Source organism: Galleria mellonella, unplaced genomic scaffold, assembly GCF_026898425.1.
Source record: "Galleria mellonella isolate WM207_F2 unplaced genomic scaffold, CSIRO_AGI_GalMel_v1 utg643, whole genome shotgun sequence".
Taxonomy (NCBI): domain Eukaryota; kingdom Metazoa; phylum Arthropoda; class Insecta; order Lepidoptera; family Pyralidae; genus Galleria; species Galleria mellonella.
This window is the reverse complement of record NW_026442135.1, coordinates 1800274-1857450: the sequence shown is the minus strand read 5'-3', so window position 1 is coordinate 1857450 and position 57177 is coordinate 1800274. Positions and strand designations below refer to the sequence as shown.

Here is a 57177-nt window from a genome sequence, read left to right as displayed (position 1 = left end):
TAAATTAAACTTAAATTGTAATAAAAACTTAAATACAAAAATATTTTTTTTTTGGTCATGATCGCTTTGTAATCCGAACGGTTTTGCCCGTTGTGGTACGAGGGCGTACCTACACGCTAGTGCAATGACGAGTTTACTCATCACCAGTCAGCAAAGTGTTAAGATCCTGGTATATGTTTTATCTTAATACGCCATCTAGAACGGGTATATTTCATTGATTTTTTTGCTTATAATGTCCACGCGTACGAAGTAGCGGGCAAAAGACTAATCTTTTATACAATCGACTTTTTTTTTAGAGGGAAAGGGAAGTCGGAAAGGATCGCTAGTATTGAATATTTCCTTTAAAACGTTCTTATCCTAGCGCGTCACATGACCATACCAAGACAAGCGACTATTACTTCACCTCTCTTGTAATTCTTCTTTCACTGACTTTTCTATTTTATTGTTATAGCTATCGGTTTAACTTATGTGTAATAAGGTCGAGAATGCTCGATTAGTTTCAGGACCATCCAGGACTCTTAATCATTAGCGGATGTAGCAAGAGCGTGAGTCTGCAACAATAGTACTTCTATTTTTTCACACTTACTTGGATATTCCCATTCTTAATTTTATCCATCCCTGCCACACCACACGTCCATCTCAACATTCGCATCTCTAAACATTTGTGTTAGCAGTTTGGCTAGCCGAACATTTTTATACACATACTAGCCTTTTACCGCGACTTCGCGTGACCGGGACATGTTCACTGACCGGGATAAAAAGTAGCTCATAACTTTCTCCATCACATATAATATGTGTATACCAAATTTCACAGTAATATTGTTAAGTCGTTAAGGTGCTAAAAGGGAACATACAAACAAACAAATTCACTTTTACATTTATAATATTAGTAAGGATTCGTTCCTTTTCATATATATTTATGGTATATGTTTTTTACATCTTTTTTAATTCAAATATACAGTCACAAGTGGCATACTGTTTTATTGTTCCCCAATCACATCAGTGGGTCTACCATGAAATGAAATTCCGAAATTTCGGACTCAATTTCGTGTTTTTGTTTATACCAAAATCGGATCAAGAAATGGGGTTTAACATTTCGTTCGTCTTGCATCCTATCATAAAAGTCCAAAAGAACAATATTTTAACATTTTTAATATTTCCAAACGGCATGTATTATTATAATTTTAACATCAAATTTGTGTTTCGTTTGGCTCCGAAATTTCGAAAAACATTTCATGGTAAGCCCTCAGGCTAGTCTGTTACCTAAATAAAACTAACGATTGCAATTAGGCATGGTAATGTGGATTCCGATCCGATATTTAAATATTGGGTTCCTCTGCATATTGATGGTGGTAAAAAGGTCATCACCCATTTCGATATCGCCCATATCAGTCCGATATCGATTTTCGAATATGTTAAAAGTCTGTTTTTGAATAACAAACTTTTAACGTATTCGTTATTGCAACAGTATATAGTAATTGTAACTAAAATATATAGATATTGCTATATGTTATCCAATTAAAAGTTTGCAAAAATACATTTTAATTGTATTAGCATTCTGTGAAACAGTTCCCATGTTTTTGTTTTCAATTGTTTCCAAATTTCGAAGTAGTGCATTCCGTCTAATAAGTCAGTGAGAGTGACATGTGACTTTCCCAAATGCGGTCATAAGAAATGCCACTCATATCTCTGCCAGTACGCTTTCTTATAGAACATGGCGCTGTGCTGTATTGTTCCACTTGCGACTAGATATCTAATCCTTACTGTTATTAGAAATATTATAGAAAAGTATTGTGAAAAAGAATCTTTGTTTTTTAAGCGATCTCCAAAAGAAGGCTTCAGCGGTTATGGCGACAATTTTGAACTGATTTGGATAATTCTTTTTGCAATTAACATTTTTTTACTTTCGTGTCGGTTTTTTATTAATTTTGTAATGATTTAAGTTATCATTTTTCTTTGCAGAACAAAAAATATTAAATCTACCTGTAGGCATACAATTCTGTTCTAAATTTAAATATATAAAATATATACTGAAAGAATACGCTGTTTTTCATCTATTTTGTCAGACGTCGATGTTCTGCTCTCAAAGTGCAGTACGCGTACCACTTGGGGTATACTAGTGAATTGTTGTATGCGGTAAAATTTAAGTAATGGTCACGGCTTAGCTAATACGCACGTATAACAAACATGATGAACGAACGGACAGATGTTATTTAACAATGTAAAAAATAATACTTTATTTATTGATATCCGCATAGATTATGAGTTTAATAAATGGTGTGGATTAGTCTAACAAAAAATATGTTATTAATTATGCATGATGCTCCCTAAAAATGTATTATATTTTTATCTGATACCACGCGATGGAAAGCGGTCTGGAATGTATGATCACGTAAATGGAAGTAAACAACATGTTTGTCGTTGATGTTCCTTTGCATTTTTGTTATCGGAACGCAAATCCGAATTATTTCGTTATTTGAATAATTAGTCATTACTAATTTTATTATTCCCCTTCTAAATCAAAACCTAAAACCGTGAGGCGTCTAAATGACAATATTGAACTTTAACCTCAGATTGGTAATTGAGATCACGGGTTTTTTCGGCACACTAACGAATAGCTTTTTCGGTTTCTTGTACAATACACTCTGTATCGGTCACTGGTACAATACACCATTTGTGCATTTACTTTTTTAGAAAACAGTAAAAATTAACAAAAATAAATACTGGCCAAACTCATGTGTGACACTCGATGATTGTTTACTTCAATGTGACGTCATTGACGCCATATTGCTCAAAGTTGAGTTTCGGCGGCCTATTTAAATTGTACTTTTTTATTTGCCTTTTTTTTGAGGACATACTATGTGAATTAAATATAATCACTTTTAAGGGGCTCTATGACCAGTAAATAGTCTGAGATGGTTTCTAGAAGTCAGTCAAATAGCTTATTATCAAAGTCTTCAAGCTGATTATAAAAAAATGTCTTTAATTGATTTTTGGTTAGCAAGACAAGATGATTTCTTGTAAAGCGGTGAAATTTCTTATGCCTTATGTAACAACTTATGTAAGAGTGGGTTTTCACACCTAGTTAAGTTAAAGACGTAATACAGGAATTTACTGAACGCCGTATCTGAATTAAAATTACAGTATTTCTCCCCGAATTGATACTGTTTGCTTTAAAAAAAAAGCACACCTATCATACTAAAGTGATAAAAATAATAGAAGTAACATTAATTTTATGTTTATTTTTTACTTTTTAATTAATAGATACTTTATTTGTTCTATTTATATTTTTTTTAAGAGATTCACGTTGGTATAGTAAGCCTAATAAGGGAACGTGGAGCTATAAGTTAGAGAAACCCTGTTTCTATTGCAACAAAAACAAAGATTTGTTATTCATATTGTTATTTTATATTTTTTAAACGATTCTTTATTCCATATTTTGTTGATATTGCAAATCTAGAATGTTAATAATTATTATTTATAAAAATATGTATAATTGCAATAAGTTGCCTACCAATAGTGAAGCATACAAATTAAAGAACCATAAATATACGTACATACAATTTATACCATCCCTTGTTCGATACTCAGTATTTCAATTCGCAGAACTTGAAGATTTTAATATTGTCATTACCGATATTCTTTTACGTAAGAACTTAATATATTGCAGCGAAGATTGCATCGTGGCGAAAGTTTTGAATGGCGCAACTTGAAAGACACATCTGTCTCCCGTAGCGGTGGTGCATCTTCGTTGATTTTCGTGTAATGACACCGTTTTCCTCATATAATTATCACGACTTTGTACGTTTTCTATATTTAATTAGCAAAATTCTAATACGTTTTTATGTCAAGAAAATAATTATCTTTAGTGTCTGTATAGTAATTGTTTGAAACGCACACTCTCCTATTCTGTAAAGAATCATTTTCATATCATTTTTAAAGAACCCCGTTCTCTGGAATAGATTTTTAGTTTTCACCCAAGAAGACTTCTTGCATCGATTCCTGAGTTGTTAAAGTGTTCTGTTAACAGATTTGCCTCTTCGAATTATAATTGCTATACCTATCATTAGACCAAAACCAATAGAGTACTGCCGTTAAATTAAAATTAAATAATTTTGATGATTTAAATAACAGTCGTAAAGAGAGATATATTCGTATTTTAAAAATTTGTGCGATTTTTATTCTTTATCTGAGGAAATGGAACTTTCTAAATTTTATCGTACTAACTTTGTAATGTGGGTCGAATGTCATAGATGCAAAAGGAACATCACCTTAACCGATCCATTGTCCACTATGCGCCGGGGCATAACCGGAATTTAAATCAGTTACGCCGTGAAACATGTGTTGTTGTATGCTTATATGGTGTTACTTATGTAAGTACAAGTTACCTGCTTGCATATGAATTGGACACGTCCTTTTTAGTTTTAAGTTTATGTTTTTTTAATATTTCACCGACTCGAATAGTAATAATTTAAGAATGTTAAAAAATAACTTCAATCGTGACAAAACTATTATGAGACGAACAACGGGCATTTCAAAAGGAATAAGGAAATTTATCATGTAAGAAAAAAATACTGTCAAATCGAGAGTTTCCTTCTTTTTGAAGTCGGATTAAAATAGATCTTGTATACTTTGGTTTATCTATCCGTCGTGTCTGTCGTTACAGACGTTTTTAAGGGTTATTTAATGAAAGGTATATTTTTAAACTCATACTATTTTTAAAGGTTAATGAGAAAGTTTTTTTTTTTTATTTGGCAGTGTTTTACACTGTCTTAATAAAAAGGTGCCAGTAAAAGTTCGATCTTTGGATCTTTTTCGAGAAATTGTATAATTCTTTTAAGTCGAAATAAAAATGATTATTTTATTTTAAATACACAATCGAGACTTAATGCGATGTAAAAACCTTTACAGTTGAATAGTAGCTACATACTTGCTTCTTTATTGCCGACGTTTCGACGTGGAAACAGAAAAAAAAAGGTATTATAATTTAAAATATATGTAAACAACGCGAAAGTTTAAAATTAACTAATGTTTATCTTTTATAGGAGTTTAAACTGGAAGCTCCGTCATTGTCATCTATTACGTAACATCAATCCATCATTCTCGTCATCATCATTTCAGCCATTATCCATCCACTGCAGTACATAAGCCTCCCCCATAGACTGCCATAAAGAACGGTCCTGAGCCACCTGAATCCACTCACCCTGCAATCTCTATTTTGTACTGTGGTAGTTCTGTATGTCATAGTTCTATTTTATCATCATCATCATCATTTCAGACTAGTTACATTATCCGTCCACTGCATGGTATGGGTCATGGTTATTGTTACAATTAGGGAAAATGTATATGTTTATTCCGCGTTATCATGATATAGCGCATGGAGCTATGTCGAATTGTTCATTTAAGAGATATATGTGTTTTTATGGGATGAAAATAGAATGGTATCAATGATATAGGTGGAAAAAATATCCACTTTAACTACCCACGGGGGAAAGTTGGTAGGGGCAAGTGGAACTGGCCAAATGATGATAAGTTATAACATAAGTAAAGACGCAGTGTAAAAAGCTCGTGAATTCGCCACGATGGTTTGGTTTCCAAGGGAAACTGCGTGGAAGTCAAAAGGTATGAGGTAATTTGAGGACTATTCCGATTACTAATGATTTCCTCCCCCTGGATATATGTTTATCTGTAACCGTGACGTAATGTATACAAAGCAGATTATATTGAAACATTATGTGCAGGCTGTTAGCAATGATGTTTGTTAGGATAATATCTCAATAATGTACTTTTCCCCTTTTTACTTTTAATGTACTTTACTTTTATGGTGGTCGTGTGTTTTGGAACCAAATCAATAGAACGCTTTCTTTTCTTCACTATTTCGAATTCTAACATTATAATGTAAAATCATCATTATCATCATGTCAACTTTTGACTGTCCATTTCTAAACATAAGCCCCCCCCCCCCCCCCCCCCCCCCGGAGTGTTTTGCCAGCAGTTGTCACGCGTAGCAGGCGGTTTGGCAAACCCAGTTAAGCTTTGGAGAAGTTTTAAGAGGGATGCTGCTTCCTATCCCTCTCCCTCCCTTAGTTGCCTCTTAGATACCCATGAGAAAGGGGCGGTGGGACCACACAGTAAAATATAAATATATATAATGTATAATAGTCCAGTCCTATAACCGCGTTAGGCCGAAAAATAGGGAAATCCCTAGGGTATTTTTAATTTTAAGCAGCGAAATTACAAAAAGGACAGACATGACCCTGTCGGTTGTGAAGTGTTCGCTTAATTTATGTCTTGTCAACTTTATAATAAAGACCGAAATGGCGCGTGTCAGTGTCTTGAAAGATTGTTTTGTTCTTACTTATTTCAGCGGCTACGCCGTCTGGTTTAGTAGATTAGCTTATGAATAGTGATCGATCAGAAAAATACCAGTCTCCGCGTATAACTGATTAGTTCGTGTGGGAATTTTGTTACAAGACTTTTGTTGTCTTTTCCGGTGGACCAAAAAGCAACAAACCGATCCTGTTAGTATCAATAACAAATCAAACATTTTTTTAAAAGATTATTGATAATTTGGTTATAAATTACAATCTATTATATACATATAATAAAAATGTAGAGGTCGAATGTCTGTGTATAGAAAAAAAAAACTGCTAAAAACCGAGTCAGAGGGAAGTAATATAGACCAGATCCAGATTGTTTTTCAATTTTTTTATTTCTTTGTCTGTTTCTATGGGCTAATCTACGAAACTGTTGGACCGATTTAAGTAAAATTTTGCTTACATCCCCGGACGACATTTTAGATACTTTTAATCACGGAAAATTAAACTTATTAAGTTTAGGAAAACTTTTTTTATAGTATTCCTTTGCTCATCTCACCTTCGACAGCTACATACGACATAGTAAAATTTGTAAAGTCAACGAAGATGAAATAATTTATTTTAAGCGCGACCAGTTGACATAAGCGACATCTACAGTCAGCATCTGAGAAACGTAGCTGAAGTCAGCTACCAAAATCACTTTGCATACGTTCGAGACGACAAAAGTCGACGGTATAATGACTCCATTAGCATATTTGTTGCATTACCAAGCGAGAACAATTGCTAACAAAATGGCCCTACAGCTCGCTTCGGACGAGCGTCGAGTAGCTCTAGTGTTGTCTCTCCGATTGTCGATGATTGTTCAGATTTTTTAACCCATTAGACTGATTTTTGATGTAATCAACTTGTTATCAAATCAATATACTATCGAATAGATTTCAAATGGACGTTACCATTATACTATTTGACGAAGGGAGTGGAGGGACTTGCTTTTGTGTGTAGTCGTTGCTAGCAATATATCATTGAACTCCACGCAGTCTGTTTTGGAAGCCATCGTAGTTAATTTTTGGTGAATTCGTTATGCTAGGCTGACTGACCTCACTTCATACTTGGTTGTCATATCTCTCTCTCTCTCTCTCTCTTTCTCTCTTTCACTGTTACTGTATACTGACAGTGCAGATGGAATTACCATTTCATTATCATTCCTTAAATATTATTTCAAGTCTATTTTATGTGATTTCGATTCGATTCTATTTTGATTTGAAGTCTGCTGATGATTGCATCAAATTGTGGTAAGAATACAAAGTTTCACCACAATCCTCGCCTTTCATTCGTAGGATGTCGTAAGAGGTAACTAAATAAACAAGATATATGCTGCTTTGATGCATTGACATCTGTGCAAAGAAAATGTCGAAACAGTACTCCGTGCATGGTAATTAGATGTGAGGCCGGTGAGCAATGTCCGTCCCAGAATTGAGTGGTGGCCAATTCAAGATATGAGCAGATCATATAACAATGCGAAAGCACATCTCTGAAAATTTTAAAGGACCAGGCCGTGCCAAAAATATATCTTAAACCTAACTTAGTGACTGAAAATTTAATATTTGAAATCGTTCTTAATTTATTTTCTTACTTAACATTTCGATTTTGTTGCCTTTTTGATCTCGCTTGGAATATGGTGATTATCGCTTAGTCATTATAATTCAATTCAGTTATTTATTGCATATTCATGTTGTAACAATATAGATCTTAAATATTAGAAGTACAGTATCAACATGTATCCTGTAAGAGCATAGCAATATATTTCTTGTAATCTGTATTTGATACTATTAACCAGTTCCGGCTTCGCACAGATTTTTAAAAATAATATGTTATAGGCTGATAATGTAGCTTTCTATAGATAAAAGAATTTTTAAAATTGGTTAAGCATTTTTTATGTATGTCCGTTACTAACAAAAAATCTCTATACTATCAATTCAGATAACAGAATTAGTGTTCAATTGAAGCTAACTCAATATCGTTAACTTATTTCAGAATATGCGTCTCTTATTAATTAGGTGCAGATTAATTTGTTTAACTTTTGTATGGCAATGGTAAAGTCAATCGGTTCGCGTAAATTATCTTGTGTTCGATTCTCTATCGGGTCAACTAACTAAATAAACTCCAGTCTGAGTTACCCACTGGTGTTGCTAGGTGGTTAAAAACCTACCGAGAAGAGATAATCAGAACACCTTTACTCATCTTTATTATGGGATGTTTCCATTCAAATTTAAAGTATTTCAACAAAGTAACCATCTAAGGCACTTTTAATAGTATTACATTAATTTATTTATCACCTTGTAATAATATATTATGGAGAATTTAGACACTGTTTGCTACAGTTCATAACAATTTGTTATTTTATATAAAAAAAACGTGATAATACAGTCGTAAAATTATGTATCAGCCCAGCTACCAAATTATAGTAGGTAAGTAGATTACGTCATAATAATATGAAGAAGGCTAATTATTTTGTTTCAATTATTATTTAATATCACTCCTACTGAATACGGACGCTGTGCTTGTTGTTAATATTTTATATCGACTCGATTAGTTTATTGTTGATGAATAAAAGTTTTTCACTCGATAACGTATATCGATTTGCCATCACTAAATGGTGACGGTACAGGCGTCGGTGCCAGTGCTCTTGTTCTCTATATTGTGTCACACTATAGCTGAATGTTGTTGAATGGAAAATATGAATGAATACAGTCATGTCGATAATCGATTGGACATCACTCGCAGTGGACACAGACGTCGGACTAGTGCGGTCGTGTTTGGTATTTCGTATTGTGCCGCCGCGTTCCGTGGTCGAATGTTAATGAATGGAAAATATGATTATAATAGGTGAGTGGTGAACTGTTTTTTCTCAATAAGAACTAGTGTTTTACTATAGCGGGCTGCGCACAATGTATTATTGTCAATGATTTGTTGTTAATTTTTATTGTGTTATTTATAGCGGCGTTAAAATAAAATATGCAAATAGAGTTTTGGTCGGCCGATGTTATAATAAGCGAGCGTTCTCTAAACAAGTAGTCATGAGATACGTGTATTTAAAAATTTTATAAATAGCATACGAATCTTTTCCCGAAGAGGTAGGCGTGTTACTGTTTTGTATTGTTATCAAATGCTTTGACATTCGCGTCGCACACTCACGCACGGCACACCTGGGACTCGGGCGTGATTGTATGAAAACGCGCTACATATATATATATATATATATTACAATTATTTGGTATTTGAACACACAAGTGTGACCAATAGGGAATCTATGTGTGAGTGAAACGAGACATGAAAGGATTTTGTCATTTCGTTCTATATGTCTTCGCACTGCTTTGTCTCGCATTATCACCTATATAACAGTCGTAACGTGTTTTGGAGACTGCACTGAACATATTAGTGTATTTCGAATTTCTACCTTAATTATAAGTCGATATAAGGTTTATTTTAACTGTAATTATTAATTATCATTTTCTATTCTGTTAGGATTTTAAAATCAACTCGATTTCTTAGCAACGGGCAAGGAATTGGGAACGTAAACAATGTAACCCCCTCTCTTACTGTAGCAACAGGGATTATATTATGGAGCAAGGAGGTGAACAGAAAAAGGTTTACGCTTTTTTTATTGATCTTTGTTGAGCGTTTATTGGTAGGCAGATGGTAATAGAATAAGAATGGAAGAAGAATGACAACACCTGTCATCACCTTTCTTTTAAAGTAAAAGCATTCATATTTAGATTTAGATCATTTTTTAAAAAGTCTTAATAAGCCTATATACATATCCTCTTCTATCTTATATAGATTTGAAATGTAAGCTTAATGATGGTTAAAATAAATTTTTAAATCCCCTACGTACCTAGTAACCTATTTCTTTAACTGTAATTGAAAACTCACTCGGCTCGTAAGAGATACGAGTTCTATTCCACAGTTTCGAGGGTTAGAATTCACAATCAAACATTTACGATTCCTGAACGTAGAATATTCATTATAAACTGTTTTCAAACGCGCTTGAAAATACATATTTCAAGGCTACAGAAGAGAATGCTAATAACATTTATTAGTTAGACTCTACCGGCAGAGCGAGGCTCCTTATTGTTTGTCTATCGTTCACAATTTCAATCCTCCGAAACGTCTGCTGCACTCTATTCTTACCAATATTATAAAAAGTGAGTTAGTTTGTTTGTTACTTTTTCGTCCCCTTAACTGCTTATTTAATGCGCACATACAATATTCGGGATGGGGGGGGAGGCGTTTGGGGATTGTTAATAATGCGGTCTAACTGACCAATTGCCAGCAATACACCTTATCAGGCCGACCTCCACGCGGTTCCGCCTGGAAACCATCGTGGTTAATTCTCGCGGAATTCGTCACGATGGGCTAACTGATCTGCTTTTATCGTCACCTATATCATCCCTCACTGTTGCTCCGCCAGCGTATACCAATAGCGCAAGCAGGGTCACCATTCCATTATCACCTATTAAAAAAAATCAGGATGGACCTTTCCATTATAAATATTACTTGTTACTCACATAGGTTACTTTTTATCCTGGTCCATGTATAAATGTCGGCGAAATGTCTGTAAATGACGAAGTGGCGTGTAGACTAGATATAAATTGGCGAATTTGTCTTTAAATATGATCCATATTGTTTGCAGGTGGGCGGCGTGGTCGGCCATGGGGTGCTTTGGCTCACCAGGTGGTAAGAGCGGCGGCGAGGGTGACGACCTCAAGTCGCAGAAGCGCCGTAGTGATGCTATCACCAGGCAGCTGCAGAAGGATAAGCAGGTGAGCTAGATTTCGACTGTACACAAGTTTTTTAAAGGTAACAATCGCAAACAAATGTGAGACGTGTTGAAAAAAACTGCCGTCTTTTTATGTGAATAACTAATGAATGTGGGATGACACCGTAGACATTCTACTATCCACCTAACCTTTACGGGAGTCTTCTAATAGAACAACTGAACAATTTCCCCAAAGAAATATGGGTCGAAAATTAAAAAAAAGAACATTTAAATTTATTTAATTATCATCATATTAACTGGTAAGTATCCACTGCTGAGCATAGGCTATTGTCAGGACTGACAGACGGGTTGACAATTGCAATTTGGCTTTGATTTGGACGCTACTGCTCATCCCTCGACCATTCAGTTTCCTTAATTCAGCCTTTTACGGCACCTACTGACAACGCTCATCTCCATCTATCATAGCTGCCAAGTTAGTATAAGGTGCGAACAATTTTCAATTTCATACATAGCACTTAACAGACTTAACTACACTTAACAGATTATGATGTTGGGCTCTTATTAAAAAGAAAAAAAAATACACTATTTTAGGTAGTTTGTTTATTAATCAAACAATCTACAAAAAGTAGTATAAAAAGTAAAATAAATACATATAGTTCAAAGTCCGTAGCTGAAGCAGCAGTGATCACATCTATCAAATAAGTGATGCTAAATTCGGCTGATAATTTGATGCTTTGTCAGTTTACGTTGGCGGGGTACCAACGAGAGGTCATAGGTGAGAATGAAGTCAGGTCAGTTGGCCCATCATGATGAATTCATCAGGAACTAACTACGATAAGATAGTGTGTCTAGGGAAAACCGCGTAGTCATGATACTGCTAGCAATGAAAGCCCTCGACCTGCGCCTGTCTTGGTATCTAGTAGTTATCACTATTTTATAGTTTACTTCAATAGAATCTAATAAAAAGGTGAGAAAGTTATTGGAATTATCACAGAAACATTTTTAAATGAAATTAGTAACAAATCGACACATTCAATCTATTAATCGTTATTTTATGTATTTTGCTGTTGGACATCAATAGACTGTCTTATAGTCGAGTCAGTTATTCGTTCGGTTTCGTTTTTACTAAGTTTTATTGAAACAGGATACTCATTTTGTGTATCTACACTATTTATATACATACATACATATCTGTCACGCCTGTCTCCCATTAGGGTAGGCAGAAACAATGGAACGCCAAATGCTACACTATTTATGTTTTTGTAAATGGCAATATACTCGTATTACGAGTGAAGTTCTAATTACTGGCTGATCTTGACTGGATTCCCGGACGTTCGTGGCCGATTTATCATCGAAATAGAAATATCATTTTTGGCCAGTTGATTAACGCAATTAGGCTTTGGTGCTGTTTCAAGAAACGCTGCTGCGTATCCCTCGATTATTAAGTTCTCTTAGTCGCCTCTTACGACACCCACGGGAAAGGACGGGGGGAAAGGATAGCATATTCTATGTCACCCGCGGGAAAGGTTGGGGTGGCACATTCTATGCCAGGACTATGTGGTAAGGAGCTATTTATTAATACTTTATTGATGCATGTTTAATTGACGGTATGGTACGATTGTTTACAGCTGTATCGCGCAACGCACCGACTGTTATTACTGGGCGCCGGCGAGTCCGGCAAGTCGACGATCGTCAAGCAGATGCGGATTCTGCACGTGAACGGCTTCTCGGACAAGGAGCGCCGGGAGAAGATCGAGGACATCAAGAAGAATATTCGAGATGCGATACTAGTAAGTATATCTGTCTATTTTCACGCCAAATCCCTTGCGAGCTAGGCAGAGATCCAAGTACCAATGGCCTAAATTTGTATGTTTTGCTTCATGCAATTTCCTATGACGTTTCATACATACTCCTAAGTTCCGGAGTTTCTTGACTCCTTTCTCATATCGGACATTGTCATTCAAGTTAGGTGATCAAACACGGGTTTTTTAATGACCTTGTAATTTTAACATAGTACATAAATATATGCGTACTTATATATACGTTTACAGAGATTTAAAAGAGTTAAGTGTTGAGTTCTTTGTGGACTCTTCTCAAGAGATAACTTTTCGAACTTTACTGTAGATTCATAAAAAAATGACAATTTAAAAATGCTTGTAAACAAGTGTATATGAATGAAGGTGATCTGAATTTGAATTAAAATGTTCATGGTACTGCTCATGTCTATAGGCGACGGTTACCACTTTCCATCAGGTGGGCCGTCAGCTTGTTTGCCATTCTAAGTTGCATAAAAAAAATGCCTAGACAATGGCGGACCGGCATAAACGTGGCGGGTACACCGTCCATATTAATACAGCGCAACGATCACCATACTATCCTGCAAATTTTTATCATCATCGCGCAGTTGAGACGCCCTCTGTGTGACACTATATTACTACAAGATTGTCCTATTTTTGCTCTGTAAATTTAATTATATCTATTTAAGAAAAACTAAAGCCGATAAATATATTAAAATATTTTAACTGCACCAACTGGAGTATTTATTAATGTTGTATCAAACAAGTAAAACTATATGTATTGTCTTGTCTTGTGTTTCAGACAATCACGGGTGCAATGAGCACCCTGACCCCTCCTATTCCACTTGAAAAGCCGGAGAACAAGGCGCGCGTGGATTATATACAGGTAACAACATTCATAACATGTTCCATTTTAACTAGATATTATCGAGTTTATCTTTAGCTGTACGGTTTTTACCCTTAAACATTCTAGAATTTTCTTTCAGTTTCCTAAAGGTTTCTAAAACACCCCTTTATATAGGGATAAGTTCGCTATTATATTTTAAATCTTTTATTGTATCCAATTTATATTATGTACATTAAAGATTTTACAATACAATACAGTATAATAAATGCAGTTCAATAACCGATCTATCAGAGGGAGACATTTGTACAAATGTCGTCAGTACATGTACTTTATTCCACTTCGTGTTTCTATCGTAAAGCAGCTCTGCTTGCGTGACTGTGTTTCGGTTTGAGCAGTGGGATAAAGCAATGAACAGTGAGGAGGCATCCTAGTTCTGAAGAATGGCAACGCATGTGTGGTACCGTGGGCATCATAGTTCATTCTGTGATGCCCACGCGTGCACATTGTTATGTTATTTGACAGTATTTTGTCACTTTCCGTCACGTGGGCCGTCAATGTGTTTTCCATTCAATCTCTTACAGATTGTTCAACTTCTCTTACACCACACACTAAATTCCATACATTATTTCCAATTTCTTAACTGTGATTTTTTAAACTGTAATTCGATATTGGGGCCGATTCTGAGGTATTGTTTCTCTAATTCTATCTTTGTGTATATATAAAATTATATAAAACATATATATATATATATATTTGTTAATTTATATATATTATATATAATATATATTATATGTTAATATGACAATTAGCTAACTCGTTTTATTTATTGACTATTCAATAAATAAAATGAATATTTATGCATTAAAAAGAATTAAAAATTTATAAGACAAAATAAATATAGAAGTTATAAAGGAGTAAATAATTATGAGTGCATAATTATTTATCATGCAAAATTGTATGAAAAAGTTGACCCGTTTTTCTCGAAGCATTTCTATGGAGACGCTCTATCTATATAATGTACGTATATAGTATAAATACATGTATATATAGCATATTTATAAATATTACTTCGTTTGTTATGTATTTTGTGATGATAAATCTTCCATACTTAGGTATGTACTTATAAATAATCAGACAGTCAACTTCAGAGTCCTATATCTAATTCGTTATCAACACCTAATGTATTTAGAATATCAATAATTAATCATAATGATTGTTAATTTAAAAAAAAATATTCCCGCTAATTTTACGATTTGTTTTGTCAATCTATCACGACTTTTTGTACTGAATAAAGTACAATGACAATAAAAATTTTATGTCAACATAAACAATGCTCGTAGACAGTTTTGTAGATAATAACTTTATCTAATTAGACACATTCACTCCGCTAAAATTAAGCTATTCCAATCGTGAACGACGAGGTATTTCGTAAACATTTAAAATGTATTTGAATTTAGAACGCGTAAATTTTGCTTAGCAATAAACAATTTTTTTTGTCGAGCAAAGAAATACGACAGCTTTGATCCTTACAAAACTACTATCTACCTTTCAATCAGAAATAAAATTATGGAAATGGTTCAGAATTGGCAAGGAGATCATATTACAAATCACAAAAAAAAAAAATTAGGCATAGTGACTAAGGGTGGGTAATATTTGCAATATTTGTATATTGTAGTTACAATATCTATATGTAAATTGGCTCGATAACAGATATATTAGATATCGGTTAACGAATATATAATATCGAAAAGATGAACCCGTTCCTAATGAATATAGATATCCGACTGGTATGGACGATATTCTAATGGCTGGTCAACAATGTTCAGAACAATTATACAGATATCGGATATTAACCAACTCTACGAGTTCGAGAATATATAAATACCGTATATTACACATTTCTAATACTGACAACCTCTTATGGAATTAGGCATGCGTAATACCGCTACCGCTTCGATATCGATATATTGGGTTCCACTGGATTTTGATAGCGGTAACTTCATCATATCAATATATATGTATATACCGGTAGGATATCTATATATTCATTGCGATCGTGCTGTTCATTTAGATATTACATATTGAATAACCGATATTTAGTATATCCGTTATTGGGCCAATATATAGATATTGTAACTACAATATGTAATATTGCTATATATTGTTCGCCCCTGTTTAGATGTAGCTTAAAAAATAAGTATAACAATACAATACACGTGCTCTCAATGTATTTAAAGCCGTTTTAAAAGTACAGGTCTTGAATTCCCAGACTGCTCAAATAATGTTAATATCTCTCTGGTCATAAAAATGTATATAGACATACCACAAAAAATTGAACCTTATACCCGAGCCCAATAAACAAGAGTTCATACACCGCAAGTGAAGATAGTGTAGTGTCATGATAAATGTCTACTAACAACCATATCGTTGCAATTTAGTTTATTAAGAGTGCATCCATGTTTTAACCGACTTAAAAAAAAAAGGTTCTCAATTCGACTGTACTGTATTTTTTATATTTGATTATCTAGTAAATCCATCAATTATAAACCGATTTGGTATTTTTTTTTTCATCTGAAAGAATATACTTACAGATTGGCACTACAAAAATTTGTCCCATTTGTGTTTCAACCGTAAAGCAGTTGTGTTTGCATGGCTGTGTTTCGGTTTGAAGGGTGGGATATGAATTGAATTTACTGGGTACAGAGGAATAACATCTGAGTCCTCAGGAATGGCAACGCATGGGGGGTATCATGGGCGAAACATTATACTCTGTTATGTCCATGGTACTGCTCATGTCTGTAGGCGACGTTTTCCACTTTCCATCAGGTGGGCCGTCAGCTTGTTTGCCATTCTAAGATGTATAAAAAAAACTAGAAAAATTGAGAATTTATCAATTCTTTATGAAAATTGACAACTCTGATATTGCCACATTTCGGTCGTTTTAGGTTTCGGTATTAGTTAGTTTGGTAGGTTTCAGTAGATGTTCGGTAGTTCGATTTGAACATAACTCATTTATATCAATAAAAAAATTGTACATAACTTATTTACTTTGCTTCTCCTCATGTTTATACCGCTAAATAGCTGTGCTTTAATGGCTTAATTTCAGTTTAAAGGATGCCATATGGCAATGAAATTGCATGCTACAGAGATATTACGTCTTGGCTTATACGAGTACGAATGGCAACACATGAAATACCATGTGTTGCCATTATAAATACACTCTATAGTGTATTTATTTTTTGACATCCATGGAACTGTCATGTCTATAAAGGATTATTTATAATAATTTTAAATTGTGTTTTACAAGAAGACTTCAATTATGGCAAATTATTTATTTTGATTTATAAACTAAATTGCTAAACCGATTTTGATGACATTTCTATAGGCCTAATCTGCAAGTATATCCTTTCAGATAAAAAAGATTTTTCCAAATTGATTAAATTAAATTAGTTTACAACTGACGAAGTTATATGGTAACAACCAAAACAACCGAATTAGGAACGTTCTTTTTGAAGTTAGTTGAAAATAGGCAATATGTTTTTTACACAATACTTTAATTTTAAAACCTTATTCCCCCATTTATAACATATATGATGTATGGTTCGAATTCTAATTATTGCCTACGATTATTTTGACTAAACTATATTGTATTTACCAAACAACATTCTTCATTCTGAGTAATCCTCTAGGTCAGTGTTCCGAGATGGTTTACAGATAAAACGGTCACTCAGTGTGTCGGTGTGTCACGGTCGAATGAATCATTCGGTGTACGTAAATATTTCTATTTAAAAAATAGCATGTAACCATTAAAGAATGAGCGGGCTTTTGGATTGTGTTTAAGTCCAGGTCGGTTGAAGTTATTTTGTTTACTTTCGTGTACCGTAGACGTGCAGTCTGGACGCGGAACGTTTAATGTTAGTCCGTAGCCTACGTTCGATTAATTGCCTGACGATTGCTCATTTATTTTTGTGAACGTTTTTTTATACAACTTAGAATGGCAAACAAGCTAACGGACAACCTGATGGAAAGTGGTAACCGTTGCTTATAGACATGAGCACCATGAGTACCATGCACATAATATAGTATACCTACAGTTATTATTGAAAAAGTTTTTTTTTTAGGAAAAAAGAGTAACACTACGACCTTCCCATAATCTTTTGAGCTTTTCCTTTTTTTTTAAAGTTTTCTGCTAAAAACATCTTAAAACTCCTATCAGTGATATGAATTTTAAGATGTTTTTTGTAGCGTTGTTTTTTTTTTATCTCCTCAGGATAATAAAGTGTATTTTCCAAATGAGATATCGTTCATGTATGAGTGAGCTACAGCCACAAATTAAGTGCTACGGCGTTTGTTCCTCATTGTGACACAAACTGCAAACACTTTTTGAGCGTAAACCTAATAAGGTTATATGCTTGTTTGAACGTACAGTTTTTTTTTTTTTATACAACTTAGAACGGCAAACAAGCTGACGGCCCACCTGATGGAAAGTGGTAACCGTCGCCTATCGACATGAGCAGTACCGTGGACATAACAGAGTATACTGTTTCGCTCATGATACCTACCATGCGTTGCCATTCCTGAGGACTCAGGTGTTATTCCTCTGTACCCAGTAAATTCACGCCATATCCCACCTTTCAAACCGAAACACAGCCATGCAAACACAACTGCTTCACGTTTGAAACACGAATGGGACAGAGGTACCCAAGCAATCGATTTTTGTACAAAGTCGATGTCGAACTCAAAGACCATTAAGATTTTTTAAACCTATATCTGTGGTCCACATCACGACCATAAAGTCACCTTATCTTACCTTATTGCTAGCAATGAGACTGGTAGTCCGCATTGCTAATAACCCCCCTTCAGTTTTTATGTTTTACATTTTTGTTGTTTACTTTTTTATATATATTTTTATTAAAGAAACTTGAAGAACAATAGTAAATGTTGAGCTTCCTAATTTACTTCGACAACTGGATGTGTCAGTAAGGAAGGCTCAAAATTTGTATTATCTCACTAATAAATTTCTATTCTTTTTGGTATATCATGTCTATGGTAATAGTTAATATTTACAATATCTATGGCAAAGTCTTTTAAGGTTGTACTGACTAAATGTAATATTGCAACTGTGTGATGGTAGGATGTAGCGTCGCAGCCCGACTTCGACTACCCGGCAGAGTTCTACGAGCACACGGAGGCGCTGTGGAAGGACCAGGGCGTCCAGCGCACGTACGAGCGGAGCAACGAGTACCAGCTCATCGACTGTGCCAAGTAGTATGTACACACTTTGATGATCCTTCAAAAAGATGCCACGGTTAAACTAATTAAACTTAAAACGATAGAAGGAGACTTTGTATAAAAGTCGTCTCCTTAGATACATCTGTACTACTGGCGGCATAGGCCAGACATTTATATTTATAATAATCTATATCTATTCTATACTTTTAATAAATCTGTAGAGAGGTCAATTCTGTACATGAAATATATTTCCAAAATAACTATCAGGGGATGATTGGTGATCGATACTGATGCCAAAAATGCAATCAGTAAAATTTTTGTATGTTTGTTATAGAAATAAAAACTACTCGATGGATTTTAACGAAACTTGGTACAATTATTCTTTATACTCCTGGGCAGGTTAAAGTATACTTTTCATCACGCTACAATCAATAGGAGCAGAGCAGTGAAGGGAAATGTCGGGAATACGGGAGAAGTTACTCCAGTTTTAAGCTTCCGTCGCGTGTGTAGCCTTAATGGCCACTTTTTTAAATATAAAAATGTCCACCCGTGAGACGCTGGGACGGGCCGCTAGTATATAATAATATTTTTTTATTTCAGACTACTACTTTCATTTTGTTAGTAACAATTCCCTTACAAACTAAAAAAAAAATTACATACAACTAAAGCAATTCACTCAGATGTGACCCAGTCGTCTAGATCAGCATCTGAATGAAATGCCTAATTATACGTGAGTTATATTTCTCGCCTATTACTTTCAGAATGCTGTTAGTGCTTGTCCTAACCCTGTGTAGTGTAGGGATTCTGAGTAATACGGACTACTATTTTTTTTATACAACTTAGAATGGCAAACAAGCTGACGGCCCACCTGATGGAAAGTGGTAACCGTCGCCTATAGACATGAGCAGTACCATGGACATAACAGAGTATACTGTTTCGCCCATAATCCCCCCCCCGCCCCCCTTGCGTTGTCATTCCTGAGGACTGAGGTGTTATTCCTCTGTACCCAGTAAATTCACGCCATATCCCACCCTTCAAACCGAAACACAGCCATGCAAATATAACTGCTTCACGGTAGAAACACGAATGGGACAGAGGTACCCAAGCAATCGACTTTTGTACAAAGTCTTCCTCTGGTAAAATTACTAGTCTCATTACTGTCAGGTCGACCTCCATGCGGTCCCCTCTGGATACCATCATGCTGAAACCGGGTGTATTTATCACGATAGGTTAACTCACCTGCCTTTTCATTCTCACCTGTCATCCCTCAATGGTGCCCCACCGGTGTATTCCGTTAGCGTGGGCGAGGTTGCTATTTCTTTATCAACCATTAAAAAACTCTGTTTAGCAATGATGTAATTCTTTTTCTCCTTATAGCGTAGTAATCAATCTACGCGAGATTAAACAAATATGCTAGAGGCGCTACAAAAACCCAACAGCACTCTGAAAGCCTCCTATTTTCAGATAGCCTCCATATTTTATTAATGTTTTGCCAATAATTTATATTATGATTAATATGCAATGTCCATTTGCAGTTTCCTGGACCAGGTGCACATAATAAAGCAGCCGAACTACACTCCGACGGAGCAGGACATACTCCGCTGCCGAGTGCTCACCTCCGGCATATTTGAGACGCAGTTCGTCGTCGACAAAGTCAATTTCCAGTGAGTACATAAATACAATACCTTTGTTATGATAAATTAATAGAATTACAATGTATCATATGTAGCTATAATCTGTCTCAATAGAAATATAATGAAAGAGCGATTAAGTTTTAATTAAATTTTACAGATAATCGAAGTGAAATAGTAACCAATCGAAACATTCAATCTGTTAATGATTTGTTTCTAATATTACTAATGATTTATTCAATCTATTAATGATTTATTGTACTATAGGACATCATCAGGTTATCTTCTGGTCGAGACAATTATTCGTCTTTATTTAAAATTTCATTATGTTCTATTCAAACAAATTATAACTTCTCGCGGTCAAACGTCGCTATTACGAAGGACAGAAATATGAAGTAATCGAAGTGTGAAAGAGAGAGAGATAATTTTTGAGACCACTCTCGAACGTGCAGACTACGAACGATTCGTTTATCACTTGTCTAAAGAAGCAATTAAAAAAAAAAACAGAAATTTCGTAAATGGTAAAATATGAAGGAATTATTAATTGTAGTTTCTTTTTGTTCTTTTATTATTTTAAATCGCTACTTCTTAAAAGTTTATTTAAAAAATACAGAAAACTGTCGCTGTTTATCGAATGGCAAACGAGCTTTTCGATACATAAGTTTTCGTTGCCGCACGCATGAGATAGAGTAAGACAGCAAACTCCGGCATCTTGTTATTTCTCAAGAAAGCGTATCTACCGGTGTATTCGTTTGCCACCAATCAGGGATACGGGGGGGGGGGGGGGGCGTAAAATTATCACGCACACGTAGTTTGATTGCGGTGTGATCGCCTTACTTATCTATTAGAGCGTGCGGAGTCCATCTTTTTTTTTGTCATGCATTATTTATGTAATTAAAACATACAGCAATTAACAACAAAATCAGGTTTCTTAAAAGCTTTTAACCTTACGCGTTTATTACACTTTCAACTTTATAAGGTCGTAAATAAATCAATTTATACTAACTTTCAATCTACTTAAATATTTATTTATTTATTTATTTATTTATTTATTTATTTATTTATTTATTTATTTATTTATTTATTTATTTATTTATTATTTATAACACTTTATTGCACCAACATAACATGATTTGTTAAAACAATTATCAATACGTATAGTGTAGTACAAAAGGCGGTCTTATTGCTAAGCAATCTCTTCCAGACAACCTTTGGGTAGAAAGGATTAAAGCATAAGTAGGTAGGTGGCGCGTTAAAAAAGATAGATTTGTAAAAAATAATATTTGTGACAGCATAGTCATATACATATACATACATAAATAAACACATACAACCAAACATATACATATATATACATACACATACACATATAAATATATATACATACATATACATATATACGTAAATACATACAAATATACCATATTAATACACATATATATAACACACATAAAACTGGAAATACGTAGGACTAAGTGATTATAAGGATAGGTAGTGGGCTTTAACTAAGTTTTTAAAAATGGGCAACGATTGAGCGCACCGTATAGAGGTAGGGAGTGAGTTCCACAAACGAACTGCTTGCACGGAAAAGGATTTGGAGTAGAAAGAGGAAGAATGGGTAGGAATTATGAGTTGGAGGTTGTCAGTACTACGTAAAGAATAAGAATTAGAATTTTTAATATTTTGTATTGTTTCAAAATAATTATAATCTATATTTTTTTTTTATACTTAGCACAGGTAGTAAATATTATGCAATTTTTTTTGTCAAATAACGGTACGTAAATAAATAACATAAATAAAAGTGTTTACATTAAATTGTTATTTATAATATTCCCAATTCAGTTATATTTAAAATGATAAATTGTGAAAACGATACCCCTGGTTTGTTTACCAAATTGTATTGTATTCTAAAATTTTTATTGTACCTAATTTACATTGGACATATTAAAAGATTTAATACTAAATATGCCAAGTACAAGAAACTAATTATGGTAATTAGTATTTTTACCATGAATTTCTTAAATATTAAGTTTTCAATTCGCCTTTTTTTATATTGTCCAGTTTTAATTTGATTTTCTTAGTTCTTGTCAATTAAAAAAAAATTGTTTACTTTTCTTTTTTTTTTAATTTTTTTTTTCCTATTTATATCTACTCTCGTATCGTTTAGCAGTACAGATAATGGTTGATATGATGACGATAATGATGATGATGATGTAATATTATATATGATCATTTTAAAGTGTAATCACTGCCTTAGTGAATTGTTAGTTACAAAAAGATCATGTTTACACTAACAAGGTTGGTGTTATCACCTCATTACAGTTGGTTTTATGTTTGATCAAAACTAGTTTTTTTTTTTATTGTTCCAATGGGTGTTATCTATGTCTTAAATGTCACTGTTTTGTCTCAAATGGATGGTAACGAATCTCTTCTCGGATGGGGAGTCTTCCTACATTGAGATAAACGGATCAATTAGCCCAGTTTTTGTAATATACAATGCATTAGTAACAATTAACTAATTAATTAATTAACCAAATTTTCCTTTAAAAGTCTCTTCGAGAACATTACTTCAATTTATCACAACAATGAAAAGCCTTAATCTGTTATATAATAAGTTATTATTTATGTATTTATTAATTTAGTATATACTATGTATGGTTATTTATATATATATTGTATGTGATTTATGTGTGTATATTTTTTGTGAGTATATTATTCTATATGTTTGTATGTTTATTTATTATACATTGTTATCTCTTAAAATATTTATTTAATTTACTATTGTTTTTTAAATCTATGCACCGCCATCTGCTCTCTCTGTTTGGCGTGGTGGTTGACTGGTAGAGAATGCCATCAGGCATTAAGTCTGCCCTGTAGACGTTTTTCAATGTGTGCAAAAGTTTAAATAAATAAATCAAATTAATCTGTACAACATTAAGATTGCCAGAGAGAGACTTTATATGAAGGTTGTCTGCCTCTTTAGTAATAGAAGTAGCCGCCGTATGGTCCCGGCATAGAATAGGCCACCCCTTCCTTCCCCCATGGGTGTCGTATGAGGCGACGAAGTGAGGGCGAGGAATGAGCAGCAGCGTCCCTTTTAAAATATCTCTAAAGCCTGCGGTTGACAATCCGCTTGCTAAGCGTGGCAATTACTGGCAAAACCCCCCCAAGGGGGAGGGGTATGTTCAGCAGTGGACAGTTAAAGGCTGATATGATGATGATGTCTGCCTGTTTCCCACTCGTGTAACTGACTTGAAGCAGTTGTGTTTGCATGGCTGTGTTTCGGTTTAAAGGGTGGGATAAGGCAGTGAAATTAAAATGTACTGAACACATCTTTATGAATATACACTCCTCGCAAAAATTAAGGGAACATAAAAATTTTTGAAATTTTTGGGTGATTTTCAACAGGCTGTATTTCAGTGAAAAATAATCGTACAGGAAATTTAAAAAAAGGGTTTTGAAGCTTGAAAACTCTAGTTTTCAGATTTTTTGGTAAAAAAATTTTTTGAGCTCCGGTTTCCATGCAATTCTTAAACAAAGCTGAAAATAAATTTTTTCTAAATTTTCTAGGTTTTGTTTTTCACTCTATGGGCATGGAAAAATTTTTTCGAGCTACTCCATTGTATAGGTCTCTTAGCGTGTTTATTCAGCTTCAAAAATCGCTTTGGATGGCTCAATTACGACCATTTGTCTCCGAGATATCGAACTTTGAATGCAAAAGCATCCTTTTCCATTCAACTGCTAATATCTCTGGAACTACTGGTCGCACAGCAAGCGGGCGCCGAGTTTCTTTATCTGCATAAAATTTCCAATTAAGCACAGTCAAGAGTTAGTGAAGAAAAAAATTTTTTCCACCTCTAACATTGAATTGAAAAAAGTGGAAAAAAGTGACTTTTTCTCCTTTTTTGGTTACTTGGCTGTATCTTCGCTAATATGGGCGGGAAAGCTAAGGTTTAAGGAAAATTTTACAGTCTATTGTTCCTTAAAGAACCCCCTAAATCCCTGGAGCGATCGGTTCAACGGTTTTTCCCGGACCAATTGATTGAAATTTTGGAAAAAATAAGGGAACAAGGTTTTTGTCCCTTAAACTCACCCTAATCCATTCAAAAATCAATAATTTCATTTGTTTTTCACTTTTTACTCAATTTTTTGTTTTTTAAAAATTCATTATCAAAAAAAAAATCGAAAAAAATCAAGAAAATTTTTAAGAAAAATTTTTTTTTGAAAAGTCGAAAAAAGTTTACAAAAAATTTTTTTTTCGTTTTTAAGGAAATCAAAGTTTTTGACAAAAACTTTGATTGATGATCGATTTACCGCCGGCATTAGCGTTACCCAAAGCATACTACGTGGAGGTTGCACGGTCGGATTTACGCTTCTTTTGTGCTTACGCACGTGTTTATGATATGGGATTCTTCAGAAAAAATGAGACCCTGTGGTTCGTCAGCTCCGCAGTATTTCGTGACTCCAAACTCATTTTCTGAAGAGTGTGTGTGTTAGTGTTGTGTAAGTAATTTTTAGAAGAAATGAGACCCCGTGGTTCGTCAGCTCCGCAGTATTTAATGACTCCAAACTCATTTTCTAAAGTGTGTGTGTGTGTGTTTCTCCACGTGGTATGCTTTGGGTAACGCTAATGCCGGCGGTAAATCGATCATCAATCAAAGTTTTTGTCAAAAACTTTGATTTCCTTAAAAACGAAAAAAAAATTTTTGTTAACTTTTTTCGACTTTTCAAAAAAAATTTTTTCTTAAAAATTTTCTTGATTTTTTTCGATTTTTTTTTTGATAATGAATTTTTAAAAAACAAAAAATTGAGTAAAAAGTGAAAAACAAATGAAATTATTGATTTTTGAATGGATTAGGGTGAGTTTAAGGGACAAAAACCTTGTTCCCTTATTTTTTCCAAAATTTCAATCAATTGGTCCGAGAAAAACCGTTGAACCGATCGCTCCAGGGATTTAGGGGGTTCTTTAAGGAACAATAGACTGTAAAATTTTCTTCAAACCTTAGCTTTCCCGCCCATATTAGCGAAGATACAGCCAAGTAACCAAAAAAGGAGAAAAAGTCACTTTTTTCCACTTTTTTCAATTCAATGTTAGAGGTGGAAAAAAATTTTTTCTTCACTAACTCTTGACTGTGCTTAATTGGAAATTTTATGCAAATAAAGAAACTCGGCGCCCGCTTGCTGTGCGACCAGTAGTTCCAGAGATATTAGCAGTTGAATGGAAAAGGATGCTTTTGCATTCAAAGTTCGATATCTCGGAGACAAATGGTCGTAATTGAGCCATCCAAAGCGATTTTTGAAGCTGAATAAACACGCTAAGAGACCTATACAATGGAGTAGCTCGAAAAAAATTTTCCATGCCCATAGAGTGAAAAACAAAACCTAGAAAATTTAGAAAAAAATTATTTTCAGCTTTGTTTAAGAATTGCATGGAAACCGGAGCTCAAAAAATTTTTTTACCAAAAAATCTGAAAACTAGAGTTTTCAAGCTTCAAAACCCTTTTTTTAAATTTCCTGTACGATTATTTTTCACTGAAATACAGCCTGTTGAAAATCACCCAAAAATTTCAAAAATTTTTATGTTCCCTTAATTTTTGCGAGGAGTGTATATTTATAATTTTTTTTTAATACTAATTCTTTATTTGGAACAAAAGCATTTGTTGCAATGTTGTTGAAAAATGATAAAATCTGCAAAAGTACAAAACTATGTTGCGAATACCAACACCTTCCTTATAGCCTATCTATATAATATTATTATAATATCTTTATTTTCCATAGATTACAAGATTAATTTTATATAATATTCCTTCTCCACCATATTTCATTTATTTCGATCTGTAACAGTATCCATCCAATTTTCTCCTGTTATTTTTATGATTTTGTCAACATCTCGTTTTCTTTGTTTTCCAACACATCTTCTACTTGTAGGATCCAGTCATTTTGTTATTTAATGGGTACCTGGTGCCTAGCTAATATACCCTACCCATCTCCTTTTCTGTTTTAGGCTATACTGGAGAGCATCACTTGTCTTGGTTTTCTCACCCCTTTTATATAAGCTTACATTACCAATCCTTTTTTTTATGCAACTTAGAATAACAGTCAAGATAACGGTCCATCTGGTGGAAAGTGGTAACTGTTGCCTACAGACATGAGCAGCACCATGGACATAACAGAGTATACTGTTTCGCCCATGATACCCCCCACGCGTTGCCATTCAATACTCAGGTGTTATTCCTCTGTACCATGTAAATTCATTGCAAATCTATTGCAAGTCTTTTTTTTTTTTTGTTAATACTGTACGTTGTAAATGCAATCGCAGCATGTTCGACGTGGGCGGGCAACGCGACGAGAGGCGCAAGTGGATCCAATGCTTCAACGATGTAACGGCGATCATCTTCGTGACCGCGTGCTCCTCCTACAACATGGTGCTCCGCGAGGACCCCACGCAGAACCGCCTGCGGGAGTCGCTCGATCTATTCAAGAGCATATGGAATAATAGGTAGTCAATGTTTCTCGCTCACTTCATATGAATTAACGGATAAACATAAATACAAACAATTATTATTCAGTAGTAATTGTTTTTTAATCTGCCCAGTTTGGAATGTAATTTCAGTTGAGAAGAATATGCAAGAATTAAATTGAATTGTTTTTTAAACCAAAATTGAGTTTACAAGTTTGTGTTGTAAACCAAAATTAAGTTTTAGATTCTTCCCTTTTGCAATAGATAATAAATGTCATACAATCGCATTAATCGTTTGGTTCTCAAATTAGGATACCCTGATTAGGATTGTGAGAAATCAGGCAACGAATATCTAGGAGTAACAGGCTTTTGCTTTCGCAGCATCAGTATCCAGATTCTACTCTTAGTAGAGTTCGTTTTCTAAATTGGTCCGAACAAGTTTAAACTGGGATTTGATATTAGGATCTCCGGACCGCTGTCAAGGGCCGTCCAACTGACCTATCACTGCTTTATTATTTTATGTTTTAGATTATACAGATAGAGCTTGGAGTCTCAAAAACGGGTCAACTTTTTGTTACTCACCGACTTGTTTTTTTTTATCAATATTCTATATACTTACGCATATAATTTATCTTGACGTATCTATATTTAATTATTGAATAAATAAAATGAATTTTTACTCATTAAAAAGATGCAAAAATTATAAGATAAATATATAAGTTATAAAGGAAACACTCATAACTATTTATCACGCAAAATTGTGTGAAAAAGTTGACCCGCTTTTTTTTTTGAAGCATTTGTATGGAGACAGTCTATCTATATAATCTAAATTTTATATAAATAATGTCCATGTGTATATAAACTACCGTTACCATATACCATCAGCCTGTGTACCGTGCCAAGTCGCATTACATGGTCCATGTATTCAATTGCAGATGGCTCCGCACGATATCGGTGATCCTGTTCCTGAACAAACAGGATTTGCTGGCGGAGAAGGTGATGGCGGGGAAGTCGCGGCTGGAGGAGTATTTCGCGGAGTTCGCGCGCTACCAGACGCCGCCCGACGCAGCGCCCGACCCGCGCGACCCGCCCGACGTCGCGCGCGCCAAGTATTTCATCCGCGATGAGTTCCTGGTACGATGCCACACCTCGTTTATTTATTTAACTTTTTGTTGTACAGCCGTTAACCCTTTTACTGGCGGTGGCAATATGTGTGCCACCAACATTTTTATGATTTTTTCCACTTTGTAGCACCAATACCATACTGGTGTTGGCAAGGATATTGCCACCATGTTTTTTTCTTCCACTAAATATGAATGTTTTTTTTTTCTTTAATAAAAGCTATTAAAGTAACCCACAAAAAACCCAAAAAATGAGTTTTTAATTTTCCGAGACACAAAATTGCTTCTACCAGTTAAAGGGTTAACTGTCCACTGCTGAACATAGCCTTCTCCATAAGGAGGGTTTTGTCAGTTGTTGCTACGCTTGGCAGGCGTGTTGACAACCGCAGTTTTTGCTTTTGGTGATGTTTTAAGAGATATGCTGCTGCCCATCCCTCCACCATAAACTCTCTTAGTCACCCCTTACGACATCCGCGGGAAAGGAAGTATTTAACTCTTTATTGCACTAAAAATATAAAAATAAACAACGACAGTTAAGAAATTTAAATGAAATACAGTTTCATAAAGTGTAGGTGAAAATATATTTATAAAAATACAAAAGACGGTCTTATCGTTAGAGCAATCTTTTACAGACAACTTTTGTTTAACGAAGAATAGATAGAAGTGGGTACACCCACCCACCTGCTCCACCGAGCAAGAGAGAATTAATAATTTTTACGTGCATAAAATACAAAAATCTTTACTACATAATAATATCGAATACATACTATTAATTAAACTATTTATAACATATAATACATATATAAATGTCATTCATGTTTCTACCGTGAAGCAGTTGTGTTTGCATGGCTGTTTCGGTTTGAAGGGTTGGATATATCAGTGAATTTACAGGGTACAGAAGAATAACACCTTAGTCTTCAGGAATGGCTTATTTTCCATCAGATGGCCCGTCTGCTTGTTTGCCGTTCTAAGTTGCATAAAAAAATAAGTAAAAATGTATATAGCACACACAAGAAAATATGAAGAATCTACAATTACTACTAATAATCCATTCCCCCTCCATCATGGGGTAGTTGGAACCTTTCAATGTGTGAAATATTCATTTATTAACATAAAAACTGTTGTTATCACAGCGCATCAGTACGGCGAGCGGCGACGGGAAGCACTACTGCTATCCGCACTTCACGTGCGCCGTTGACACTGAGAACATCAAGCGCGTGTTCAACGACTGCCGCGACATCATACAGCGCATGCACTTGCGCCAGTACGAGCTACTCTAACGCTCGTACTCACGCCACTACGCACCACCGGTACGTACGCACTTACATTACGTCACTACGCACTTACCGGTACGTACGCACTTACATTACCTCACTACGCGTTTACTAGTGTGTACACACTTACATCACCCACTATACACTACCGGTATGTACACAGTTACATTACCTCACTACACACTATTGGTACGTACACACTTACATTTTTTTTTTATTGGGTGAAAAAGGTATGGTAACCCCGCCTGCGCTAACGGGATACGCTGGCGGAGCACCAGTGAAGGTTGATAGATGAGAATGAAAACAGGCCAGTTAGTCCATCATGATGAATTTATCAGGAATTAACCATTATAGTTTCCAGGGAGAACCGCGAGGAGGTCGACCTGGTTGGGTATATTGCTAGTAATAGGATTCTCAGTCTCCATTACTAACAATCCCTTTCCCCCTGTGTGGGGGAAAGGGATTGTTAGTTACTTACATTATCTTAAAACACACTACCAGTACGTACGCACTTACATAACCTCACTATACACTACCAGTACATACTGTTATAAAACAAAAGGTGAATGTGATTTTAAAGAGAAAACTTTATTTGATTACCTATTTATTAAATTTTTATTTAAGTACACAGTGCGCTAGACGACAGATGGAGCTGAACCGCTTGGCATAATCTCACAGGTAGACCACACGTGGTCTTGGGAACAATCATTATTGCCTAATCAACATAAAAGGAACAGCAATGCGCAAACACGTTCTATGAAATGGTATAACAGTATACATGCACTCAGGCCACCAGGCGCTACCGGTACTAATACATTTACACTAACATTTGCACTCACACATAATGGTTAATTGTGTATTTTTATAACATAATGCCTTTTAGAACTGAAATAACACTAAATAGTCCCTTTTAGAAACAATCTAAATACGAACAATGTATTTGCAGACAAAGTCAGGAGAAGCGCATAACGAGCACCGCCGGCGGCGGTTCCCGACCTCAACCATATGACACCAATGTCCGAACACGGCACAGCAATATTTACACATGAATTATATTTGTTGTTGTATACATTACATGTATTACTAATGTGTTATATTTAGGGGTCTAGGACGCGCCAGTATGCTGTCAGAGTGGTACTAAGTGTAGAGTGCAAGCTTCGGTCAGTGCTTGATTTGAAATGTGATATTCGTCACAGAAACATGTACAACATAGACAAAATGTACACTTTATAATTTGATGGATTTATTTACTGTTGTCCACAGAGTTCTTATAATTTGATGGATTTATTTACTGTTGTCCACAGCGTTCTTATTTAATAAATAGATAATAAATAATCATGATAATAATATTTATATTGTCTAAATAATTTTTATTTCTTAAAAGAAATTACTATTGAAAATATTATAACAACGCCATCTAGTATCAAATTAAGGAAAGCTTGTACTATAGGTACTACAATTTATTTTTTCGTAACACATATATCACATACGTGTAATATATAGAAAACACCCAGAATAAACAAATATTATGCATGTTTGTATTGTGTGGGCATTGATCCTGTAACTATTGGAAGGTTAATCATGTTACTGTACAATGACTTAAATTGAGTACTGGCCGAAAAGAATCTGTAACATACAGGCCTCACTTACGTCAGGTACGACAGTGATGGTCACTGTAAGGGGTATCTTTTGACATTCAGGTGACAAAGTTGCGACCTTTTCACCAGTACCACGTTGAAAAAAATTTTGCCACAGTGTTGACATGTTTTTATATTATATCTTTGACATTTTTTTGTTTATATTTTATGTAAGAGTGTGTGTATTTGAAAATATGTTTTAAAAAGTTACACCTAAGTCACATACAGCTAATAATAAGTATATGAATATGTATACCATTCAAAGTTTTGAGAATGATTAATTTGCAAATCATTTATAGTTGTACAATATTTAATTTTTTATTTTAAACATTTTGAAGTAACTTATGATAATTTATATTATATATATATTACTGTACTACGGTGCATAAAAAGATGTCAAAACTATGACCAATATTTATTTAATCCTGACTACGCAGCATACTCGTGCGTTAGGCCTCCTTCAGTGGTCTGAAGTTAGCTTCGGCTATAGAGTGACCACACTTACTGTGATTTCTATTGCATAGAGGGCATCGATCGACGTTTTATATACAATAATGAATATTGTATCGAATGACAAATATATTTTTTATTATCTGTTATTTGATGTGACACTGGCATAAATCTAGATTTATTTGTACTTGTGGCGAATACTGGCGGCCTCTCACCTGATGGAAAGATGTTAAAATAAATTCAAAACCAAAGATAATCTTCCAATATTTTTTTTTCTATTAAATTATTTTGAAATTTATTGTTGATATTGTGTGAGTGGGACGTCGTAAATTCCATGTTTTTTTTTTTTTATAAAATTGTCGAGCGATGCCGTCCTTAGCCCAAAATGTCGTTTGCATGGTGTTTCCGAACGGTTTCGCCGTTCCCGATACTGGCAACTATTCGTCGTTTATAATTATGTAATGCGCTTCACTACGTTCTAAATTCGAATGAACTTGGATATTTTTTATTTCGAGTTTTAATCACTTGTCGAATGTAAGCGCAGAAATTGTATGAATAGAGCTTTTATTGTGTTTGAATTATTTAAAAATGTTTTATTATAATGTTTTTAGCGGTGGTAGTGATGTGCCGTCGACAGCGGGTCCATGGGTTGTGACGATTACGTTCGACTTGTATCGGTTTGTAGTGCCAATCGCGGATGGTTTCAAGAGACCTACTATAATTTTATATTTCTACGCTATTATGTGATTAACTTAGAAATGTCAAACTATAGTTAGTTTATATGAATCCAAGGGTAGTATAACCTTAAGCTGCCAGGGATAAGACGGGTGTCGTCTTAGCCGCGCGATATTTGCGCGACATTACTAGCTAAATTGCTTTATTTTTCTCGAATGTGGTGGAGTAGAATTATGAATATAATTGTGAGTAAAACGTATATGTGTATGCATTAGCTATACTGTATTGGCTGGAGGCATGCCGCTATGAGGTGATCTTGGATTCGTTTTTTAAATTTTTGTATATGTTGTATTAATTCGGTAGTGTTGCAATAAAAAAAATCATTGAGAGTACTATTCTACATTATGTTCATACATATGGCATCGCATGAAGGTTCTATACCTAATAATTAGGTATGTATTTTTTATATTTATTAACGTAAAAGAGAACAAAATGTCTACGTAGTTTTATGCACAAAATTTCATTGTTTAGGAAAAATCGTCACTGGTCGTTTGAAATAAGAAACCTCGGATTACAATTTGAATCACGGAGAGGGGTGATGTCAGCTCAAAAGATAGGCAGGAACTAGTAATAGAAGCCATACTGTACGGGAGTAGTACTAATGCTGTGCTATTGGCATAAGAATAAGTAAACCGGACAGAATCGACACTCATATGCTTCCCTTCAGATATCACAGGGTTGTCACAAATTCATTTGCAATTTAACAAATAATTTTACGATATGACGTGCACACGTTGGAATGAGTTAGACGCAAAGCTCTCACTGCGGTGCGGTCTGTTGCTTGCAAGCCCTAACTTATAAACAAAATAGGGCCGTCAACGCGCCTATCTAGTTATTACTGAAGCCACGAGTATGTCGGTTCCACCTACAATTTTATTCTTGTGATATTGATAAGATTCTTAAGATTGCCTCATATGTGTCGCCCCAGCCACCCTTCCTCGAAGCCACTGGCAGCTAGATGGCGGCCGACCCTCGCGGCCAAACCATTGTTTATATTAAGGATCATCATCACATGGTCATTACCCGAGGCTAGTTTCTTCTTTAGTCGTAAGCTTTTAGAACTATCGAAGCCTTTCCTTTTCAAGTAAGCAATTGTTTTAATTATGCATATCACTTGTATATTATGCTCAAATTAGACGGAATCGTTGGTTTGTTTATTTAATAGAATTGTCCGTACATTGTGCAGGGTGGGTTTGAAGTTATTTGGTATTTATAAAAGTATAGGGTGACAACCCTATATATATATATATATATATATATATATATATATATATATATATATATATATATATATATATATAATGCGTGAAATGTGACATATTACCAATAGGTAATATGTCTCCATCACTTACCTACAAACCAGGAAGAGGTAAGAGGTCATTGGCTATCAAATGACCCATCAATATATCAATGTTCCAATTTCGAGATTTTTTTTTTATTAAACAAAGATATATGTAATTTTTAAGTCCATTAATAAAAAATCATCCAAGCAGATAATTTTCTTTTTTGTATTGTATAAAACTAATGTGATGCACAATTTCACGTATTAGAGTAAATATTTTATTAAATATTTTTTATAATTTTTTTTTATAAATCTATTGGATTAGACGATGTTTTTTTTTAGTCTTACATTTTTAGCTATATATATATATTTTTTTTTTTTTTTTTTGTATAATTTGACAATTGCACCCTGCACAATGCGTATATACATAAAAATCAACGTATAGCAAAATGTACAACTCGTTTTCGGTAGTGATGTTTCTATTTTATATAAGCGACTAGGAAATTTGTTATGTCTGTATATTTTTGGTTGGGGATGAGAATTTTTCGTTTTGTAATTTCATATATTTTGAATTTTAATATATTTTGACTTGTTTGTAGCGCGCGTCGCGCCGCTGTCTTTACGGTTATTAAGTTTTATTTTAGTTTTTATCGATACGTCTTCCATTTTACCTGTAGTCAATTTTCGTTTTATTAATTGACTTAGTGTTATAGCACAATTTTTGACTAAAATATATATATATCGCTTGCTATAGTTTTAACCTAGGTTATATATTTTTATGTCCCGAGCTTGGTAATTGTAAGTCCCAAAGATGCCGTATATAATACGGTCTTAGAATCCTTTTAGCAGTATTTTATAATGTTCTAAAGATTTGATTTATAGATGTAACAATATGTTTTGTAAGTGGACACAGTTTATAGCGTATAAGTACAAATGTAACTAACAGTCCCTAAGGTTGATGAATTGTTCATAGTTATTATTATTTGTGATGTTGGTTTATGTACTTACCGTGTTGGAACTTGATGTTATAAAAGATCTAATATGTTTTCGATTCACAGTCTTCTTTTTGAATGGTTTATTTTTACTATATCAGACCTCGTGTCTGTCGGGTGTTAATTACTAATTCACTTTGGCTATGCACGTGTGACAGATGTCATCATGACAATTTTATCGTCGTTATCATTTATGGCCATTGAAATTGAGCGATGAAAGTCACGCTGACAAATATCGCTTATTTCTTACCTCTGTGTCACTTATCATAGGTAACTATAAAACATTCACATATGGCATGTTCATGAATTTGAATGATGAAGAGTGATGAAATTTGTCATACTGACAAATGTCACTTATACGTGCTAGTATGTATATGGACTGTACATTGTTGTGATGTAATCTTGCAATATTTATTGTGTCTGTAGCTAAACATTTCAATTCAAAATAATGTTTTCCTATTGGATATTAAAGCACCCGAACCATTCAAACGAATAATATTTAGAGAATTAACCACGGTTATATATATATAATTGTTATTTATTTAGCTTAATTCGTATGTGGTCCTTAATATAAGAATGTTTATGGTGGAGCTTTGTAATGTGCCATAATGAAGTGTTGCCAGCGGAAACACCATAACCCTAATGTTACCATATATAATAAATTATCTACAAAGTAATTAAATGACTCGAAAATACTGAATTCCTTCCTATCGTGTAAAATAACAAGAGCTATTTTTTTGCTTTTTTAATATTTAACAATTTAATTTGTTATTTTTTTTTAAATATATAACTATTGAAATTGTATTTTTTGTTAATTAAGTTTCACTTTGAATGTAAGTAGGAAAGAATAATGTAACGTACATTTATTATAAATGAAGTATATGTTGTTTCATAAATGCGCGCGTTGGAAGGTCGCTCCGCTCAATTCTGTTCTTAATTACCTATTGATATTTCCTATTCATTTCTATTCTATTTTCTTAGCAAATATTAATTTATATTCTCCAAATAGTGTTAGATTTCAGATATTAAGGCATACTACTGACATAATTTTTTTATTACTTTTTTTTTATAATTATATATATTTCGCATTAATAGGATTCAAATATCCCTGATGACTGATCTCTATGAAGTCAGATCTAGGGCTTACTCTTTCTTATGAATATTATCCTTTATTTTTCCTATTTAGCTAAACGACACGGTTAGAGATAAGCTTTATTACTAGTAAAATCTATTATAAACTCGTTCACGAATTTCTGTTTTTTTAAATAAAAATATGGCTTGACATTTTGAAATGTACAACCCTATTTTTTTTGTTATTGTTCTAGCAGTTAATATTAATACTAAAAGTAACTTATATATTATTACTGCGTAATTAATTAATTAATATATGTTAATTAATAAATTACTCGGCTAAAATAGCGACCTTCCGACAGCAAAATACCATTCATTATAGAATTCATTGTGTAATAATATACATGGCATCTTAAACTTATTGTATATGTAAACTTAAAAAGTAAAACTATTTGGTAGCTATTTTAAGTAAGTTTTAGCCTATCGCAAATGTAACAAATATGAAATGCAGAAGTAATAAATATCTATATATATATATATATATATATATATATATATATATATATATATATATATATATATATATATATATATATATATATATATATATACCATGAAGTAGACTGCTATCATTGAAAATTTATTCGGTCCCTTGCAGGTCTACTATCCACTAGTCGGATAAAAAATTTTGTTTGATCTGTTCTGGAATTTTTGAGCATTATTTTTTTCTAAGATTGAAAATCGAACTGATTTAATTTTTTTTTTCATAATTTTCACGGTTCAGATATACGATTATACAGCCAAAGGACGTATGATAACTAGTGAGATACATACAATGTCTAATATCAAAAATTCCATAATCGATCTTATAAGGAACATACTGTCCATATACGAAGTGCACATAGATTCCATTTTTAGAATGAATACAAAATTGGTAAATATTGTAACCACGTTAGGTTGTTAACCAAAATAAGGGTACGACTATAAGATGTATGCATAATAACAATCGTGTGGTATTTGTAAATATGTTGAAAATGAAGCATGATTGAGTGAACATCTAGACGGAAAGATGAAATTGTAAAAGGTGTCCTATTTTAGTAAATATAAATGACCATTCGCCGAAGAATGAGCTAATAATAACTTTAGAGAGTCATATATATATATGTAGACATGTGATTACGTGTTTGCAAAACCACAAACACTGCTATAAATGCGTATACACAGCGACCAAATCTAACAAATATATATTTTTTTTTTGGAATTTATTGATCGATCACAAGTCACCGGGATACGTGGTGTACGATTATTGGCTAGCCGTGATGTTGTGTTATTAATTTTGTTAGATTATGTCTATAGAATGTTTTATAAAATTATTTAAACAGCTGTGTGTTGATCCATATGTAATGTACTTGATGGCTTTAGTTAGTAGAGTCGATATTGCGTGTAGGTAAACGAAATTGCATGTTAGGAGGACGAAGCATTATTATAAGATTTTGTAACTATATCCCCTAACGTGGTTACATTCACTCTACCCACATAAATACGCTCACAATACATAACTAAGGGAGTTGTTTCTACTTATATTTCATTTAATACTATATCTACTTATATTCCTGAACTGTTTTCTATGAGTTTAAGTCATGAAGTTTTCGCAATGCAATTCTAAGGGTAAAAAAGAAAAACACTTTTTTGTTGCGTAGTTCTAACTTTAAGAATTTAGAAGAGAGATACGTAAATTATTTTTGTCTCTGTTGAACATATGGAAGTCGTGCAAGCGTTACTCGCGAATCTCACCGTCTACTTTCGGCAAAATGTTTCAATATATCTCTTTCTAACAATATAGGTGCGAAGGAGACAACACGAACTTTTTGTGTGTGTGTAAACGTTACGCGTGAGCAATGTATTTGCAGTTACATCAACTACTCGCAGCGTTCAATATGTAACGAGACGCCTTCAGCCGACGACATTGTATTTCTATAACTTATTATGAATGATGGACGGTTATTATATTGTAATGAAACGTGTGAAAGCTTTCCAAGTTATTTAAATAAGAAATATAATGTGTCCATTAGTATGGGACGTATTTACACGTAAGCAGTGTGCAGTGTGCAGTGTGCAGTGTACAGTGTGCAGTGTACAGTGTACAGTGTACGTTGCTATCCGACCCGATTCTCCTTGTACAATTTAAGAAGATGCAATAACAAGTGATTCATGTAATATGTATAAAGTAGTATATAGCATATTTTCTATGTTTTTCGATATTTAGATAAATACTGCCAGTGTCGATGTCAAGTAAATGGAACGTACTAAGGTGTAAAGATTTTTAAATATTTCTCCGTTCTCGGTGTACCGGCCCGCGCAGTGCGGGCTCGATGACGCAAATGGTGTCTAGAACATTCAATTCCAAGTCCTCGGCGCAGGAACTCGACTAAACTAGTGTTTAAAGTACTTTTAAATTGTTTTGCGTGATCAAATCCTTGATAGTAGGTAAATTAACGTCCGTTGCCAATAACCAAATAGTATTGAACAATTCCTCCTTTTTTAATATCTTCATAGTAGTTAAGTGAATGTACTTGCGCACAATATGTATGTGAGGATGGCCCCGTTATGTTTTGACAAAGTGCAGCGTCGCCTGCAAATATTTTTGGTAATATTTTACCTGTCATAGGGAGTCGCGCTGTCCGCATGCCCTCTTTAGATCTGTCTCGCTGTAGATAATAAATATGATGGCATTTAAACTAGAGCTCATAGATTTTTTTCCATTGTAGCACAAAAAAAGTATTTTTCTCTCAATATTTCGGTAGTGGTTTCTTTAATAGATATATTTTCTAGCATAGCTCAAACACACTTCGTTTACAATTGGTATTTGAGATCAGCACGTACCTACATGTACATGTTATACCTATTTTACCGACGGACTGCGGATACGATTGTCATGGTGTATTTAATCTTAATACCTACGTTTAATATATACTGAAAATCTATATTTTTAACAAATTTAATTTTAAAAATATACCTAATTAATAAAATCCTAAAGATTAAAAAATGAAATTTTTAATATTTATGTGTATAGTAGTGTGTACTGCGAGGTGATTATAAAATAACAAACGCTTATAATTTTCGTCTCCACAGATTTGTGCAAAGAGAAATTATATAATTTACTGTCCATGAAATTAATAATCTATACCTAACTGATGTGTACAAAAATCAGTATGTTTCAGGCATTTTGAATCCGACTTAATGTATGTAAAAATAAATGTTGTTTTAAAAATTGTGATATTTTATTTTATACCCATATAATATTTTTACTGTGTCCTGTAAAAACTAACTACTCTGTCTATCCGTATCGATTCCTCGATGCAACCTAGGAAATTGTATGATAACTAGCCACAAATACATTATACCTTAATAAAGGCCCGAGCAGACTGTAACAATCTTGACATACATTGTACATTTCTCCATCATATTAGCCAAAAATAAGCCCCATGTAACATGCACTGATGCGTACTTGCATGAAGTATGCATGCAAAAGGAAAAATTGTCCATACTTTCCGCACACTCGTCTACGAACGTCTGTGTAAACTGAACCGGGTCTTTGTACCTACATATCACACCAACAACTGATATGTTGGGCTAATTTGTTTGTAAATGGGCTAAAATTTAAATCATATAAAATCTTATTCTCACGTAGATAAGCAAATCTTAGTTTGAGAATAATATAGCAGAATATACTTCCGATACCTATCTAAAAGTAATCCGACGTTTTCCCAGGAATGCATTGACGTATTTAATTTTTCTGAGGGCCTGCTGACCCCTTAAAAGAGGCGTATAATGTACTTAGACTTATTTTTGTGCAAAGCTGAATGCTACGCTCGAATTTTGGAATGGACACCGACAATTCTGGGGTAGGCATAACCCTTCCCTCTCTTACGTTTCTTAAATACACTTAAACCGGCATACGATGGGGGATGGGGGAAGAGATTTCTTAGTAATGCAGACTAATAATCCCATTGCTAGTAATATACCGTCATGTCAACCTTTACGTGGTCCCTCCTAGAACTATCGTTCATTCTAACTTATGTCCCGCTAGCGTATACTATTAGCGCAGGTAGGGTTAACATTCCATAATCATCCATTAAAAAAAAACCAGCATGCAATGTGTTTCATAATGTAGGTACTTCTCTTTCTGCGTGTTTACGTATATGTCATGGAATGACTGGTTCACTATTTTACAAATCAAGTTGGTTGTTTGAACAAACCCACGAACAGTTACTATTTCAGATCCGCTTATATATCTACTCATATTTAATGAAAAACTACGTTATAATCAAAAGTTTTATTAAAACCAAATTCACACATTCTGTGTAACTTATAAATACATCCAAAAGTTAAAATACAATTTTATAAAAATTATAACTTTCAAAATTGTGAGCATATTATGACAAACTTAAAAATGTATTTGCCAAGAGTAAAACTAGAACACTTTTACAAATAAATATTATTTACAAGTCTATGGCAATAGTTAGGTACAAAATATCTTTGGACTTGCCACTAAACTATCGTATTAATCGGTATTCGAACTCAGCATTCGTTGACAGAAAACAATATTTTTATAATGTTGGCAATATTGAATTTTAAAAAGTGCTATTTGTGCTTCATGAAAGACAATTACAAACGAGTAAATTTATCTGTATGTAGTAAAGACACTGGAATGCTGAAGTATTCGGAAGGCCGAATTAAGATAGCAATGTCGCGATCTATTCTATTGGTATGGTAAGTGTGAATTGTACAAAGATATGCTTTTCTACGACGTTTACGTCGATAATTTGTATTAAACTTGAGGTGCAGCTAGCGCCTCTGATGGATGGTGACGGAAACTCAGATTTCCATAGAAACGTAGGTACGTAACGTACGTATATGTAGAAAAATAGGCAAACGTGAACGTAGTTGCAATTCTTTGTATAATTACTACTAGCCACTGAGGTTGGTGGTTTTTTATTACATAAGAAATTGTTAATGGGTTACTCCCATTAATTTTATAACAAATTTTCATCAGAAGGGCCTCTTAAAGAGTGGGTATTTGTAAGGTCCAGAGTATAAACTGTCTTAAGTACAATTCTAAACTTATAAATTAAATAAGCGTATTAAAACGAGAGAGCTACATTGAGGTCTGTAAATGATAAATACGACTTGGAATGAATAAGAGTGAATCAAAAAGTTACAATAATCGTATTTCAGTTAAAAATAAAAATTTCCAAAAAGAATATATGAGTCGATGTTGAAACAAAAAAATCTTCTATTATTGAGCAGTTACCAGCATTTTTAGTGCTATTTACTTAATTACAATTTGTGTATACATATGTAATATGTCAAACATACGACTTATGAAAGAAAGCCATGGCTTCACATTTGAAAGAGTTAAATTTAAATTTCCTATTTAAATTTGAACAGAAAAATAAAATAAATAAATAAGCAATAATTTCAAATAAAACAATCTCATTGTAATAAAACTTTAAATCTTCAAAAACATCAAAGCTACACAAGAAATTAATATATTTTTGTGGTCAGATCGAATTTTTTTGGTTTAATTTTTTTTTATTTTTCTGTTCATGCTAAATGTAACTGCAATTTTAACGGATCCTTTATAAAATGAAATAATAAAGAATTTCACCTTATTCCATATAACATTCCATGTAGCACATTCGTATTTTCATTAATAATGTGCATTATCCAATTTTTTGAAATATTCAATGTATTTTCAAAACAAAGCAATATTTTTGTGTGGTGTTTCTTTACTACTATCTAATAATTCGGAACAAAATTATTAGCGAAATTAAAATCATAATTAAAATTCCAGTCACAAAACGCTATAAAAAAAAATCTCAAAAAAATTATATCTATAAATCTCAAACTACTTAAAACTAACCTACAATAGTAATAGAACTAACTTAATTCAAAATTGGCACTATATCAACTAGATGCACAAAGTAAAATAAAAAAAATAACAAATAAAATTAAGCATTATAAATTACAGCAAAAATGGCATTTAAAAAAATTGGTCCCCGTTTAAAGGAATAACTTAAACGCTAATGTTATCGTTACACGGTAAATGTTTATAAAACTAGACATTGCATTAGGCTTTGTTTATACAGAGTTGGCGCTTATAGCGGTTAGTAGTGAGGGCTACAAATCCGAAAATCGTAATACGTTACAACAATCTCAGTGTTGCCAGTTTAAGTAACCAATTTTGAGTAAAAATTGGTTAAAATTTTAGTTAAACAGAATTATGACTGATATAAAATGACCAAATTAACATTTTAACGTTAATTTCTAGTGTTGTTTAGCTCAGAAATCTCATAAATATTTTTAATGTCGGGATACTTGTGTGTATTGTATTATTTCGAATTCCTTATATTGTGATACGTATTCGTTCACACACTACATGATATTAGAGTACAATGCACAACAGGCCATAAGTCACAATAACCCTCAAACATTTGCCTCTGTATAAACGAGGCTGTAGTAACACAAATATGCGAAAAATATGTCAATACAATTTATCGTTTTGCAAAGAATTATATTCTGCAAAATCTACCAAATATTAGTTAATGAAACTAGAGGTAGATGGATTTCGATGCTATTGGTGAATGTCCAAAAGGAATATATTTTGGGCACGAGTTTTACTTACACATGTCAATTCGTAAATAAAAACAGTGGATAAGGAATTAGAAATTTAGATATTGGTTTTCCAATTCACTTTTGTGTGTGAAATAGTATTACAAGCATAGAATTAAGGCACAAGTTTATTATACTTCAAACTTAAGTGTATCCTCTTTTTTCGTCAGATCTTGGAGAATGATAGTTCACCTGATGATGGAAAGTGGTCATCATCGTCAGTCATTAATAGCACTATGGACAGGACACACATATATTATGACGTCTACTCCTCATGCATTACTATTTTAGAGGACTAAATCTCTCTATACTCTATAATTTCACTGCCATATTCCGCCCTTCAAACCGAAACACAGCCAAGTACAAAAGTTAGTTTGTCGGAAGAAATTTAAATGGGGCAGAGGTCTTTATATAAGGTCTCCCTCTTATTATTCAAAACAAAGAACAGTTTAACAGAATCAACAATCAAATCCATACATATTTTTGTACTCCGAGTAACAGTATAATTGAAATTTACAGGTATACATAATGTTCTAATTGGCAACCCTAAATTTATCTATTTAATTCATAAAGGCACTTAAGTTTATAACCAACAACGTAGTTGTATGAGCATAATATATATATATATATATATATATATAAAATACTAGAATCTAATAATCACGTGTAGAAAATGAGGTAAACCATACTTGTGAACATTTCATATAAACAATAGGCAGATTTGGCGTTTTCTCTACGTTAAAACAGTGTTATATATATTGTTCAGTTTACGTGACGAAAAGAAAAATGTTATTTAAAAAAAAACAGTTAATATTCTTACATATCAAAATATATAAATTTCATGTAGACAAGATATCATGAAAATTCAATAATGTTACTTTATTAATTTTTACTCTATGGTATTGGTGTATTTAAGATTATTTCGCACAGGGGGGGGGGGGGGTTACTACTTAAAAAGGTACATATGTATATAGATTACATATATATTTTTGGCCCTTTACTTATGGCTGAAAGCTCCGTTTCTTATTCTGTGGTAAGCACAAAACAACTCTAAGGTAGGCACGGCCTATCAGTCCTCCCCCTTCCCCATCTACATATACTCTATACATACGCAAATGCTCTATGGACATAATATGCCAAACCATTCTCTACTAACTTTTAATATTTTCCAGTACACGTTAAAATGATAAGTTCACTTTATTACTAAGAAAAACTCAGATCGATAAAAAATATCACTCAATTGCATTAAAAAGGGTTTCACAATATAAAAACATTTACTAAAAACTGGGCAAGATAACGTCTCGTAACAACTATGTTCAAAATAAAAGTAGTATGTAAATGCATATAATTGTATGTATGGAAACAAAAGCGTACATAATTTTTGCTCACCGAAGTGTGACAATTATGGTAATAAAAAAAAATGTTTTTCAGTGTTTTTGACTGCACTGATTATTTAAAAAATACTCTGCTAGCGAACTAAACCATTATGCATATAAATCTACCATTAATTGGGGTCCGCTGCTGGAGAGAAGTCCACCTGACTTAGTGCTAAGCTGGCTAATTCTTTTTTTATACAACTTAGAATGGCAAACAAACTGACGGTCCACCTGATGGAAAGTGGTAACCGTCGCATATAGACATGAGCAATACCATGAACATAACAGAATATACTGTTTCGCCCATGATACTCCCCATGCGTTGCCATTCCTGAGGACTCAGGTGTTATTTCTCTGTTAACACTACATCGGGTGGGCCGTTTTTTGTTTGTTTGATTAAAAAACTTTACATCTACTTTATATTTACTTCGGAATCTTACAAATAATAAAAATATTACATGATTAACGTTTTAGTTGGTCAGCAGATGATTTTTTAAATAGTTACTCAGAAACATTAAAAAATATTCAATTGTTTTTGAAAATTGACAAATAATTGCAACGTTATCATACTTTGTTATGAATTCATCATATACTCTCAAGGTTCACTGGAAGAGATCACTTTAAGGGATAAGTCGGTTTGAGTACATGTTCATTATAAACAAATATTTATATTAAAAGTGAATGTATAAAAGCGTATATTATTTGTTTGTTATAAATACTTTTATACTCTAAGCAGAAACTTTAGATTAAAATCCTTTTAAGACAGTTTTACAGTGAAATAAGGTTTAAAACGAAAAAAAATTGTAAATTTATAACTGGCTAGAAATATCACGTAAGTGAATTTTTTTTTATATTTTATTTTTCGGCCCATGTCCACTGTACGAAAAATGTTCAATTTCACCGAGTTTTACTTACTTTCATACTAAGTCATTATACGTAATAAAATGCGTAAACATTTGTCATGATTATATTAAACACGTTCGGTGAGCTAACGTTATGAACACTCTTAATTAGAAACAAATATTCGAAATTTCTTAAAATATCGATTAAGCTTGTAATAATAATGGCGGACGCTTAGAATACCATAGACCACCATGAGAACTAATGGTACTTTATTATGTCAACTCCACATTACATATTTATCCAGAATCTGTCAGGTGAAAGCCCTGATTGTTTTTAGATATATTATTTTTATTACGTGTTCGTCGAGGCACAGTTTAGAGAAGCTACTCCTTTTGGTGAATGTGGGTGGATGACTTAGAGGATGTGTCCCTACGAGACGCTGTGATGCTATAAAAAGGACAACTGGTAGTGGTATCCACGGGGCTGTACATACTGCACATGCTGAATTGAGAGGAACTGTTTGTAGCTAAGATCCTCGGCCAGGAGGGTCAAAGCAAGAAAGAGAAGAATAAAAGTACAATACTTGTCCACTAATCGATGTAAATGTAGAAATTCGGTGTGCCGCAGTACTTGGCGGCGAGAGCTTTCCCAGCGGATGTGGGCGCGCTGAAGGCCAGGTGGTGGGGCTGCAGCGCCTCCCCTAGCAGCAGCGAAGCACGAGCGCAGTCCAGCAGGCGGGCGGCAACACCGCGCCGTCTTCGCGACGGGTGCGTCCAGATACGGGATACGCCCATCCTGTGGACACACGTGGTAACTGTGAGAAAACGTACGTTAAATATGAGAATACATATTCGCAATGGTGATTATAGTAATTAATAGTGAATATCATCATCATCATCATCATATCAGCTATTATATTTCTACTGCTGAATATGCCTCCTCCTGTTGTGGGTTTTTGCTAGTATTTACCATGCTTGGCAGGCGAGTTGGCAACTAGTTTTTTTTGATGGGTTAAAATGGTATGGTAACCCCGCCTGCGCTAACGGGATACGCTGGCGGATCACCAGTGAAGGGTGAGAGATGAGAATGAAAACAGACTAGTTAGCCCATCATGATGAATTCATCAGGAATTAACCATGATAGTTTCCAGGGGGAACCACGAGGAGGTCGAGCTGGTTGGGCATGTTGCTAGCAATAGGATTTTTAGTCTCCATTATTAACAATCCCCTTTCCCCCAGCAACCACAGTTAGGCTATTGTTATGTTTAAAGAAGGACGCTGCTGCTCATCCCTTAACCATTTAGTTCACTTAGTCGCCTCTAACGAAACCCACAGGAAAGTGTATAGTGAGTATAAAATCAAGTAAAACAAGAAATGGACTAAAGAAGCGACTGAATGGTATCCACGCAATTGTAAAAGTAATAGGCAGAGATAAAAAAACTAGATGAGAATATGACCTGAAGGAAGTGGCAGGACCAAAGTGGCGTCAAACCACACAAGATAGAAGTGGAAACTGATAGAAAATAATATGATAATAAAAGCATGAATAGTTGAAATCTTATATAATTATTGTTATTGCATAAACCAAATAATGCAACTGAATAATCTAATTATTAACATTTGTTGAATGTGTTAATGTGCAATAAAGTGTTAAATAAATAAATAAATAAAAAAATGTATTATTTATGTGAAAATTTACAATCAGTAATTAAAGTCTATTAAATAAATAAAATATATGTTAACACAAGAATATTAGACTTTTGTTTGGTTCGTAAAAATAATAAAAAAAAAACATTGAATTCTTGATTTTTCTTCCTTAAAATGATCATAAATGGTACTTACTTAATGGGATATTCTTCCTCGCTGCAGCAATCTGGGTCCCCTGGTATCAGTTTATGGGCTTTCGTTTTAGGCTCCACAATCAAACAGCCTGTTATTTGTTTATTTTCAATGTACAGGTAGGCCTATAAAAATAAAATTCACAATTATTAATAAACTACATATCTACACCCACTTTATGTCATGCTTTCAGTAACTAAATGTTTTTTTCTGTATTCTTTTATATAAGTACATAGTATATAGGTATCATAGCACTAATTGGAAGAAGGTAGGAATGTAGGCGTGTATAATATATATATATATATAAACGCATGTAGAAGTGTTCCAATGCTGATTAGAAAGGTCGCGCAGCAACGCCTGACCTGCGATGCAAGGCGTACAATTACCAGTATGTTTCAAAAGAACTTATAATGTTTCAGTGATGATTCCAACAAAACTTCGTTATAAATTTATTATTGTTTTTAATAAGTTTGGTAACTAGGGAGGAGTTTGTACAAAATTCATTTTCTCAAAATGTGAGCATTATTTTGACAATCTTCATCGAGATAAATCAAAATTGCCGTACTGGCGAGATAAATTATTATTACTATGTAAACTCATATCTGTCCTGTAAATTAAAAATGGAATGACCTTTTACTTAGAAACATGGCTACCAAGGAGGTAACTAATAAAAGGTTTTATTTAAATTTCGAACTGGCTTGCAAACAGAAATCTGTTTATTGAAAAAAAAAAAAAAAAAAACAGAGAAACATTATGAAGCGTGAAAAGTTATTATTGTTCGTTATTCATCATTGAACTGAAAAAGTAAAATACAGTAAAAGTACTATACAAATTTTGGCCACAACTAGGCATCAATGGACTCACATATGTGTGCCTCGGCTACGCCTCGGCCCACATTTGCACGTTCGTCCATCAATGCCTCAATTGCTGGCAGCTGCAGTAATGTACTATTTCCCATTCGTGTTTCAACCGTAAGGGTGGAATATGGCAGTGAATTAACAGGGTCTGCTTGCCATTCTAAGTTACATAAAAGTTATATTAATTGAAAGAAGATTGTAGATGTGTAGACTGACCGTGTATTCGTGCAGGCGGTGGGAAGGCAGCTCGGGCGGCAGGCCGAGCTGCGGGTGCACGAGCCGCGCCAGCAGCGCCCCCACGCGGCGCCAGCCCGCGCCGCCGCCGCGCACGCGCACGCACCGCCCGCCGCCCCACGTGCCAACCACGGACTCCTCTTTCCACCCCTGCCGCATAATAGGCAACGGATCTTTATATAATTCACCGTAGCACGGCACGACTTCATACGATTTTACCATTCCGATATAATAGAGAACAAAATATATACAATTATATGGAGACCTTTAAAATTTTATGTTCTATTTCTTTTTAACAACAATACTATCATGATAAAAAAATGACGATTTAAAGGTGAATTGCAAGTACCTAGGAGAGTCAGGAAAAAATACTAAATTATATTTCATACCATGAACGTGGTAAACAAGTATACAGCCCATCTGATGGTAAACGATCACAGTAGCCCATAGTCGCTTGCAACACCAGGGGTGTCACGTGTACGTGCCAGCCCTGAAGAAACCTTAATACACCCTATTTGAAGAACGCAAATAAATAAATGCAATACTTACATTAAATCTCAGAACATCTGTCGCGTTGTGATGAACCAAATGGTCATGCTCGTCCTGAGGATCGCCGACCTGCAAAATATAACAATATTTAGAGAAATATAACTACACATACTTCAAATTGAATTGTCTTGAAAGTTAACTTTATACAATCAGAATAAGATTTCTTTTTGTATGTATATTGAGGTTGACAACCACGTGGCCCCTATGGAAACCATAGTGGTTAATTCCTGGTAAATGCGTAGTATCGAGTCCACTGACCAGAGGGCCTACCATGTTTTCGAGGCCGAACGATACACAAATTTGATATTAAAAATACATGTTACATACCATTTAAACATATTAAAATATTGTTCCTTTTGATTTTTATGGTAGGATTTATGACATTTGAGATGTTAAGCTCATTTCATATTGAAATCATAGGATTTTAGTACGAACAAAAACACGAAATGAGTTCAAAAATTCGGATTTTCATTTCATTGCAGACACCCTGACTTCATCCAATCGGAATGGGAACATTCCATTTTCATCCATTTAAATATTAACTTTTAATTCTAATATAATATATATGTACCTGATAAATAACCCCGCATTCTGTGCATTGTGTAGCACCGAATCGCTTTTGTCCCGCGTCGATGACGTATTGATCAGAGCCATTCTTTAGTATACACTTTTTGCTCTTATCTGGCGCTGTAAATAATTATATATATTATATAAACAATATAAATAAAAATAAATGTGTTCATCACCGTAAATTTACTGGGTACGGAGGAATAAAACACAGGAGGAGTGAAACAGTTTACTCTGTTATGTCCATGGTACTGCTCATATCTATAGACGACGGTTACCACTTTCCATCAGGTGGGCCGTCACCTTGTTTGCAATTCTAAGTTGTATAAAAAAAAAACCATCTCATCCATTATCTGTCCACTGCTGAGCATAGGCCTCCCCCATAGACTGCCGTAAGGAAAGGTCTTGAGCCACCTGTATCCACTAACTTCCTGCAATGGATTTGAGATGGTAACTCCATCTAATTGGATTACCAATTACACTGGGTCGTCACTCAAGAACTTTCTTCCCCATCGGTTATTGGTTCTTTGAACTATGTGACCATTACCACTTCAGCTTGCTTATCCTTATTAAATGTGTTACTAATAGCAAAACTCGAGAATGGTTGTACCAATTAGGCTACCTTTTTGACATGAACATCCTGGTGTCACTCGTATTTTGCAATTTCTGAGGACTTCCACATTATATAGTTTTTACAGCCTTTAGTAAAATTGAAATGTAGTTGATAAAGTTAGATTTAATAATTGAGCTGGATTACCTTTAGAACTGGTACTGGGCGTGCCTGGATTTGGATTGCTGAATATCGGGAATAATTTTTGCGTTTTGTCCGCCTTCGTAGCTTCTCCTACTGCTGGTGGAGTTATAACTGAAACAAATGAACAAAAAAAAATGTATTTTCAGACAGCTTCGGGGTCACGACAGATTGTGAAATTCTTAGGACCATAGCCACTGCGTTAAAACCGGCAGTACCCACTGACACCTCCCCCCCCCCCTCACCCATGAACTAAAACCATCCAATAATATTTTATTACATTAAAATATTTTAATTGTGGCCATGGATCTTCATTAGAAAAATATTTATCTATAAGCTTGTTAAATTCTTATAATCATGAATATGGAAAGTAAGAATGTTTGCCTTAATTGCTCGTCACGAAATTTGGTATACATATTGTCATAGTCGTAGAATACTGACGGATCTGATAAAGATTACATATAAAGATCCGTCAGTATTCTACGGCTATGACGAAATCCTACCTTATTCATAAAAATTAAAACATTACTTACACACTTTTTACTACACATTATAGCATTTTGTCACTGTCTTTCAAATTGAGAAATTAGTACAAAACACTTCAATAAATAAGTTTATTGGAGGTTTGACATTTTTATAAGGAATAGATACTTTCATTACTGCCAATCAATTTTTTTTTTTTATTTAAATGTAATATCTTCTTTTTGGGAATAATATAAGTTCATTTTTTTTTTAATAAAAATAATCTTGGAAATTAATTCAGATATTTACGTCGCAATTTGTAAGTTAATAAATAGAAGTATTTTGGTGTTACTTACCGGGCGAGATGGCGGTTTCAGTGGATGCAAGAACCGCTTCTGCATTGATGTTGTTAGACTGAGCCATTTTCAATATTTGTTCGTCAAGCATTTTTAATTCGCGTTCTATCTCATCCAGGTCTGGCAACTCGTCTTGAGCTGAGAAAAATATATTTATTATTATTTCAGCCGTTAACTGTAGGAGGTAAGCCTTTCCCATAAGATGAGTTTTGAAAGTAGTTGCCACGCTTGGCAGGCGGGTTGGCAACCGCTATTAGACTTTTAGAGATGTTTTAAGAGGATCGCTGCTGCCCATCTCTCGTCCTCGAGAGAACTATATTAATCCTTATATTATTACTATATTAATATTATAAACTCTGACATGTGGGACAGGCATAGAATGGGCCAAATGTCGAGGGATTAGCAGTAGCAACCTTCTTAAAACATCACTAAAGGCTAACTGCGATTGCCAATTCGCCTGCCAAGCGTGGCAACTATTGACAAAATCCCTTTTATGGGAGAGGCCTGTTCAGGATTAGCCAGTTAACGACTGATATAATTAATATACTATACTACTATATAATATTAAATAAAATAAAATAATCTATAATACTAACAACTAGCTAAAAAACTTGAAGTGCACGTATTTTTTAGAATAAAGAAAAGAGACAGGGTGCTTTTTATCTTAGTCATTAAATGCTCTCTCTCTCTATAAGCGAACAATGTTGCAGGTATATAATTTTTACTAATGTATGAAAATTGGAACATCAGTGACCGATCGTGGTAAATTCAGAAGCAATTAATCACGACAAATGAGTATTATAATTGGGTTCCATTGTCAATTTTAACTTTATTGAAATATAGAGGGTCAACTGAAAACTTATGTTTTTCGACTACTCTTTTGGAGAAAGTAAATACATGAATATTGAGTCCAGGTTCCGTGTTCATGAACCCTTTCTAAAATTGCAACTAACCCTGTCTATTTTACTTATGTAAAAATGTAATATATTATTGTTAAAAGTTTCGTAACACATTATATTTTAACACTTTGCTGACCGAGAATTCTGTCATGGGTGAAATCTTTAGAATTGAAATTGTAATAAAAACCTTGGTCATGAACGCTTTGTAATCTTGCTTACAAACGGTCTTGCTCGTCGTTGTAGGAGGACGTAACTACACGCTAGTGTAATGACGAGTTTACTCATCACCGGCCAGCAAAGTGTTATAATATTTACAGGTTTAACTTACGTGTAATTAGATCGAGAAAGCTCGACTAGTTTTGGGATAAATTCGTGATACTTAATCATGAACAAAATAAAATGTAATATAATAAAATAAATATAAATTGGACTCACGTTGCTGTTCATCAGCTACCAATATATATCCACCTTCGACTGGTAAAAAGTGACCACTTTTAGACATATCACCATGAATATTTTTATGAGTATCAGGTTCAGACATTACCACGTCATGCGCCTCAGCGTTTTGTGGTAATTCGTCGACGTTTTGTGGCAATGGTTTGACGTTTTGTGGTAGTGCTGTTTCTTTCTCAGAGCCAAGTTCGACAATAACGGCGTCGGAATCCTGCGGCAAAGCTGCCTGCACGGGAACCGCCGTGATCGGTTGGAAGATCTGGCTAGTTTCTTCTATAACAGAATTGTTGAAACAGGGCAGCTCTTGCCTGGGCTTGGAGTGAGAAAGTTCCGAATCAGGAACTTCTTCCTCTGTCCACTGGCTGAGGAGTGCTTCAATGGTCTCCTTTTCTTTGACGAATGGGTCAGCTTTATCTATAGCAAAATAAAAGATTTATTTTTTATTATGTAACCCCAGAATGACAAATTGATGGCCCATCTTGCTAAAACTGCTATTTGTACTTATTGGTATAAGGGGGATAGATTTTGAGCTTTATAGTTGACGACATATGGGAAATGTCATAGAGGTTTCTGTATTTCATTAGATAGACCAGTAACCTATTTGCAATTCATATTAGTATTTAATGGAAGAAATAAGATAAATCAAATAATTCAACTTCACATAATTTCAATAATAGTTTTGTAAAGTAAGCCTTTTTACATGTTTAAAGTTAATAGACTAATCAGAATCGTTTAATGTTATTACGTCAATTACTTAATCATTATAAACACATTCATTAATTATATTGACTTACCATTACCAAGTTCCTGTGAAGAGTTGTGACTCAGCATAGAACTATCATTATTGCTCACATTAGTTATAGTCGTGTTTACTTCCGAAGTCCCTACTGATTTATTTAATGGCCTAACTCCACTAGTTATATTAGCTCTATTCACTTTGGGCTTTCTGATTTTATGTCTTACACCCAAATTTATCTGGCCAGGTCTCCTCTTACGTTTATGAGAGTAGGAGTGCAAGAAGGGACGACGATTATGCGTGCTTGTAACTTCTATGGCGTTAGAAATCTTGGTTGTCACATTACTATTCAATTCCGGATTACTTTTACCATAGAATGACTTTGCGGACAATATTTCTTTTAATCTCTCACTATTGAATAATGATGTACGCGCTTTGGGCGCTACACTTTCTAATCTTGGATATTTTGAGTGTGGAGCATTATCTGACATACTATCATTCCTCATTCTCTTTTGACTTTTCTCACTGTCACCGTAGGATTCTGGACTTTCGTTAATCTCGACAACTGATCGACGATTGTGACTTAATTTTGGTGGAGACTGAGTCTCTGTTGTGTTATGAGGAGTCTTCAACATCTGAGTTGGTGATATGACGCTAGTCATGTCCATTTTGGTTAAACAGACAACAGCCGTTTTCATGGGTGACAACATGTTCTTTTTCTGTTCTAACAGCACACCTTTGAAGCTCTGTACTTTAGGCGTCATTTTCTGTTTTATGTTCATACGTCTACTACTTTTAGTGGGTGTGTTTTCTTTAGAATCTGTACCAGAGTCTGTGTCAAAATTTAAATCTTTAAGAGAACTGCTGCAACTTTCTGTGTCAGCTATGAGGTTAGCCAAGCTTTTACGGGCTCGGCTGGAGGTCGACGAGGTTGTGTTAATACTATTGCAAGAATGTGTTGATGAAGGAGTTCCAGGTTTATTGTTGAAGTGAGGAGTGGCCGGAGTGGATGTAGACCCTGTACATTTTGAGTCACCACAAGAGTATCTAGTCTGGTACTTTTTTAACGTGAATGGGGATTTGATAAAATTCTTCAAATCTTGGTTTTCTTTCAGCAGTTTCCTGGTCTGACTGCGTGTCTCGTCTGTAAAGAAATAAAAATTGACGATGGGGTAATATAACAATTGATGTTCATTAATTATGAAGTGTTTAGTTTTTCCTCGACCAGCGAAATATGGTAGGACTCCGTCATCTTGTGTCACTTACTCATGAGATTTTAAATAATGAAATTAATATACAGTGGATTTTGGGTATAACGACGATGAAGGGACCACTCTATTTTCGTCGTTATATCCGGAAGTCGTTATAGGCAAAAGTAAAGAGATACAGACACATAGACATGTATAGTTTTTTCTTCGCACAAATCAGCATTGTTTTCACCGTCTTTCAATTAAGAAATGATTTCCACCTTTCCAGGGGGCTTGTTAATAATGAAGAATAACAATTTCAGGGTAACCAAGCTGATAGTACCGTCAGGTTGATATCCACACTGTTCTCCTGAACACCACTGTTAATTCATGGTGAACATGTCACATTGTGCTCTGGCTTTTGAATGGTGAAATGATGTTACCCTAACTTATTGTAACATACCAAAATATATTATATTTTCAATGGAATATAAGGAAAATAAAAAGTAGTGACATTGACCTCGACCTTGTAATGAGTTTTGGTGAAATTTTGAGACTTTTCTCTTTGTGACATCATGTATTTAATGAACATTCCCTATATATTATAAATAAATAAATATTATTAAATTAAAACAATCAACGAAGGTACAATATGAACTATAATCATCTTTGGTTTTTATCATTGCAAAACAATGGTCAATTTATTAATGTAATTATTATAATTTACAACTTTTGCAGGAAACTAAACTATACAATAAAGGTAATTGCAATAAAATATAATAATTTATAAATGCAACCTTGTATTACAGGGTCAAATAAGTTGCAAGTGTTGAGTTCTGTGACAAATACAAAATGTATGTTGATGCAGTACAAAAATTAATAATTTCTTCAATAACAAATTGATGGAAATTTGTTACTTTTTTGCACAAAAACTACTGAATACATTTGAATGAAATTTGATGCATGGGTAGTTTATATTCTTACTTAGCAGAAAGGATACTTTATGTTCCGATTCATGCAGGCAAAGCCACCGGATACAACTAGTTAAAAGTATAATTTAAATATGAAAATCATATTCTAATAATTATAGAGTGATTAAAAATTCTTGAAGTGAAGGGAGCTTGTTAAATTATTCAATTAAATGAGATGAAGATAAAAAACTTCAAATTTTCTCTTTTTTCTTTTGAGAAACTTCTCTTTTTTGAAAATATTTAAATATCCTGTAAGAATTGGACTTTGTAGATTACAATAATGACCTACTTACAAAGCTCTGTAATTATTTATTTATTGAAGTATAAATTGCTCATACATTTCTGGTTCTCCAAAACGTAGTGAGATATTTAAAAATTTTAAACAATATTCAGACACTGTATCTAACCGTCATTAAAAATTAATATCAATATCTGGCTACTAAGCAATCAGAATTGTAATGTATAATAATAATTATGTTGGGGGGGGGGGGGAAGCGATTGTTAGTAATGGAGACTGAGAATCCCATTGCTAGCAATATACCCAACCAGGTCGACCTCCACGCAGTTCCTCCTGGAAACTATCATGGTTAATTCCTGATGAATTCATCATGATGGGCTAACTGGCCTGTTTTCATCCTCACCTATCACCCTTCACTGGTGCTCCGCCAGCGTATCCCGTTAGCGCAGGCGGGGTTACCATACCATTTTGATTCATCAAAAAAAAAAAATTATGTATAAATAATGTATATTTAATCATATATAAATAAATAATATATAAATAATGTATAATAATTAATATATATTTTCTTTGAAATATCCCCAAAACAGTAAAATTAATAACTTTTTTTTATACAACTTAGCTTGTTTGCCAAACAAGCTAACGGCCCACCTGATGGAAAGTGGTAACTGTCGCCTATAGACATGAGCAGTACCATGGACATAACAGAGTATACTGTTCATTTGAGTTTCTATTCAAACCCAAATACAGCCATGCAAACACAACTGCTTCATGGATGGGACTGAAGTACCCAAGCAATTGACTTTTGTACAAAGTTTCCCTCTGGTTGACTACTAATATAACTACTAGTATACTAATTGAAACATTTAATTAATGTATAATAGATACTTTATTTGTACCACTATTGTACATTAGCAGATTGTCTTATGGTCAGGTTTATAATTATTTACATTTCCATTAAGTTTTATTGAAATAGACTATACTTCAACAAATTTTTATTGGACTATACTTTAGGACCATTCATCATCATCATGTCAACCTATAAATGTCTATGCTAAACAAGCCTCTCCCTTGGGGGGTTTTGCCAATAGTTGCTATACTTAGCAGGCAGATTGGCAACCGCAGATAGGCTTTGAAGACATTTTAAGAGGGATGCTGCTGGCCATCCTTCACCCTTCTTTAGTCACCTCTTATGATACCCATGAGAATGGAAGCAGTGGCCTATTCTATGCCGGGAACCACAATGACCATTTAAGATCATTGATATGTGTTAATATATGAAGTGGCCAATGATCCAGCATCAACAGTATATTTGAATATCTTATACAAAAAAAAATTACAAAGCATATAGGGAGTCAGTGACTGCAGTTGGTTTAGAACCATTCTTTATGGCAGTCTATGGGGAAAGCCTATGTTCAGCAGTGGATGGATAATGGCTGAGATGATGAGACAAAGTGTATAAAGTGTGATAGTTTAAAAAGTAATGAGTACAGCTTTGAATAAAGGTTTTCTTATAAGAAGTTTCAAGAAGACAACCTTTCCTGTGAAAAGCATAGATAATTATGCACAAAAATTTGGCTATATTGATAGATTAGCTAGTATATCTATATATTTATTTAAAGACTTAAGGGATAAAAGTGATGAGTTGAATTATTATTGTTGTAATGTAAACAGTACAAAATCAATGCTGTAATCCAAGTATAATTTTAGGTACATACTGGGCTTATAATGTCTTCTCTTGCGAATTTTCTCATCAATAATATCATATTCTTATATTATTCATGCAATATAACAATCAGAAATATAAGTTAAGTGGAAAATTATAGTTAACTCACGCCAAATAGTCCGTTCAGGAGTTTTCGGCCCGTCATTCTCATCGGAACTGGAATCCAAGGTGCTAATGATGCCCAGATCACATTCCTCGCCGTCACTTTCGCTGTCTACCACAGGAAGACACCTGTGCTCCGTCAAAGATTCCTTAATGGGCTCAACATTACCTTGAAATAACCCTTTCTTTCTTTCAGACATTTTAGGTGTATGCATGTGTGGAAGGCGCTGGGAACGCCGCGGCGTTACACCAGCCATGTTTTCAATATTTATATTCAGAGTAATCCAGAAAAATACAAATAATAACTTTAATTAAATCCCCTGCAACAGTCAAGTTAAATTATTTTGTTGACTTCACTGCTACAATAATAGTAAAATAAGTAAACATTTTGAACTATACTACGTATTAGTAACTCTTAAAACGTTTTCAGAGCGTATTAGAGAAAATAATGAGGTAAAAATATCCAAAAACGTGTAAAGGAAAAACTCAACAAACGTTAACCAGCAACCATTGTTGTTTGGCGCGTAAACATCTGTCACTACGTCACTAGTAGTGTTGCTAGATTGCAATACTTATAATTGCAAAGATATTGAATAGAGAAAGAACAAATTACATTGATTTGGTTTTATTTTTATAATTTTATTTTATAACATAACATAAGTAAAAAAAAATCTACTAACATTATAAATGTGAAAGGTTATAAATATGTTTGAATATTTGTAACTCAATCAC

General features: G+C 34.0%; 2 protein-coding genes across 2 annotated transcripts; one reads left to right on the top strand and one right to left on the bottom strand.

Annotated features, from left to right (window-relative positions):
• Positions 1–9039: 9039 nt before the first annotated feature.
• Positions 9040–38896, top strand: LOC113511008 (guanine nucleotide-binding protein G(s) subunit alpha). The gene is made up of 10 exons (XM_052900272.1): positions 9040–9203; positions 11011–11140; positions 12726–12887; positions 13696–13779; positions 18875–19008; positions 20508–20636; positions 26923–27102; positions 27999–28197; positions 29318–29494; positions 30405–38896. The coding sequence occupies exons 1-9, from the start codon at positions 9046–9048 to the stop codon at positions 29462–29464; spliced, it is 1323 nt and encodes a 440-aa protein (XP_052756232.1). The 5' UTR covers positions 9040–9045; the 3' UTR covers positions 29465–29494; positions 30405–38896.
• Positions 38897–42190: 3294 nt separating this feature from the next.
• LOC113511053 (N-acetyltransferase eco) lies at positions 42191–56964 on the bottom strand. Its single transcript, XM_052900346.1, has 10 exons — positions 56453–56964; positions 52280–53365; positions 51468–51899; positions 50134–50271; positions 49322–49429; positions 48569–48684; positions 47998–48066; positions 47431–47598; positions 46361–46482; positions 42191–45314 (listed from the first exon to the last, which is right to left on the bottom strand). The coding sequence occupies exons 1-10, from the start codon at positions 56700–56702 to the stop codon at positions 45110–45112; spliced, it is 2694 nt and encodes an 897-aa protein (XP_052756306.1). The 5' UTR covers positions 56703–56964; the 3' UTR covers positions 42191–45109.
• Positions 56965–57177: the final 213 nt, after the last annotated feature.

What these genes read in the sequence shown, in the direction of transcription:
- LOC113511008 (XM_052900272.1), top strand. Translation starts at nt 9,046, where the DNA reads ATGGAAAATATGAATGAATACAGTCATGTCGATAATCGATTGGACATC. An exon ending in GGAAAATATGATTATAATAG is followed by an intron (nt 9,204 to 11,010) that starts GTGAGTGGTGAA and finishes TATTGTTTGCAG; the next exon opens with GTGGGCGGCGTGGTCGGCCA. An exon ending in AAGAGCATATGGAATAATAG is followed by an intron (nt 27,103 to 27,998) that starts GTAGTCAATGTT and finishes ATTCAATTGCAG; the next exon opens with ATGGCTCCGCACGATATCGG.
- LOC113511053 (XM_052900346.1), bottom strand. Translation starts at nt 56,702, where the DNA reads ATGGCTGGTGTAACGCCGCGGCGTTCCCAGCGCCTTCCACACATGCAT. An exon ending in GGTAGCTGATGAACAGCAAC is followed by an intron (nt 50,272 to 51,467) that starts GTGAGTCCAATT and finishes TATTTTTCTCAG; the next exon opens with CTCAAGACGAGTTGCCAGAC. An exon ending in AATGCGGGGTTATTTATCAG is followed by an intron (nt 48,067 to 48,568) that starts GTACATATATAT and finishes TATATTTTGCAG; the next exon opens with GTCGGCGATCCTCAGGACGA.